The sequence below is a fragment of the Chanodichthys erythropterus genome, chromosome 10 (assembly GCF_024489055.1).
Source record: "Chanodichthys erythropterus isolate Z2021 chromosome 10, ASM2448905v1, whole genome shotgun sequence".
In the NCBI taxonomy this organism is placed as follows: Eukaryota; Metazoa; Chordata; class Actinopteri; order Cypriniformes; family Xenocyprididae; genus Chanodichthys; species Chanodichthys erythropterus.
The window spans coordinates 1,849,113-1,904,786 of NC_090230.1; the positions used below are offsets into that span (position 1 = coordinate 1,849,113).

At 37.3% G+C, this 55,674-nt stretch overlaps 2 protein-coding genes across 3 annotated transcripts; one reads left to right on the forward strand and one right to left on the reverse strand.

The window, feature by feature from the left end:
* Positions 1-16,581: 16,581 nt before the first annotated feature.
* rnf13 (ring finger protein 13) lies at positions 16,582-42,364 on the forward strand. Of its 2 annotated transcripts, XM_067395802.1 has the most exons (10): positions 16,582-16,758; positions 17,937-18,073; positions 18,171-18,251; positions 23,008-23,133; positions 26,450-26,537; positions 28,960-29,050; positions 30,100-30,205; positions 30,299-30,392; positions 38,774-38,854; positions 41,878-42,364. In XM_067395802.1, the coding sequence occupies exons 2-10, from the start codon at positions 17,960-17,962 to the stop codon at positions 42,228-42,230; spliced, it is 1,134 nt and encodes a 377-aa protein (XP_067251903.1). In that variant the 5' UTR covers positions 16,582-16,758; positions 17,937-17,959; the 3' UTR covers positions 42,231-42,364. The 2 variants fall into 2 exon arrangements, with proteins under 2 accessions (XP_067251903.1, XP_067251904.1); XM_067395803.1 differs by lacking the exons at positions 16,582-16,758; positions 17,937-18,073; positions 18,171-18,251 and adding an exon at positions 22,701-22,804.
* Positions 42,365-43,389: 1,025 nt separating this feature from the next.
* Positions 43,390-50,937, reverse strand: pfn2b (profilin 2b). Its single transcript, XM_067395804.1, has 3 exons — positions 50,639-50,937; positions 46,818-47,010; positions 43,390-44,843 (listed from the first exon to the last, which is right to left on the reverse strand). Exons 1-3 carry the CDS (start codon positions 50,771-50,773, stop codon positions 44,746-44,748), a joined length of 426 nt encoding a protein of 141 aa, XP_067251905.1. The 5' UTR covers positions 50,774-50,937; the 3' UTR covers positions 43,390-44,745.
* Positions 50,938-55,674: the final 4,737 nt, after the last annotated feature.

Sequence of the window (55,674 nt, forward strand, 5' to 3'; positions counted from 1 at the left end):
CTTGCTTGCCTATGCCTAGAAACGGCACTGTGTGACAGTATTAAGATACTATTGCATTTGAAGGCTCTTTTGTAACCTTTGAAATATCCTCAATTGCTAACCCAGAAAAGAAGTATACTATTTCCAATGCCTTTTCCGCTGCCAGATTGGGATTGGCAAAACAGACATACCCTGTCGAGATTCTGCAGAGACGTTTCAGACATCTTCGAGACCTATCACTTCCAGCATTTGTTAACATCCAACCTCTTATCCTTTTCGGTGTAGACTTCCCACACCTGATAAATCCAACTGACCAGGTGTATTTTGGACCTTCTAAATCTCCAGCCTCAATCCAGACCAGGTTGGGTTGGGTACTTCAAGGCCCAATACCGATTTCTAACACTGATGAGATGCAGTGTCTTTTTACCATCACTAACCTCCTGGAGGATCTTCACCCTGATTTGGAGAAATTATGGCAAGTAGACATCCTTTCAGAAATGAGAGAGTCTTTACTAGGTCAAAGCAAGACCAAGAAGCTATGAACTTGTTAGCCTCCGAGACCAAAAGAGTTGATGTTGATGGTGTGCAAAGATATGCCACTCCTTTATTGCATGCTGCTTCTGTCATATAGTTACGAGCCTCACAAAATGCAGTTATGTCTTTCATGTCTCAAACGATGCCGCCAAAGAAATCCTAGATCTATATATATATTGCGTTAAATTATTTGAATGACTTCTTCAACTATGTTAAAGCATTTATTTTCCTTTTCAATCACTAGAAAATAATTTTGGATATTGTCTGTAGCTCTCACTGAGAGAAAAGAACATGTTATCAGTATGTTTTGGGAAAGTTTCCTGCTCAGATCAGAGCTCAGATCAACTTCAGCCTTGAAGAAACTGTGAAACGTGTATCTGTGTATGTGTGCTAAGTGTTCTGTGCAGGTCCCTTGTAACTGGTGGACAACTGGCACTCTGCTGAAGTCCAGCAGACGCCATGTCATGACCCCAATAGGACATCCAGTACCTAAATCCAGAGTACCCTCGTCAGTATCGTGACGAAGGGAGATATGCTTCTGACTATCTGTTCATGTGTGGAAGATTACCAAATTTGTCTATTTTCCTTAGCCAATCAGAATCATTCAACCTGAAGTAATGATGTAGTTAGTTGACTCTGTTAGAGTATAATTGTTATGAAAATTTGAATGTACGCAGAGCGACCTACGAACTCCTTGTGATACTTGAAGCTGGCTTCTGCTGATGAAACTGCAAACTATTCTTCATTAAATTTTTCTTCAATTTTTTAAACTTTGACTTCAGGTCTTTATTCAACATATCTGGTCTCAAGGGTCCTAAACTGTTTATCCCCAACAGTTTATGGTGGAGGATGCGGGCAATCATTCTTCGGTGACATCCCTGGCTAAACAACAAACAAGGTAGGAAGCTGTGTTGTTATTTTGTTAGGGCTGTCTGGTTGGAAGGGTTGAGATAACAGGGAAGTGAGACGGTGAGTTTACGTACACACTCAGACGTGAGTGTGGTGCACCAGATCATTGGATACAGGCTGGTGTCACGCCATCTGAGGGAGATGGTGGGTGATAACTCCACTCCATTGAGGGGTTGGAGGACTCCACTCCATTGAGGTGGTTGGAGGAACACTGGAAGCCAGAGGCAGAAGGTGTTGAAATAACTCCTTCCTATTCAAGGGTAGGAGGTCATTAGTAAGCCGGTTTGCTACTATAGTGTCTCATGAACCAAAGTTCTCTGACTCTTCCATTCAGACAGGGGCGCCCCGAATTTAGTGATTCAGGAAGTTAGATATTAAGCTTTTAGTTAAATATGACAAAATAAAGATAGGGATAGGGTTGGTTGGTCAAGGATGCATCAGGAATGATCCCAACAAAAATAAAAATTTTGTGACCCTAACTGGCTTGGACCAGTATGTAACAGTGATTTTGGAGTATACTTTGCAGTTTTATGAAGCTGGCTTCTGCTGATGAAACTGCAAACTATTCTTCATTACATTTTTCTTCAGTTAATTAATTTTTTTAATTTTGACTTCGGGTCTTTATTCAACATATCTGGTCTCAAGGGTCCTAAACTGTTTATCCCCAACACTGGTTATATTTTCAAAGTGGACCCTCGACATGACTCATCTAATGAATCATGGTATATCCCTCATCATCTTGTGGAGCACAATGGGAAACCACAAATAGTTTTCAATTGTTCCTATCAATGTAAAGGTATGTCTCTGAACAGCCAGTTTATTCCTGGTCCATAATTGGGTCCCTCCTTACTTGGTGTTTTACTCTGGTTTCATCAATACCCAGTGACAATTAGTGGTGACATAAAATCTGTTCCACGAAGTTGGGCTCCTACCAGAAGACTGTCCTATTCTATGCTTCTTGTGGTGCAATATGCAAAGGTCAAATCCACCTAATGTCTACAAATGGCAAGTTTTTCCTTTGGCACATTATGTAGTCCATGTTGTGCAACATATGCTTTACAAAAGCATGTCCATGACCATGAAGGAAATGAAGATATGGTGAATTCTGTAATTCAGTCATTCTATAAAGACAAATGTTTACAGAGTTTCCTAAATGCGCAAGCTGCAAACCTAGACCACGTGCGTTCCTTACTGATGCGTGGGGGGTTTGAAATCAGACAGTGGGCAAGTAACTAGCCTGATGTTGCCAGACATCTTCCTCCTGAAGCCAGGTGTGATAGTGCTGAACTTTGGATCAGTCAAGACCGCTTGGATCCTAAAGAAGGAGCTTAGGATCTGAGTTGGCACTGTCCCTCTGATTCATTAGTGTATCGATCCTAAACAGTGGAGTATAAAAGAACAACTATGCATAATATCTATAAACCCCTCGCTAGTCAGTATGACTTATTAGTTTAAATTACTCCTTTCACAATGCAAGCTTTTTGTGGGTTAAAACAACTGGAAGATCTTAAACTCCCAGACCCTTCCAGTTTTCAGTCTTGGGCAGAGTTGAAGTCTGCAACAACTGAGTTATTGTGACAATATAGCCAGGAGTCCTGTGACCCTTTCTCTGTCCAAACCTATCTTTTAAGACAAGCCCAGCTACAAAGTTTTCCATCTGAATATCAGTTTTTAAAAGAGGGAAAGCCTCAAAATCGTCTCCTTACACTTTCCTCCTAAATTCAGAGAAGAAACAGGACTTACTGTAGTGGGCGGCAGGCTCAGACGAGTAGAGGATATGGAGCTTGGAATGGTTCATCCAGTTGTCTTTGACCCCAAGCAACCAGTTTAGATGTGGAAAGCTTTCTAATGGCCAGTTGTATGAGATTCTTTGTGATCAAGGAAGTAATTTCCATGGAGCTGCAAGAGAATTAAAGGAAGTTTTCCAGAGCCTTACCACTGAATTACAAGTCAAATTGGAAAATCAGCAGATAAAATTCATGTTTAATTCACCACAAGCTCCTCATTTTGGAGGGTCATGGAAAAGATTATCAGAGGAAACAGTATCAGAGGAAATCCTATGGACAGTTCTGACAGAAGTTGAAGGAGTGTTAAATTCAAAGCCGCTTGGTTATGCCTCTTCTAACATTTCAGACCTCGATCGCATCACCCCAAATCTCCTCCTCATAGGGCAGCAAGACTCTTCTCTACCCCAGGTGATTCACGCCAACACTGAGCTCCTTGGCCATAGATCTTGGTATCACAGCCAGGTCCTTGTTGACCAGTTCTGTTTTCCTTTATCCAAAAAAAAAAAAGTGCCAGGTCAGCAGCTCCATCAAAAATGGAATAGAGAAAACTCTAATCTAAATGACTCTGCTGTCATGTTAGTTATTGATTCTCAACTTTCAAGAGCATCATGGCCCATTGGGAGGGAAGTATGTCCTTTACCTAGTCAGGATAGGTGTGTCAGAGTAGCTGAAATTACTGAGTACTTTTGCTAAGTTGATTCCGTTACCTGAAATATATAAGCAATAGCAAATACATGACTGTATTTGGGGGTGGGTGTTGTGAATCTGGCCTTTTTTCCGCTATTTTCTTTAATTTTCCTCTTAGTTTTCTTTGTACTACATCTCCCACAAATCCAAGCAAACTACACTACCAAATATGGTGCACTACATTACCCATATTTACCTGGTTAAGGTCTATAAGTAGACCTCACTTCCTTCTTTTGTTTCTTTTGTGTTTGTGAGGTGTGGGAGTTTGAATGGACACATAACCATGTCCTTTGAGTCCTTTCCTTAGAATGCTGTCCATCCTGTTCAAATTGTCCTTTTCTCAATATCTATCCATTTACATCTCGTGAATCTGTAACACTAAAGTTCATGTAACACAGTAAGTGTCACATGTGTTTAGTTTAGTAGTAGACAAAACTTATGAGTGACATGGCCATATTAACAAAATTCACCCAAAAATTCCCATTCACTCGCATTATAAGACTGACAGATGGCAACGGTTGGAGTTAAAAATCATAATTTGTGTTCTACTGAAGAAACAAAGTCACCTACATCTTGGATGTGCTGGGGTAAGCAGATAAACATCAAGTTTTCATTTTTGGGTGAACTATCCCTTTAAAATCTCTGCTGTGGGTGAAACTCATGTAATAGTTTGTGACGTCAAATGTACCACCTCTTCTCCGTCCTTAGGTTGCCAGTTATTCATTACAAGGATAATACACATTAGTAAAAAGCATCCTTTTCCATTTTCTTTCTACAGATAAACATTTTGGTGGTCACAGTACATTATAAAAGTAATATGTGTCGTTCAGTCAAGAGGAGTTGATTCTGCATCATTGTGCTGGAGGCCGCTGTGTATCATTCAATCAAGAAGAGTTGATCCTGCTTCAGTGTGCTAGAGGCCGCTGTATGTCATTGAGTCAAGAGGAGTTGATTCTGCATCAGTGTGCTAGAGGCCACTGTGTGTCAAGTCAAGAGGATTTGATTCTAGATCAGTGCTCTAGAGGGCGCTGTGTGTCGTTCAGTCAAGAGGAGTTCCACCGACCCATAGATGCATCGCGATTCTCTCTCCAACGATTTTGAGCTTAGTTTTTAACCAGATGCGTGATGACGCTAAATGTGCACTCAGTGTCTGAATATGCTCACATTTTTATTCACTCCCGCATGTGAAGTATATTAGATTTAGTGGAGTAATGTAGGGAAACATGAATGAGGGTATAGGGGGCAATTTCGGTCACAGCCAATGATGTCAATGCATTGTATAGAATGGGAAAAGCCGCTTATGGCCATTTTATGCACATATTGCATAAAGTAAAATAGTGCCAATCAAATAATTCTATATCTTTCATAACATAGTTGAGAATCATCTTTAAACCATGTTTGGTTATAGAAAATCCTGGAACCTAAAAAAAAAAAAATCCATTGTTTCTGATACATTCTGATGTAAGTTCCCTTTCGATACTTCACTCGTACTGCGTATGGGGAAAGGTCTCCTTTTTCCCTGTTACTGAAGCCTTTTTCAATAACACAGTGTAACTGCATCGTCATTGGTTCACTCATAGACAAGTTGTTGAACCAATGACGGCGTGGCATAGCTGCGCGGCCTATGGCGACAAAGCCCGCGAATATTCCTGCCGAAATGGGCGGGGTAGCTATATAAGCAGGCGCTTCGCCATAGAATTTCAGTTCTCTCTCCTTCAGCGACAACTTCATATCGCTCTTCGCTGATCTCCGGCTGAAGCCTTCGCCGCCTGGAAGAAGCTCGCCTGGGAGAAGTTCTCGCCGCCGTCGAAGGGAGACTGCTGCCTCGAGCGCCGCTCTCGAGCCGCCCGCTTCCGGCCATCTCTCAGCGCGTCTCCTGCCGCCATCCGGCGCCGTTTAAAGAGCTTTTCCCACGGCTTAACGGCGCTTTCTAAAAGAGCTTTCCTAGCGGCTCTCGCCGCTCTAAAAGAGCTACAATGGCCATTTTCACGGCGACGGCGTTGCCTCAATGCCGCGCCACAGCTGTCGCACATGCATCTTCGCTCTCTAGCAGCTGTTCACCGCGCCGCCCTCGTGCCGCCTTCAGCATCTGAGAGCTTTCAGCTCATCCCCTGCCGTCTTCCGTCAGGTGAGTACAGAGCTTATTTTTCTACTTTCTCGCTGGCGTTTGCTTCAAACGCCGTCTCTCCGAACGCGTCATTTGCCGGGTCCTGCCCCGCAAACCGCGTTCGTTGGGGATGCGTGCTCTCACTCGGGAGCGCGAGAGCGAGCTCTCACTCTCAGCTGAATTTGACATGATGCTCTCCCCTGACTTAGGCGAGACTCATGATACATTTTCTATCTGGGTGAGTGTATTTCTTATCTCAATGCGCGTCGTTCGCCGGTCCCTCCCCCGCGAGCCGCCTTAGTTCAGAAATATGACATGACTTTCTTCCCTAGCTTGAGTGAGAAACATGTTTATATGCTTAATTTAATGGAGTATATTTCTGCTGTTTGCACTGAGTCTTCTCTACGCGTTGTTGGCCGGTTCTGCCTGCGAGCCGCGTTTATTGAGAAATATAACCTGTCGCTCTCCCCCCTCTTGGGTGACACCCATGTTATATACATTCAGTTTATATAGCAGATTTTTACAGAAGTTATGTCAGCTGAATTTGATATGATGCTCTCCCCTGACTTAGGCGAGACTCATGATACATTTTCTATTTGTGTGAGTGTATTTTTCCTTATCTCTATGCGCATTGCTCGCCGGTTCCGCCCCGCAAGCCGCGTCGATTGAGAAATATGACGTGACGTTTCTCCCCCGACTCGGGCGAGAAACATGTTTTCATACTCTATTAATGGAGCTGATTTTGCTGTTTGCGCTGAGTTTCTCTATGCGTTGCTTGCCGGTTCCGCCCCGCAAGCCGCATTCATTGCGAAATATAACATGTCACTCTCCCCCTGTCTCGGGCGAGACATATGTTATATATTTCAGTTGATAGTGTATTTCTGCCGAGTTTGCTGAATTTCTCAGCGCGTTGCTTGCCGGTTCTGCCCTGCAAACCGCGTTCTTTGAGAAATATAACGACACTCTCACCCATCTCAGGTGAGACCTATTTTGTTTATATATTCAGTATATCAGTCGATGTAGCATATTTATTCCAGTCTCTCTGCGTGTCGTTTGCTGGCCCTGCGCCTGCAAGCCACGTTCATGAGGATGTATGCGCTCACTGCGGCCTCTGCAATACTGGTTGAAGTTCCGGGTCCCTCCTCATGCCTGGCGACACGGCCGCCTGCGTCTCGGGGTCAATCAGGCCTGTTTGACAGCTCTGAAACCCTGGATGAACCCTGTATGGTTCAGTCAAGGTGTACCCCTACAGGCGGTGTCCAGAAGGACGGTGCTCTCATCAGATGCATCCAACACAGGTTTGGGTGCTCTTTGAAAGGGCAGACCGGCCTTCGGCTCGTGGTCTCACGAAGAACGCCATCTGCACATCAACTGCCTCGAGATGTTGGCAGTGATTTGAGCCCCTCACGCGTTTAGGCACACCTGACGAGATGCCACCTGACGAGATGCCTTAAGTCCAGTCAGACAGCATGACTGTGGTGTCATACATAAATCACCGGGGTGGTCTTTCGTCCAGTCGCTTATGCGCCCTGGCGAAGCGTCTTCTGGAACGGGCATTACCGAGGTTTCAATCACTCAGAGTGACTCGCATACCCGGGAGAACAAACTTGGGAGCAGATATGCTATCTCGGAGCAATGTCCCCTCAGACGAGTGGATGCTCCACCCCCAGATGGTTCTCACAATCTGGGAGTCCTTCGGGAAGGCAGCGGTAGACCTCTTCGCCTCAGAAGACAACTCTCACTGCCCAATTTATTTCTCAAAGGAGGACGATGCGCTGGCTCACGTCTGGCCCAGCACCCTCCTTTACGCTTTTCCCCCGATTGCTCTGATCTCGCAGATCATCAGACGAATCAGGGAAGACAAGCACAGAGTCCTCCTGGTGGTCCTGCTCTAGAGGAGCCAAGTTGGTCCTCAGAGCTGTTCAGGGTTTCCACGAAAGCTCCGTGGCCGATCCCCCTGAGACGGGACCTCCTCTCTCAGGCGAACAGGTCAATTTGACATCCCCAGCCAGAACTCTGGGCTCTGCACTTCTGGTTCCTCGATGGGAGCCTGCTAAACTCCCCGGGGACGTGCTAAATACCATCTCTCAGGCGAGAGCTCCGTCCACGAGACGCCTCTACGCCCAGAAATGGTCGGTCTTTGTTAGTTGGTGTTCTACGGCCAAAATAGACTCAGTGGAGTGTGATGTATCTCCAATACTGTCTTTCCTCCAGGAGCATCTAGAACTGGGTCACACCCCTTCAACGCTCAAAGTTTACGTAGCAGCCATCGCAGCGTTTCACGCTCCTATCGCTGGCCAGTCAGTGGGACGAAACAACCTTGTGGTGCGTTTCTTGAGAGGGTATAGGCGATTGAATCCACCTCATCCTCTCACCGTTCCCACCTGGGATCTCTCTTTGGTCCTCCGAGCTCTCAAAGGGCCTCCCTTTGAGCCACTGTGTTCAGCTGACCTCAGACCCCTCATGCTCAAAACCACTCTGCTACTTGCACTAGCATCGGTTAAGCATGTTGGTGACTTGCAGGCCCTCTCCGTGAGCCCTGCATGCCTTGAGTTCGGGCCCAACGACTCCAAGGTCGTTTTGAAACCTAGGCATGGCTACGTCCCTAAGGTGCTCTCGACTCCATTCAGAGCACAGGTCATTTCCCTCTCAGCGCTTCCTCACTCGTCAGACGAGCGAGAGCTGGAATTGCCCTGCCCCGTCAGGGCATTAAGGGCCTACGTTGAGCGATCACAGCCTTACCGGCAATCCGATCAGCTCTTTATCTGCTTTAGAGACTGCACCAAAGGGTCTTCGGTCTCAAAGCAACGTCTTGCGTGTCAGATAGTCAACGCTATTACTCTTGTTACTCCTTCGTGGGCCTAAACTGCCCCATAGGAGTTAGGTCTAGTGGAGTTTCGATTAAAGACATCTGTGAGGCGGCCGGCTGGTCCTCGCCGCCCACTTTTGTCAGATTTTATCATTTGGACATCCCGACCTTACAAGCTCGGGCCCTCTCGGTATGATCCAGCAGCCTCTATCGAGCTCCGCTTCATGCCACTCTGGGAGTTACTCCCCTTTAGGTAGTGTAACGAGGGTTCGACGGCTCCGGCCTTCTCACTTGTCCTCTGGTTCCCTCGCGGTGTCCAAGATAAGTCCAGTCGTTCCCTGCCGTGGCACGGCGCGGTTGAATTCGTTCCCCATATGCAGTACGAGTGAAGTATCGAAAGGGAACGTACTCGGTTACTAACGTACCCTCGGTTCCCTGAGATACGGAACGAGTACTGCGTTACATGCCGTGCCACGAGGCTGCGGCTTCAGTGTCGTTGCTTCAGTCGAATGACCTGAAATCCTATGGCGAAGCGCCTGCTTATATAGCTACCCCGCCCATTTCGGCGGGAATATTCGCGGGCTTTGTCGCCATAGGCCGCGCAGCTATGCCGCGCCGTCATTGGTTCAACAACTTGTCTATGAGTGAACCAATGATGATGCAGTTACACTGCGTTATTGAAAAAGGCTTCAGTAACAGGGAAAAAGGAGACCTTTCCCCATACGCAGTACTCGTTCCGTATCTCAGGGAACCGAGGTTACGTTAGTAACCGAGGTTACGTTAGTAACCGAGTACGTTCTTATCTTTCCCAGGGAGCGTGGATGCAGGCAGATGTGGAGCAGACAGGACAAGATGACACTCACTGGAGTCACGGAGAACACTGGATACAGGTAAACAGGCGTTGAAGGAGTCCTTAAGATAAGCCTAGCAGGTAGGTATGCATTAACGAGACCGGACAATGACTGAGTGATCTGGAGTGTCTTAAGTAGTGCCGCTGATGAGTGAGGTGATGAGTGTCAGGTGGAGCTAGTTAATACCAAGCGGCAACCTCCCCCTTTCTCTCGTGAAGCCAATACGGAAGTAACTTAAACTGCGATTCATCGACTGGCCGCTAGGGACAGGCTCCAAAAGAGAGCAGAATCTCATTGAGTCCCATGTTAAATTGGCCAAGTTTATAGCAGAAAAATACATGTTTACAAGTTGGTTCAAATTGTGGTTTTGGTCTATACTGCTATTTTTGATGTGCATGCATGCGGAAGAAACAGAACACACAGGCTGCGTCCGAAAACCTAGGTAGCTGTCTTGCTGCCTCGCTATCTTATAAGAGAATGACTTGTACGGCAGCATTTGTGCATGAAGGTACCTCACGAAATTGATTTCGGACAGACTTCTGAGGCAGTGTAACAGTTTAATGATCTACAGCAATATAGCGCGAGCTTTGGTGAGAACTAAACAAATATTTAATTACTACAGTAGTAATTTCTCGATAGAAATTATATCAAAATTGAAATATGTTGATCAAAATCATACATTTATACACAAACTGAGCAGCAAACGCAACCTTCGGACGCCATCTTTATTTTTCTAGCTCAACTGTCACAGAATGGAAAGCACAGGATTATGGGATATATCAAAGGCAGCTAAGGATACATCTATGCTTCCTTCAAAAATCTATCTGAGAAAGGTATCTCATGAGAGAGGAAGTGAAGCTAACATTGGATTCGGACGTGCCTTGATGCCTTACTACCTTGAAATGTGTCCTCGGAAGGCAGCATTTTTCAGTTTTCGGACGCAACCACGTTGTTGGATCGTGGTATTGGCTGAAAGTTTTGGTTGTGAGATTTACTACAGTGACAATGACGGGAGGATATCAAAATCCGACAGCACTGCTTGGATATTATAACTAAAACTGCTGCACTATTTTGAAAAAAATATACTTTGGACACAGGCTCATTTGTTTGTTAGATACAATCGTATACAGTTTTACAACATAAAGGCTGTTCAGATTGCATCCTTTCTTGAAGAACGATGACAGAGAGCAGATCATTCAGAAGAAATGTGACGTTTTTTTGTTTAGCAATGGACACTCATATTTTACCCAAGTGCCACAGATTGGATTCATCTCGCGATCTCTATTATAAAAGTATGAAGTCCCATTTTAATTTTCCATGTTGTTATTTCTGCACACCCAACACAAATTACTGGTGTTGGAGCATCTATATCTTAAAGAAACACCGTAGATTGACAGTAAACCTTTAGAACGTTCTGATGATAAAACTTATCTTCATTAATATTTTAGATTGTATCTAAGATAGATAGATAGCTCCTTTGCTTGCTAACATGGTCATGTCGAGCTAGGCGGGCGTGGTTTCAGCAACCAGTCACATCAGCTCAAACCACCTCCCTGCCTCTTTGCCCATTTTCAGTTATCCGTGAGTAAGCCATAGACTGTAAAAAAAATATGGACGTAGTGTCCGTGACGTCACCCATAGAGTTCTGAACAGCAGTTTTGATGCGTAAATGAGGCTGCGGCCATCTTAGCTGCGCTTCACCGCACGTCACTCCCGGATAACTGAAAATGGGCAAAGAGGCGGGACGAAGTTGGAGCCCATGCGACTTGTTGCTGAAACCACGCCCGCCCTAGCTATCCATCTTAGATACTATCTAAAATATTAATAAAGACAGCAATATCATTAGAAAGTAGGCTACTAAAGGATTACTGTCAATCTACAGGGATTTTTTTACGATAACGTTACAGATGCTCCAACACCAGTAGGCTAATTAATTTGTGTGGGTTGTGCAAATAACACAAATCAAATGGGATTTCATACCTTTAGAATGAAATAGAGATCGCGAGATGAATCCAATCCGTGGCACTTGGGTAAAATATATATATATGTACCAGATGTATATCTCTCAAATGTTCTCTCAAACTAATGAGCACATATCCAAAGTATAATTTTTCAAAATAGTGCAGCAGTTTCAGTTATATCCAAGCAGTCCTGTCGGAGTTGTATATCCTCCTGGTATTGTCATTGTAGTAAATCTCAGGAACAAAACTTTTAGCCAATGCCACGGCGATCCAACAACGTGTGTTCCGCATGCGAGCACATGTACACAGACTGACATCTGTCTCAAGTATGCAGCAAGCCATATATTGTATAAAATAATACAGAAAAAAGCACAAATACGACTGAGATGCCAAATTCAGCGGCTGAAATGAGCTGCTGAGGTAACATGATGACGGCTCACAGACTGCAGCGGCATACCTGTCACTCAAGTGACCACGCCCTTAATAATGCAGAACTTTAAGGCTTAATATAATTTAAACAGATGAGCTATAAAAAAAATTCACCCCCCCTCAGAGTTGTCATGAAGGGCAAAATTCGCAGTATAGACCAAAACCACAATATGAACCAGACTGTAAACATGTTTTTTTCTGCTGTAAACTTGACTAATTTAACATGATGGTCAATGAGATTCTGCTCACTTCTGCAGCCTGTCCCTAGCGGCCAGTCGATGAATTGCAGTTTAATTTACTTCCGTATTGGCTTCACGAGAAACGGGGAGGTTGCCGCTTGATTCGACCGCAAGTGGACTGCGAAGTGGACTTCACAGGGTATTTCGCCATCTTAAAGGTACAATTTGTGATATTTTTTTCCGCTAGAGGTCGCTAGAAGCCTATTCAAAACAAAGGCGTAGTTTGATGACGCCAAGTTTTAGAGCGGAAACTTGGGACATGTGGTCTCCATCTCAAAGGACGGTGCAAAAGAATAGGGATTGGAGTCTGGAAGAACTCATGTTCGTGGATGCAATTATTAACGTTACTGTAGTATGAAGCAGAGCAGGACCGAGTGTTGCGGGAGCTGAACGAGGAGCTGGAGCGATTGATCAACACACATCTCATGAGCAGCAGGACTTTTATTATGACACAGTCGCCGGCGCCGCTTCCGCTTTTCCGGTCATGAGTTTACGGGAGCTGTCCTTGTCGACAGAACCAGCGGCAGATGGTAAACAGTAATTATGTTCCATAAATAAGTAACACAATCCACCATAAAACGTGCAAGAAGTAAATAAGGAACTGCTTGAAGCAAGCTAGTGGTTTGCTGGACGCTAGACACTACTTCCGCATTTGTCCACGGCACTGTTGTCATGTGGTTTCCACGTCAGTAAAGGCGGTAACAAAGGGAACTGACGTCATTGACAGGTGACTGCACTGCCCCGTGTCACGGTTTAGAATGGGAATTTTCTCATGATTTACAAGTAGTTGAAAACATTAGAGATATTGTTTGTAATCAGCTGGACAAAATATATAACACTAGCCTAGTGGTTTTTGGATATTTTACTGCAAAAATTTTACATATTGTACCTTTAAGTGAGATTCCATTGGGAGCGAACATGTTCAGTTTGAAGGGCACTGCAACGGCATAGGGAATAAGGGAACATCGATACATCACTTCACAGGAAGTAGAGAGGTAAAATCACCCAACTGTCATCGCACCGCGTCACCATTCACAGGGTTCCTACACATTTTCCATTTCAAAATTCCATACTTTTCCATACTTAAATTTCCAGACCTCCTTCCAAACGATTTCTGCCATTGGTGAGCCTCGGTCTCCTTTTCTATGTTTTTTGGCGCACCAAAAATATTCTCGCCGCTTTATAATATTAATATTGAACCACTGCACTCACATGAACTGATTAATGGATCTTGAGAGAGGAAATGTCACTGCTTCATGTTTGTAGTCCGGGTCCTACAGTCTTTTAGTGATTTTTAAATTAGTGTCTGATTGTTGAAATAAAGTTTTGTATTTAGTATTCATGTCTAGGCCCTTCTCTTCTTAAAAACTTTTGTTGGGGATAAAATCTACAAGTACTAATATATTCCGTTTAACAAGTTGGCATGATTTAGTTTGTTTCCCTTTCCGGCCATACCACTCGCTACATAGGCGTGAATATTTCATTTGTCTATTAATTCGATACATTTCCTTTATAGAGATCCTTCTGTGATTTATCCATCTGCTCTGTTCTCGACATTATATGTATCATATATCATATATACATATAATATATGAAACATTATATGTTTCATATATTATATGTATCAAAGTATTTTTATAGAGTAGCCTACGAGTATGAGTAGCACAAGCAGTTTCCGTAATATTTTAGAAATTCGTAACTCTATAAACATATTTGCAAAGTGAAGAGAGGTGAAAAAGGTGACATGTAGAAAGTAGATAGTTGTAGGGGGTCTGTGGGCATCCTCCCCCAGGAGAAGATTTTTGTGATTTTAACATGTAAAGGAAGCATTCTGGTGCACTCTGAAAAGAACATAAATGGAAAAATTTGCTTCAAGTAAAAAATAAAAAATAAAACATTTTGGCACCGGGGCTGAGCATTGACAAATTTCACAATTGAATGCGATTTTGATTCAGAAGCTTGCGATTTGATTTTGATTTGATTACCTTTGATTCAGTATTGATTAATTTGGGCCTATCAGGTACAGTACATGGCAAATTTCCTCAAAGAAAAAAATCTCTCAACTAATGCTGTAAACAATACAGGGAACCACAGCTGGTACGTCATTATAATTTTAGGTTAAATTGATCGTAAGTTACTTACATATAGGCTAACTTACACATAAGGAAGTTTTTATAATAACGTTATAATAAAAGTGACAATTATTTTTCTACTCTTTTTATTTAGGCCTAAACATTTAAATGGTGACGGTCATAAAACAGATTTATGTATTCAATATAGAAGCACATGTTAAGTACAAATACAATGAATATGTAATAGCCTATAGAGCATATATTTAGCAAAATGCTCCTCTCAAAGTTCATTTTTGTAGCTAAATGATGAGTTATTGGACATTGTAAGGCTTTTCTGAGGTAGGCTAAATGTGACATTTTTACAAGCTGTTTTATTGACGCCTTTCTGCGGTTGAAACGCTGATTAATCGATTGCATGTGACATGACAGATTTTGGTAAGTTGTACTGTATCTTTTAACATACCTTCAGATGTTCAATCATTTTGTGTTGTAACTAGTAAAGTCAAAGAGATTGCTGGTTCACGAGCGCTACAGCGAGCTGTCACGACACAGAGCACCAAGAAAGATCGTGACTAACTCCAGTCTATGGAAAAATAGTAACCCCATTTGCAATTCTTATGAGAATCTTGTGTCACACAGTCACTAACCCCGAAAAAATAACTCTTCGGATGTAAACGATTCACATAAATGATGTATTTTGATTCAAAACTGCTAATTTCGCCACAAAGTGACTAGTTTGCAGGTATAATAAATTAGAAAACTGAATAGAGGCAATAGTCTGGAAACACAAATATTTTTCCATACTTTTCCAGACCTGGAAATAACTCAAATCAAATTCCATACTTTTCCATACTTTTCCAAACCGCGTAGGAACCCTGCATTCAGAACTACGATGGAGCAGAGCCGTTGAAAGAGTTTTTAAACGGCTCTCCGATGGAGGAATTTATATGTGTTTTGAGTATTCATACATTTTATTATTATTATACGAACGAAAGTATGAATGGTTATAGCGATGATATTGCATATTTTATTGTATGAATAGGCATGACAAAGTAAAAGTGTTGAAAAGCAGCTGGGGCTCTGTCATTTTTTATTTTACTTTATTTAACGTACCTCAAGCGTTTACTATGCGGCTGCGCGTGGAAAAGAAAGCGCCCGAGATGAGACCCAGACGGTGGATTAAGAATACACAGTTAACCAAAAATGAGAATTTATTTTCATATGGCATGAGAGGCTACAGCTTCAAATCTGTTAATAGTCCATTTTAAATTTGAAAGTAAATTATAATATCTATTTATTTGTTATCATAATCTGCGCGACACCGTCGTTGACTTTCTTTGATGACGTTTGTAGTGCGTTCCAAATGAGTGATCATTGCCAGCGAAGTCCACTTCAACGGATATACCGTGCTCAGGGAGTAGGGAGCAGTGAACACTGATAGGGACCCTGTCGAATGGAACGCAGCTTCAGACTCCGCTAAATGCACGAGCGCTCTTCTTTGTGAGCATATCAGCGTGCGGTTAAAAACTAGCCTACAGCGCCATCTGCTGTTAAAAAATAAGCTCAGAATCGATTCAAGAGAGAATCGCGATGCATTCGGAAAATCTCAGAATCGATCCACGATTTGAGATGAATCGATTTATTCTCCCAGTCCCAGTCCCAGCCTAGTATTTTTTATACATAATTAAGTTAATCACCAAATTTTGCTCCAAACTCTTATTTTTATACAACAAAATATATCTTTACCAGACAGTCGAATCTTTAATTCTGTGAATTTAAATATTAAATATTCAATGTCAATCCAAAACAATTGGGTAAATACACATTCATAGAATAATTTTTTTTTATGGATTCTTCCTCTGAATTATAAAAGACCAGTGTAGTCTCCATGTCTCTAAAAAATATTGAGACTACTTGTCTCACTGGGTAAAGCAAATGAACAACTTTATTTGTAGCCTAACTTCTTTATGCTGGACACTTTATGCGTACCCACTTTACGTAGCGGAGGGGGGAGGGCTATTAGACTTCGATGTTGAATGACAAAATAACCTTATAACATTAATACAATATATGGATGAGTACAATAGTGCATCTAGTGCATAAGTACATAGTGTATACGTCATAGACTGTAAAAAAAGATAAGATAAGTGCATTGTTTAGTCAAGTGGACGCACTTATCTCTGGTTCATCCTGCGTCAGTGCGCTAGAGGGCGCTGTGTGGCGTTCAGCAGGAAAGCGCGTGAGCGAGTGTGTTTGGATCACTGTTGATATTCTGGCCTGCCAACAACCATATGAGCGCGTAGGAAGCAGTTTGAAGCCTATAATTTCACTCAGCTGTAATGTCATTGGGGTTATATTATATACCAGGACCAAAGCACGCAATCTAATGTAATGGTAAGTCGCTGATTTATCCTGTAGTTTTTTAATCTTTCTCTTTGCTGATAGAGGCACAGTAACGTCGTTTGAATGATTGTTAACTGTCCTCTTTGATCATTTTCCCCTTTTGCGTGTCATTGTAAACATCAATATGTTTTATATTCGCATTTTGACGTGCAGCCTTTGGTAATGTAATGTAGATTCAAAGCAAATCGTTCAGCTAAAGTGTGTTAGCCAGCGTGCTAATACAATCACAAACCAATGTGATTTGCGACATTACAAGTCAGTTCGAGCCGGTTTGAGTTACAATTATGCAGATGTCAGTTAAACGGAATTGTTCTCTATGTAACGTTATATGTAATCTTTTTAAGTTTTTTTTTTTTATTATTTTTTTTTCTGCAGCCCGATGTTTGTACAATATGTTAAGGCACTAAAAAGGAAGTTATGTCACATGAGTAGATCATTTAAAACTATAACAAGGATAAACATTTCGATGGATGCTATAAAAAGGTTTAAGGTTAAATTAAGTTTTGCAAAATTGTCGTTTCTTCAAAAATATGTTTATAAACAGTAGTCAAAAAAACTGTACAATGACTTTTATTTTTGTATGCAATTAATATTAAATATTAAAGGTACTAAATAAAAAGATTACGTTTAAGCTGTTTTGCCCCGCCCCTTTGATTGCCAACAATTTTTTTTTTACCTGTAATTTTTGTATTATTTAACTGTATTAAAATTGTAGTTTTATTTTTCTTTTATCATTAGTTTTAACACAGTTCAGTACAGTTCAAATTGCTACTATTGCTATGGGTTACGAGTACGTGGGCGTGGTCTACTAAATATTGTCGTGGCTTACCTGTTTACAACAAACGGTATTGCAAAAATATATATTTATATATTTTTTTGGTAGTTCAGACTTGAATCCACACCATTGTTTAGTAAGAAACTTTCTCGATTATTTTTATTTATTTATTTTTTGCAAACAGCAAGTGAATTGCCAGTGTTTCATTTTAAGAAATAATTCACCAGTGCACAATTTTTCAGAGGGCACTTCAAAGTGTACAATATACTGGATTTGTTCCATCTGCTTCCTTTGAATAGACAAACAGGGTTGAATTGGCCCTCAGAAAAAGAGGAAATGGTTTTGAAGGGGACTTCCTGTTGATGTGTAATGTATCAGTTCTTTGTATTTGCAGGTGTAATTGAAACATATCTTAAGATGCTGCTCTCTTTGGGGATGCTGATGCTCTCTGCCACACAGATTTACACCATATTCACGGTTCAGATATTTGCCTTCCTCAATCTTCTGCCCGTGGAGGCTGATATATCAGCTGTAAGTTTCTGACACGCATACTGCAGCAGTAAATTGATATGCAACATTTAAACACATGGTTGTCAGACAATAATTTATGGTTGCGTTTGTTTTTCAGTATTCATTCGACAATAAAACAGAGAACTTTGATGACCTACCTGCTAGATTTGGCTACAGGCTGCCCAGTGAAGGACTGAAGGTGAGCTCGCTATATGATACTGATGATCACTGATTACCATAATCTTACGGTTATGATCTGCTGTCATGTTGCTGCAGCTTGATTAAATTCTGCACTGTTGAATTTTAGAATTCACAGTTAAAGTCTATGAAGTGTATGGTTTATTAAAAACCTAAGGTAAAATATGATTGTTGTGCCTGATGTAGGCATCTTTTGATTATTACATAATTACCTGCTTGTGATTATTATATCAGCTGCAGTTGAATTTGTTGTCATCCAAATAAGGAAGTTTAAATTAAAGGGTTAGTACACCCAAAATTTAAATATCTGTCATTAGTTACTCACCCTCATTAGGAAACAACCCTTTAAGACCTGCATTCATATTGAGAAAACAAATTAAGATATTTTTGATGAAATCCATGAGTTTTCTGTCCCTCCATTGACAGCAATGCAACTAACGCACTTTCAAGGTCCAGAAAGATAGTATAGACATTGTTAAAATAGTCCATGTGACTACAGTGGTTCAGTCTTATTTTATGAAGCGACGAAAATACTTTTTGTGCATAACCCCCCCCAAAAAAATAATGACTTGATTCAACAATTTCTTATTTTTTTTGACGCTGTTCAAGTAAGCACTAAGGACTATTTAAAGAAGTCTTTACCTTTCTGGGCCTTGGTGCGTTGTTGCATATGGAGGGACAGAAAGCTCTTGGATTTCTTAAAAAATATCTTAATTTGTATCCCGAAGATGAACAAAGGTCTTACGGGTTTGGAACGACATGAGGGTCGACATAAGTAATTAATGACAAAAATTTTGTTTTTGGGTGAACTAACCTTTTAAATATAGAAATGCACATGTTATGTCTCGTTTTATTTTTTCTTTATTTGCATACTATTCAATAAGTCACAGTAAGTAACAGTGACATTTATAATGCAACTTTATTCATCAAGAAACCTGAAGAAAGTGTATGCAGCACAACAGTTTTCAACATTGATAACAACAATAAATGTTTCTTGAGCAGCAAATCAGCATATTATCATGTGATACTGAAGACTGGAGTAATGAATTTTAATGAATGAAAATTCAGCATTGCATCACTGGAATAAATTACATTTTAACAATATATTCACATAGAAAACAGTTCTTTTAAATTGTAATAATATTTGACAGTATATTTGCAGTATTTTTGATCAAATAAACACAGGTGAGAAGAGACTTCTTTCAAGCACAATAAAAACTGACACCAAAATTTTAAATGTTAGTGTATGTAAAATTTATGTAAAAAGTACTGAGTGTGTTTCATCAGGTGTATGTGTATTAAGTTTACACTATAAGTGATTATGACAGCTCTAGCCAGATGTGCATGGGAGGAGAATTTATGCAAACATCAGGTGTTCCAGATTGGTTACCAGCATCCCTGACGGTGGAAAAAGGGGCTAGCGTTTAAAAATAGATTTTTTGACCTGACCCCCTAGACTTTGGAGTTGGTGATTGAGTCAAGTTTAGTGAGTCTGGTAGCGGCACTGACCCTGTTCCATGTGATGAGTGGAGATGATTGACCCAGAACTGCTGCACTCATGCTCCATGGCGCCGCTAATGTGAAACCTTACTCTCATCTGCAGAGCTGAAATATCTTTTATTAGTTACTCAAAGTGGAAAAGTCATTAGAGAAGATGTGCATACCTTCTTATTTCCAAAATTTGTTGCCAAATGACTAGTTGACTGGTCGATCTTAAGGAAATACTATAATAAGACACTAGACACAGATGAGACATATTTTAAAGTTATCCTATTATGCTTTTTTGAATATTAACTTTGATTTAGTGTGTAATATACACAACCGGTCAAAAGTTTTTGAACAGTAAGATTTTTTTTAAATGTTTTTAAAAAGAAGTCTCTTCTGCTCACCAGGGCTTCATTTATTTGATCCAAAATACAGCAAAAACAGTAATATTGTGAAATATTTTTACAATTTAAAATAACTGTTTTCTTTTTTAATATATTTTAAAATGCAATTTATTTCTGTGTTGTCAAAGCTGAATTTTCAGCATCATTACTCCAGTCTTCAGTGTCACATGATAATATGCTGATTTACTGCTCAAGAAACATTTATTATTATTATCAATGTTGAAAACTGTTGTGTACAATTTCTGCCCATGGAGATATTTTTTTTTTTGTTATACTAAATATAGAAGGAAGGAAAATGTAACTTTCATTTTTTTTTTTTAAATGTATGTTGCTTTACTTCAATAACAAAATTTTGCAGAGCATCAGTAAATGTGATTTATGCTACTGTGATATTAAGTATGACATTATAAATAATTGTTCCCAAAATTAATGAATCAGCTTTGCCATTGAACTACTTGTCTGCTCACATTTTCATTAAGGTTTCTTTTCCTGATTCACACCAAACCACATCAAAACCACACCAAACCCCATGACATGTTGGTGAAAACTGTCAAAAATCACATTACTTCACATCTGTGTCACTTCTCCATTTCAGTCAGGCTTTCAGTGTTATTTCCCTCATCTCGTCTCTGTCAACTGAAACCAACAACCAATTTTTTTTCTAAGCAACAGAGTTGACCTTTGTCCAGTTCAGCTGAACACAATGTAATATACTTATTGTCATCTATTTTTGCTAAATATTGTGTTGGGAGTTAATCCCCGCTGGAAAATCCAGCTTAATCTGGTCTCTGTTTTGGAACATGGTAGTCGATCTAATCTAGTCATGAGCTGGTAAATCATCTTGGACCAGCAACAAACCTGCGGCATTATGTCACTAAACTTAAAGGATCGCAAGTGCTGAGGGCAACGATTGGAACAGGAAGCAGTATTAGACCACTTCCTGAAACACAGGGTCTGTGGTTACATTTGCTTTCTTTTTTTGAAAACTTGATTCGCTCTGAATATTAACCCAGCCCCTTAAGATAGTGGTTCCTTGTTCGAGATCAGCAGGTTTACAGGACTGAGCCCAGTTTTCTAACCCACTTTTCTGGAGTGGTGCTTATTGCATATTATTAAATAATTTAAATGTACCTGAATTTAAATAAAATAGAAATAAAACTTAAATGAGAAATGTTCTAAAACTGAAATAAATTAAAGCTAAATAGAAATATATAAAAAGTAATCAAAATGACTATAGCATAACAAAATTAATAATTCATACCATGCTTTTTAGAAATAGCTGATAATTATTTAAAATAATTAATTGAATTATTTAATTAATATTTAATATAATTCTTAATAAAACATAATTATCTATTGGCTGAAAACAGTGAAAGGCTGATATTAAAATGATGTACTGTTTTTGTCTGAATAAAATTAAAATGTTAATTTAAAATTAAAATTGAAACTCAATCAATTATTTAAAACATTTTATTTTAATGTAATTATTTAATAATTAATTATTTGTAATTATTTAATAGAAACAATTGTTATGGCTAATTATTAATATACCATTAATATTCATCTTTTATTATTTAATATAATGTTTTAATTCATATTTTTGAAATATAATAATTTATTAATAACAATTGTTAATGGTGGCTTATTCAAACTATTTTCATACTATTTTGTCTACAAAATAAGTACTTTTTTTTAATTAGTATAATTTATTTAATTAATATTTATTCAATTATAAAAATGTCATAGCAGATTATTCAAATTCCATACAATTTTGTCTAATTAAGTTAAAAATAAAACATTGAAATCAAATATTTTAAACAAGTTTAAACATCACAAAAATATAATCATGTAATGCAATTATTTAATATAATTTATTTTATTAATACTTATTTAATATAATAATTTAATAATAACAGTTATGTTATGGCTAATTATTAAAATTAAATGCTATATTGTCTAAATAAACAAATCATTAAAAGTGATTTTAAGCATCACAAGTTACAACAATAAAAGTGGAACATGAAAAATAAGTATTCCTTTTTAATATAATAATGTAATAATAATAATGTTATGACTGAGTATTAAAATTCCATATTGTTTTGTCTAAACAAACAAACAAACAAAAATATTAAAATGAGTTGTTTTAAGTGAATTAAGGCATCACAAAATTACAATGTGCATTTATAAAAAAATGGATATTCAATTTGAGATAATTAAATTATTATTATTTGTATTTTTACACAAATAAGACATTTTTTTGGTAGATGACAAGAGAGACAGTGTACAAGTAAAAATTAAGGAAGTTACATATAAAAAAATGTAATATCAGCTGATAACTGTTATATTGTGCATTCTTAATGCTTTTGTCATTGATTTGAATGGTGTCCTTTCATGTGATTTGGACTGTCTTGTGTTTTCTTCTCATTTGGAGTGTTTTTGTGGCCTACTTTGTCTCATCCTCAGTCATGTGCTGGCCTCGTGCCTGGATGTTTTCATGGCCCAATAATCCATTCTTCAAAAACAGGAAGTGTCTCTCTTAGTGTAGGGACACTGGGCATTTCTTCATTTTCAACAGTTGCATCTTGATGATTCTGGATAATGCGGACAAGAACCTAAGTCTCGTAATGTGTCTCAAAATCAAAGTGTCTAAATTAGGTGCATAGAGGTAAAGATAAGAATTTTATTATTTGAGTTGTCCATCATTCTTTGGACTTTTCCCTCCAAACTCTTATTGATGTATCTTTCTTTCAGCAGATGGTGCTGTTGGGATTCTTTAGTGCTAGTTGACTGGAACAGCAACCGATTGAATGAAATCTTGAGCTGGTTCTTTGCTGATTGTTTGTAACGTCATTGGTTTAATGTCCGTAGGGCTTCCTGATCGGTGCCCATCCTGAGAATGCCTGTGTGCCGATCGATCCTCCACCGCTGAGGGACAACCTCACCAGCGCCTTCATCGTGCTGATCAAGCGCTTCGACTGTAACTTTGACATCAAGGTAGGTTTGACTGCAGTATCACAGACCTGAAGTCGGAAGTTGCCCCATCATTTGCCAAATTGTGCATGTTGTGGAAATGGATAATTCCACAGAATTTCCCTCATAGTTCTCACAGAAAAGTTGAGAAACGTTCACAGTTTACTTCCTTCGCAATACTTGACACTGTGCGAGAACATGAAATCATCCACTTGTTCATTTCATGGTTTTCTTTACCATGGGGAAAAAATCTTGGTTACGCTTATTTTAAGGTGTCCTTGTCACAGTGTAATTATACATTAAAGTGCTCAGTAATATTAATTAACTACATGTACTTACTATAGGATTAGGAATAGGGTTTGTATAATAAAATAAATAGGAATATTCTTAAAAACTAACTAAAATGACAAACAACATAACAAAATGACTAAAACCTAAATTAAAATAAAAAAATAAAACTAACAGCTAATTCAAAATGCTAATTAATATGGTAGCACTTTACAATAAAGTTCTATTAGTTAACATTAGCTAACAAAATGACCAATACATTTGTTAAAATATTTATCGTTTTCAGTGCTAGTTAATAAAAATACAAGTTCATTGGTAGTTCATGTCAACTCAGGACTTTTAAATAATATTAATACAACTTTTGATTCTAATAATGTTTTAATAAATAGTGAAATTAGTAAGATTAATAAATGCTTTAGAAGCGCAATGAGGGAAGCATTATAGTAGCACTCAACGTTATAGTAGCAATCAACTACTGCCATGAGGGAAGCGTTATAGAGTCCCACTATGTAAAAGCAACCATTACAAAAAATAATTTGTACCTGTATCTATTAATATTTTAAATAGTAAGATGTAGTAATGGTTATAAATTCTTTTTAATGTTGTTTTTTTTTTTTTTGTGTTTGTTTTTTTTTAATGTAGTTGTTGTGTGTTGTATGTTGTGTACTACTGCAGCTTTGAGTCCAAGACAAATTTCCTGAAAAGAACAATTAAGTATAACTCTAACTCTAAGCACTTTTCATTGTTATTTCATGTTAAGTAATGAATTAACTAATGTTAACAAATGGAACCTCATTGTAAAGTGTTAACATATTTATTAATTTCCTATTTTAATTATATTATATATATACACACAGATTTTTTTTTCGATTTTTTTTTTTTTTTTTTTTTTTTCCATGTAATATTTCCATTTTATTTTATTTCAGCTTTATACTGTGTATGTATATATATATATATATATATATATATATATATATATATATATATATATATATATATATATATATATATATAAATAGACATTATATAAATATAAATGTGTACATATATATATATATATATATATATATATATATATATATATATATATATATATATATATATATATATATATATATATATATATATATATATATATATTTATATAAATTACATATATAAATAATAAAAATTAAGTCATACAGATTAAAGGTATATTTTTATTTTATTTTATGATGACATACTCTGGGCTCTCTGTTGATGTGTCCCATCATGCTTTGCTCAGGTAGGAGAAGTGTGTATGTGAGTCACTCCACTCACATCTGATTCCCCAGAGTTTCTCCTACTCGGCACGATTACAGCAGCGTTTTCAATGGCTCGTCAAAGTGCTTGTTTGTGGTCAGTTTCTCTGTCCAGCAAGCTGAACCGTTTGTAGGACACTAAGGACTTTTGTTATCATCAGAGTTTGCCTGGAGAACTTGCAGATGCAGGTGGTGCTACCCCCCAAAAACAGAAAGATGTGTATGAATTAATAATTCATACTATTTATTATATTTGTACACTCAAATATATTTAAAATATAAGAAAACTGTATTATTGATTCGTAATGGTTACAACACATAACATTTTTCACATTAAATCTTTTTGTTGTAAATTGTAGGAAAATATTTCAAAACCATATGAAACCAACATGAATACAAATATTATATTTATATTATCAATTCTAATGTGACATTGTGATCATCATTTGACAATGTGTCAGTTATAAATGTAAACAAACCTGAATAAGATTGAGAGCTAGATTTGATCTTTTTTTTAAACTATAAATAAAAAAACAATTATTTTAATCATATATATTTTTTCATAATTCATAAATTATATTTTTGTATAAATTAAAATATTTTACGTTTTATGTTTATTTTATTTATACAGTTATACATTTATTTTTTAGTTAAATGCATATATATATTATACATTTTTAAAATATTATAAATGTTTAAAGCCTTTTATCAATAATAGATTTTTTTTATATATATAAATTATGAAATTACTTTTTTTAATTTATAATTTGTATTAAAAATGTACTCGCACTGCTACTAAAAATACAAAAAAAGGTAACAAAGAAACGCATCTGTCCAAGTACGCAAATGCGCTTCTAAATGCAAAATCAGCCCCCGCTCTATAAGACTTGCTTCAGTGCGCACATGTTTCATGCTGTTGGCAAATAATATGCAAAGACTTCAAGAGGTTTGCCTACAGTTTCTGTTCACCTGCAGGACTTTGGACGACTTCCAAGCATATTGCCTGTCGCACTTAGTTAAAAATATTTTTCCTATACCACTATAAACCATTTGGCAAAGTTAATCATCTACAGCGCTGTGGAATTTGTGAACCTTTTTTAAGGTGCATAGAGACGTATGTATGGTGGTAAAATAAAAAAGCATACACGTTTGACATGTCTTTTGCCAATTTTTCTAATTCAGTTCATTAAAATTATTTGTTCATTCGATACTCCATATATTATATCTGTGACCTTCACGTGACATGAGTGTGATAGATTTTTATTTTCATGGAATGTCTTGAATGCTCTTATCTCTGTCTGCGCAAACATGCACTAATCACTAATCCAGCACTGTGAGAATCTGAATCTGAACAGAGACTCGCTTTGCATATTTATAAATTCAATAATACTTCACTGGAATATATTTCGAAAAGATTTAGGTAATAATATTGGTTGGTTGCATTTAAAAGTGACAATCTGACCGTGTAATTCTCAGTTCTGCCATGAGTGGCCGCTGTTGCTCAGTGAACCTTGATGCATATGGAAATGCAGGCTGTTCAAATGAATCGTACCAAAATCAAGACCAGAAAACTCTCAAGCAGAGCTGAAATGAATCTGACAAATGCCCTAAGTTTGTTAATCTCTACTGCACTAATGTCTTCTCTGATCATCAAGCTTACTGAACCAAACTAAACCAAGCCATGGGCGTGTCATACAAGAGCTGTGTGTGCATATGACGCCTGGTGCTTGTCTGAACACAACGCTTCTGTCTCTATCCTCGTCCTCCTTCAGGTCCTCCATGCGCAGAAGGCAGGCTACAAGGCAGCGATTGTCCACAATGTGGACTCTGATGACTTAATCAGCATGGGATCCAATGATCGTAAGTTCCTGCACACGAATGCATAAAACATGCAGCGGAGACACCAGCTCATGTGTTCTGCCGTGGGACAATGCTGTGATTCACAAACCTCAGCCTGGGTGCTGCTAATAATCTGTATTTATGAATTCTGACCAAGTCGTGATGCCGTTCCATTAAGAATGTTTGGACGAAACCATGAAGGCCAAACTGGAGGAACCAACCCTCAGCGTTCTTAATGAATAGTTCACCTTCATCATTTACTCACCATAATGTTGTACCAATACAACTTTGGACCCCATTGACTTTCATTAAATCAACTAAAACAATTGAAACATTCTGCAAAATCTCATTTTAAATATATGTAAATTAGTGTAGTCAAAAATATAGATATTTCCATACGTATCTATACTGAAATATCTGAAACAATTCCAATACTCCTTTTCTGCTGTATCGATATGCTGGTACCAGCTGTGTGTTCTTGCTCTCTCTTCTCTTAGATGGCATATTGACACTCAACCACCTTCTCTCATTCACTTTTATGATGATAGGCAAACATTTGGGTGTTAGGTCCTGAATTTCGGCGTGGGGTTGCGGGTATTGTGCATAATTTTACTTATTCTTGCAGGTTTTGCGCTCACACCACTGATCTATATAAGTGGCACGCACATAAAGCCGCCTCTCAAACAGCTCGCAAGTACCAAATTTAGTTCTTTTTCATGGCTTATTGTGCTTAAATGGTCAAATACACACAAAATTATGTCAAAATGCCTGTCTTGGTGAATATTCAGGTAAATGCAGTCAGTTTTGTAATGTAAATAATTGAGAAACAAAAACGCATGTTGTGTTTCAGTATAGTGGATCTGTGCATAAGCTCTTAAAGTGACAGCAGCCTAATAAACCTGCTGCTGTCTGTCATGTTAATCAAAGAATAAAAGACAAAGAAAGTCACTCTTTGCTCTTGACTGATAAGTTATAACTTTAAAAAGTTTTAATCTTAATTTTTACAATGAAGACTATTATTTATATATGTATGTATGTATATATATATATATATATATATATATATATATATATATATATATAATATACATATATATATATATATATATTATATATTATATATATATATATATTATATATATATATATATATATATATATATATATATATATATATATATATTTATATATATATATATATATATATATATATATATATATATATATATATATATATATATATTAATATATATATATATATATTAATATATATATATATATATTAATATATATATATATATATTAATATATATATATATATATTAATATATATATATATATATTAATATATATATATATATATTAATATATATATATATATATATATATATATATATTAATATATATATATATATTAATATAATATAATTAGTGGTGGGCATAGATTAATTTTTTTAATCTAGATTAATCTCACCGTAATCTTGGAATTAATCTAAATTAATCTAGATTAAAATGGCTCATTTGAATTCTGCCGAAGACAATCAGAATATGCGTGCTACCCAAATAATGACTAAAAGTAATCCGCCATTTTGTCCGACAAAGCAGTAAGGAGTTAGCAGATTAACCTCGGTGTATATTGACATCTTTCCGCGTTTGAAACAACATCGATGCTCATGTTCATTCATGTTTATTTGATGCTATAAATGGACTCGTAGTAAGAGATGATCGGTTTACGAGCCTTTTGAGCTGAGGCGCTACAGCAATCTGTCACGACCATGGTCACCACACAATAAAGAGCAACAAAATGGTTTTTATTGTTTGAATTTCTTAAAAACTACACAGTTTTAAAGCTGGGACTTTGTTTAATATCATAAATAACCTGCTCTGTCTTGTCTGTCGACGTGTTGTCAGTGTCCTCTTTGCTCCGCAATGTATTTTTCATTGCGTGTTGTGTGACAGCGCCAGGGCTTGTCGGACAAAGCAACAGTAACTAAGGGGGGCGGGTCTTTACAAAGGGTCAATTCGGCTAGGTATACAGCCGCGCTAAAATATCAAGTCATCATAGTTTGCGTAGTATAGACCAAGCTCCCAACACAACTTTGAGAATAGATTAACGGCGATATTTTTTTTATCGCCCGATAAGAGTTTCACGTTAACGCAGCATGTTAATGCCGATAACGTCCCACCACTAATATATATATATATATATATATAATGGGATACACTCCAGGAGGAGGGCCAAAGAAAATGATCGTTTGTTTATTTATTTTGAGTAAAGTATCCCTTTAAAGTGGACATAAAATTAAAATCAACTTCATTTAAAATTTTAAAACACTCATAATAATAATTTCACAAGAGTTTGTTTAAAGAATCAAACTGTATCAGAATAAAATCTGGTCAAGTTTACTGTCCTAATGTACATTTGTATTTTATGTTTTTTGCAGTGGATATTCTGAAGCAGATAGACATTCCTTCAGTGTTTATTGGTGAAGAAGCGGCCAACTCTCTCAAAGAGGATTACATCTATGAGAAAGGGTGATGGCTTAGATTTCACTACTGAATACTTCACTGTTCTGATGGTTACTTAATAGAAACATATGCTGCAGTGGCATTTCATATGACATGATAAAAAGTCTGCCGCCTACACAAAGTCTGGAAATATAAAATATTCCCAAACAAAAATTGACTTGAGTGCATCCGAAAACAAAAGGTTGACATATATATAAAATTATTTATATAATTATTAGGGCTGCCCCCGACTAAAGATTTTTTTTAGTCGACTATTAGTCATTCATTTAAGCATTCATTTAAGTCAACTAATTGCACGTTTATATTAATTGAATTACTTAAATATATACTGAGGAGGCGTAATATAGCCTGTTTTGCGCTCAAGTGCACACATAAAGCTTGCCGCAAAGCTTGCCACCGGCAAAAGTAATGATTATGAATGTCGGGGAAAAAGAGGAAGAGCAAGGAGACATTTTAATTATTTATTTACAAACTAGTGTTTTCTGAATCGGTGTTGGCTGCAAAGATGAAGTTGACGGTGCTTCCTCACCATCTCCGCTGTATAGTGAACGCGCCTATAGAGAGAAATGCACCTTTCATATGGATTACATAAGTAGAGAGTATTTCTTTTCAATTTGAACTGCTTTGATTAAAAGTAGACATTTCAAGTTTTATAGCACGCATTTATCTAGGATAATGTTAGAGAGAGTGGCCAGGTAAAGTTGCTACTAACATGTTTAAAATGATGAGCCATATTTGAGGTCGATGGATGATAGGCAAACATTTGGATTTCCTGCCCGACATACTCTAATTACCACAAGGACAAAACAATCTGCCCTTCACGATCTGTCCCTCATGGACTGCGTTACTTCACAACAAGGTTTTTTTTTTCTGTGACTAACCTACTAATAAAAGTTTGGTCTCATCCTCTTCTAGTCGACTAACAATTAGTCTGCTATTAGGGGGCAGCCCTTATATATACTGTATATATATATCTCAACAGGATCAACTTCTTGTTTATATACCCTGTTGTTTAAAAGCAGTATCACACTCACAGTCTTGCTTTGTGTTTTCAGTGGTCATGTGATTCTCATGCCAGACTTCAGTTTGCCTCTGGAATATTACCTGATCCCATTCCTCATCATCGTTGGAATCTGCCTCATCCTTATTGTAGTTTTCATGGTGAGTAACGGTTGTGTGTAATAAAGAAATATAGGTGAGAAACCTGTGAATATATTAGTTTTGACTGACATATTTACATACTTTTAATCTCAGATCACAAAGTTCGTACAGGACAGACATAGAGCCAGGAGAAGTCGCTTACGCAAGGACCAGCTGAAGAAACTCCCCATTCACAAGTTTAAGAAAGGTAAGACATGTCTTAAATGGAATCAGACACTGAGAATACATTGTGGTTCAGTGTTCAGATACATAAAATGTGTCATACAAAGGTTTACTTATGTGCACCACCATCACTAAGATTTTTTTTAAAGAATTTTCTAGTTTTATTCAGCAAGAACACATTAAATTAATCAAAAGTGACAGTAAAGACATTTATGTTAGAAAAGATTTCTATTTCAAATAAAGCTGTGTTTTAGCTTTCTATTCATCAAAGGATCCTGAAAAAAATCATGGTTTCCCCAAAAATATGAAGCAGCACAACTGTTTTTAACATTCATAATAATCAGAAATATTTCATGAGCATCAAATCAGCATATTAGAATGATTTCTGAAGGATCATATGACACTGAAGACTGAGTAACGATGCTGAAAGTTCAGCTTTGATTACAGGAATAAATTACATGTTACAATGTATTCACATAGAAAACAGTTATTTTATATTGAAATAATATTTCACAGTATTACTGGAGAGGCTTTAAGCATTCTGGAATCTGATTTAAACTTAACTGAAAAGATTTAGGATGTTTGATTCATGTTGGTAAATCAGTTCTTTTAAACTATCCATTTTAAATGAATTTAGCTGCAATTAATTTATAGTTCCTCTCTGGAAATATAGAAAAATTCACTTCCAAGCCATTTCAAAGCAAATACATACATTAAAAAATAAATATTATTTTAAAACCTATTAAGATTATTTTTAAAAATCTACTTTTGTTGTAAACCATTAACATTTTCTGATCTTAAATGTCAAAAATCCCATTCATTTAAAACGGCTGTTTGGTTGATGTCTTGTTAGAAAATGCAGTGTTCTTCCACTTATTGCTTATATTAATAGTTTATACGGAAAATTGGCAACACTTCTTTTGTAAGCAGAACACTATATACTTAGGATACATACAGTATCTCACAAAAGTGAGTACACCCCTCACATTTCAGCAACCATTGTATTATATGTTCTCAAGGGACAATACAATAGAAATGAAAATTGGATATACTTTAGAGTACACAATGTGCTGCTTGTATAGCGGAACAGATGTACTGTCCTCTGAAAATAACTCAACATACAGCCATTATTGTCAAAATAACTGGCAACAAAAGGGAGTACACCCTAAGTGAACATGTCAAAACTGTGTCCAAAGTGTCAATATTTTGTGTGTGCAACATTGTTATTTAGTACTGCCTTAATCCTCCTGGACATGGAATTCACCAGAGCTGCACAGGTTGTTGCTGAGATTCTCTTCCACTTGTCGGAAGCTGCTGGATGTTAAGACACATGACGCTTCCCCACCTTCCGCTTGAGGATGCCCCACAGGTGCTCAATAGGGTTCAGGTCTGGAGACATACCTGGCCACTCCATCACCTTCACCTTCAGCTTCCTCAGCAAGGCAGTTGTCATCTTGGTGGAGTGTTTGTGGTCATTATCATGCCGTTCAGCCCAGTTTCTGAAGGGATGGCATCATGTTCTGCTTCAGAATGTCACAGTACATGTTAGAATCCATGTTTCCCTCAATGAAGTGCAGCTCCCCAGTACCAGCAGCAATCATGCAGCCCCAGACCATGATGCTACCACCACCATGCTTGACTGTAGGCAAGACACTATTTTCTTGGTACTCCTCACCAGGGCGTCGCCACACATGCTGGACACCATCTGAGCCAAACAAGTTTATCTTAGTCTCATCAGACCACAGGACATGGTTCCAGTAATTCATGCTCTTGGACAGGTTGTCTTCAACAAACTTTTTGCGGACTTTCTTGTGAGCCAGCTTAAGAAGAGGCTTCCTTCTGGGACGACTGCCATGCAGACCGACTTGTTGCAGTGTGCGGCATATGGTCTGAGCACTGACAAGCTGACCTTCTGCTTCTGCAACCTCTAAAGCAATGCTGGTAGCACTCATGCATCTGTTGTTTGAAGCCAGCTTCTGCATCTGGCGCACAGCACAAGGTTTAAACTTCTTTGATTCAGCTTCTTTGGCCTGTTCCGAGTGGAACCCGTCTTAGAAAACCTCTGACCCCGGCCACTGTGCTGTAACTCAGTTTCATGGTGTTACCGATCTTCTTATAGCCTAGGCCATCTTTGTGGAGAGCAACAATTCTAACTCTCAAATCCTCAGAGTTCTTTGCCATGAGGTGCCATGTTGAACATCCAGTGATCAGTATGAGAGAATTGTACTCAAAGCACCAAATTTTAACTGCTCTAATACAAGATCCATTCATTTGTATGGTCCTGTCAAGCAGACAAAAACATGAACATGATGAATAGGACATGTGGCTTTGCATGGTGAAACAACATACAACTGTTATCACTTAGGGTGTACTCAATTTTGTTGCCAGCTGTTTTGACAATAATGGCTGTATGTTGTTATTTTCAGAGAACAGTAAATCTATACTGCTATACAAGCAGCACATTGACTACTCTAAAATATATATTTAAGTTTCATTTATATAGTATTCTAAAATATATCCAAGTTTCATTTATATAGTATTGTCCCTTGAGAAGATATACTAAAATGGTTGCTGAAATGTGAGGGGTGTACTCACTTTTGTGAGATACTCTACTCTGTACTAAGTGAAATAGTCTAGAGTATTGCTATCAAATTTACTGTCAAAATGAAACGTGCAGCCTCTTTATTTTGATGTTGCTGGGCTGTCAACATTCTGCATTTTCCATGCGGGATGGACAGCCTGGCATTGTGGACGTGACGAATGTGGGTGAAATGTGGAATTCCCCTCCCGCGCTGGAGCTCTGTGTTTCCACCTCCTCCATAGTGAATCATTAAGCCATTTTACAACCAAATCAACACCGTGACAATTAACCATTCACTGTGTGCCTGCATGAATGAGCATCCTGTTCAGCTTGGTCATAATTGTGAGCATTACAAATATAGTCAATTGTACAAGTGAAATGTTGGCACATTCTGTAGATGTTCCTCTCGAAGCAGGTGTCAGGCGTCACTTTCACTGATTGGTGTTGAGAATAAGGAAACTGTTTGGTCAGGCTTTAAGTTACTGCCACCTGTGTTCATGTATCCTCTTTCAGATAAAAGGTGTGCGAGATTTTGTGATGCCAGTGGGCCATCGCCAGCAGAAAGTGTCCGATATGTCTTTTACGCATCAGATATTCAGAGCAAATGAGTCATCAGTGTGAAGGTCATTTGAAATTGTTTCCATCTCATCTATTTACCAGATGTCAGGTGGATAATTTATCTACCACATTATAAGTAAACAGGACGCATTCTTAAAATTTGGTTTTAAAAAAGGCTTATGCAAAATATATGGATATGAGTGAGCCAGCTTGTCTAAAACAAAGATGTTTAAACTATTCAACTTTTTTTCCCTTTTAAAAAAAAAAAAAAATCTAATTGCGAGTGTAAGGAGGATCCATTGCTGTTCAAAAGCTTCCTACAGCCTACAAATAATTATAACAATAACTATATTGGCATCCACACCAACGCTTTAAATGCTCAAGCTCTTTAAAGTCTCCTACACCGTTTACGTTGTACACACAGTGCAATGCTTCTGGGTTCTATGTCAGAACGCTGTTGGTAGACAGTATTGGTCGACGCTGTTTGCATGAGCACCGCGATGGATGCGTGTGATGCTGACGCAGGAGCTGGCCAATAATGAGCCGGCATTCTGATGTAGAACCTGGAAGCACTGCACCGTGTCTACAACAAATACAGCATAGGAGACTGACAGGGAGGAGAATAAATTGTTGGATTAAGTCGTTATTTTTGTTTTGTTTTTTGCGCACAAAAATTATTCTCGTTGCTTCATAACATTAAGGTTGAACCACTGTAGTCACGAGTCTTTACAACCTTTCTGGGCCTTGAAAGTTGCAATGATATTTGCTGGTGGTTCAGAAACCTCTCTGATTTCATCAAAAATATCTTAATTTTTATTCCGAAGATGAATGAAGGTCTTAAGGGTTTGGAATGACATGAGGGTGAGTAATTTATGACAAAAATTTCATTTTTGGGGGAACTAACCCTTTAAGTTACAATAGCGTCACCTACTATGTTGGAGTGGCAACCAGATTATTTACTATATTACTGCATTTAAAGTAGGGCTGTCAATAGATTAATTTTTTTAAATCGCGATTAATCGCACACTTATTGTGAAATTAAACACCCACCATTTAACTTGTTTAACATGTTCATTCTGTCATTATTTGCTTTATCGAGCAAAGTAAACCATCAGATTGAAGGGTGATTCTCAAAACTATTTTCTACAAGCTTTTTTCAAGATAAATTTAGATGTCTTTCCAAAAAAAGACACTTGGAGACTCCCAAAGGACACCTAATAACCAAATTATACAGAGTCCATACAATTCATAAATGTATGCACACCAAAGCACCCATGAAAAAAAAAATTACAGAACAAATCTTTTCAGAAATCACAGTGTACCGTATATGTACAGTGCAACAGAAAAGAGCTTGTTTACAGTGTAGACAAGTCAAGTTGCAATAGCGACAAGGACCACATTTGTGCATCAATATAAATGTCTCATGCGTGCTTACTGTATAACTCATGTACTTCAATGCATTCATCTTTACCTAGATTGCAGTCGTCATCAATCAAAACTTTACTAGCGAGACACTGGTTTACTTTATCCAGCTGAGAAATGCAGTTTGGGTATCATCTGGACATACAGCAGTGCGATGTTTTACCATTCCATTCAGTTTGTATTTCACACGGCGTGATGTGTGAGGGCTTGCGATCTTCAGAAACAATGAGGGAGCTTGTGTTTTAAAGGAATAGTTTTAAAATTCTTTCATTAATTAATTTAGATGAAAAGCCATTTGTTTGAATACTGGCACAAAGCATGTATATGAGTATTATTTTGTCATGGGTACATGAAGGGAAAAATCCCTTCAGTTTGCTAGATTAACCCACTGACACATCTTACCCCATATCATTCTCAACACATGCAGTTCAGTTTCAACATTACTAAGCCTTTCTAATTCCTCTCACACAGATAAAGCACAGCAAACGTGTATGTTTTACCCTCATTTCCACCTCCTCTCTTTGCCGTTCATGGCATCTCTGCTGACTCATTGGTTTTCTTCATCCGTCTGCTGTGCTGATTCATCTGTTCTGCTGCCCGCTGCAGTCTGCCTCAATGACCGAGTGAGCTGTGGGTTGGGTGGGTTTTTCCTGTCATATGACAGTGCAGCTGGACCACAGACTCAACAAACAGCTGCTGTCATGGCCGTTACTGCAGGCACCGGAAAACAACTCTCACCAGCTTTCTTCAGTGCTGCAGGCTGGTGCAGTGCATGCAGATAAAGACGGCTCAGGGATTTCAGACCTTGAGAATTAAACTGTTATCTGTAGCTATGTCTCTAACTATGTTTCTAACTATGTAACGGAGAGAGCAAGAATTTCAGTATATTGCACAAAGTTTATACAGGGTGTCTGCAGGGTTTTTAAACTCAAATTTAAGATCTGTTTTAAGACCTGCACAAATAAAATTATTGGCAGGGTAGAGCAATGTTCATGGTAACATCCTAAACCGTAAATAGGCAAATACTTCAGGGTCAATAACAGGATCATTATTGCAGTGATTATTATGTTTCTAGCATGTAATATGTTTGGCAACAGTTCTTCTAACCCTAATTGGTGGAGTGTGTAGCTTTTCATTTCTTAAACAACCATGTAGGAAGATGTATCATGGCCATATTCCAGGATGACAATGTCAAGATTCATTAGGCTCAAACTGTGAAAGAATGGTTGGGAGGGAGGGAGCATAAAGAATCATTTTCACACATGAATTGGCACCTGTAAGACCAGACCTTAAATTCATTGAAAGTTTTTGGGATGTGCTGGAGTAGACTTTACAGAGTGCTCACCTTTTGCATTGTCGATACAAGATCTTGATTCTTCCTTGATCTTGTTGCAGCTCTTGATGGAAGTAGCATCAAAACTTTTATTTACATCAAGAGGTGCATCAGTTTTTGGTTTTGGTTAATGTTCTATTGCCAGAAAATCAGTGCAAATAAACCACAGCTACTGGATACGTCAAACAAATTTGCAAATGCAAAAAATGTATGAATTCCTAGTGTACTTTATATGATCTTGAGGAAACTTAATGGTGGGAAAAAACTAATTATAGTAAAATATCTCTCTCAAAACAAATAAATAAATAAACATGATTTGCTATACTCATAATGGGCCTCATTCATGAAACTTTCATAAATATGAATACATTCAGAGTAATATGTGTGTAAAATTGACAACTCTCTGAAAACTCTCCTCCAGATTCACAAAAGCTTCGTAAACATCAGATGTGATAGTTAAACTTGTGTATGTTAATGAATTCCAGTCATTAATAAATAGGGCGCTCATGCACGCTTATTCACAATTAGCATAATCCCCCCCTATGAATTACAACTTAGCAAATTATGTGTCCAGGAACGCTGTGCAATCTTCTGGACTCCCTTCTCAATTTTGGCTTCAGAATATTGCATAAATGTACAAGAGACTATTAGGTTATATGCCTAAAAATAAATATTCAATTAACCTGTCCACCAAAGCGTTTTTAGCCAGCTGAAAAAAACAGCCAGCTGGTGGCGCTTGAGAGTGCTTTGAAGGCGTAACGTTTTTACATCTGAGACACATTGGTTTCTGTGATTTGGAATATCCATGCTCTAACGTATTACTAGTACCTTATTTTGAAGAATATTACTGAATATAAAAATACAGTACTCAATAATATTAACTTCTCCATTGTTTAGTTGTTGTACAAGTAGGATGGTTGGTTGGTGTAGTATTTGTCCCGCCCCTCCTCCACTGTAATTGGATGGATGGGTAAAAAGTGACGACCACTGCGTTTTACCTAAAGTTGAGCAGCTACCAAAAAAAAAAAAAAGAGATGACAAACGAATTCATGAAATGAGGTGTAAGTTAGGTGTAAATTTCTTTTGTACCAACTAACAATTTGAAAATACGAACATTTTCATGAATTCAAAAATTTACATCTGAACAGCTTTACAAATGATTTACACAAATCATTCTGCTTGTGTTTCATGAATGAAGCCCAATGTTGGTTCATTTTCTATTCCCAAATTCAGAGGCAGTATATCATGAATATTGGATGTTACCCAGCAGTTAGAACATGATAATGGTAAACTGTTATGAAAAGGCCTTTGAACATTGTACTGGGTAATCTAGTAGAAGGTTTCTCCTAAACCATAAACATCATCAGTTCTGAACAAATGAAGAATTTGTCCTGCAAGGTCATTCACTTCACAAAGTGTTCAGATGTTTCAGTTGTAATGGTGGATTGGTACTATCCAAACCTGTTCCTACAGACCAGCCTGCAGTCACTGTGAACTCTGTGAACAACAAAACCCCAAAGCATTGAGCACAAATAAAGTCACTGACATCCTAGTGACAAATATAAGCTTGTCCATATACGGTCACAGGCAGCCATGGTAGTTTGTGAGACGGCAAGAAAATGTGTTCGTTTACTGCTTATATAAACACCGACCATCAGCAGAGTGGCTCCTTCATTGGTGGAAAAAAATCTGAAAAAAGGCAGAGGAATTTACAGGGAGGGCAGGACAAATTCCTGGACTTATTGAGACTGGAATGTTTTCCTTGATCCAGGACACCCAGAATCTAAAAGGAAATGCTGCAATCACAAGTGTGCAGATCAGAATCCCATTTAGAGAAAATAGTGATATGAAATTATGAATAATGTTAATGTAATTAATTATATTTATTAACTACGGCTGTTAAAAATAAGCTGTTAATTTCTGTCTGTTTTTAATTTTCAGCAACTTGTTTGTCTCGCAAGCAGGTGTAAGTGCGAAAATAAGTGTAAATACTTGCGATACTGACGTATCAGGAAGATTGATCCTCAAAATATTGATCCCAAATGTTTTAACTAGTAATTCTCTTGCTTATTGTGAAAATTAATGTGCAAAATATGAACTCTCATTCAAACAGAGAGAGCTGATATTGACAGAGATAAAATATTACTATATACAACACAATATATTAAAGGTACAGCAAAATGTGACACTTGTAAGTTTGTGAAGATTGTTTCAAATTAAAAAACCTATAGAATGTTAAAATGATGGCTTTCAAATATACTGCAATGTTGAATGGCGATAATTACACATTTCATCACTGGAAATTGAGAAAAAAAAAAGATGCCATTGATCAAATATTTAAAGCATATGTCTTATGTCATATGCTGTTTCTAAATTAATTTGGAGATTCAATGTTAAAATGTATTGCAGTATAAAAATAGTACAAATGTTATGTTCTGTGCAATTGTGACTTATAGAGCAATGTGATTTATTAATTAATAGCTACAGTTAGCTATTTCTTAATGTCTCCTAGGTGATTCCTATGATGTTTGTGCCATTTGTTTGGATGAGTATGAAGAAGGAGACAAGCTTCGGGTCCTGCCCTGCTCACATGGTGAGTTTGTCTCATTCTTCTGCTTGATCAGCAAATAATACAGTTTGGTAAGGAATTTACAGCCTAATATTAAAGAAATGTTCTGGATTCAATACAAGGTCTATTAACAGTGTCTGTTGTTATCAACTAAATTATTAGTTAACTCAATTATTTATTATGGTAAAATGGATGTAGTTGTCACAGAAAATGTTGCAACCACATGACCAAAATAAAATTAAATAAGGCATTGTAAAAACAGTCAGTTTATATATATATATATATATATATATAATTACATTAAAGGGTTCAAAATTCACCCCAAAAAATGTCGTTCTATACCTGTAAGACCTTCGTTCATCTTCAACACAAATTAAGATATTTTTGATGAAATCCGATGGCTCAGTGAGGTTCTACCTTAATATTATAAAGTGCTGAATATTTTTTTGTACGCCAAAAAAATACAAAAAAATAACGACTTTCCAACAATATCTAGTGATGGGTCATTTCAAAACACTGCTTCGAATCTTTTGTTTCGAATCAGTGGTTAGGATCGTGTGTCAAACTGCTGAAATCATGAAATCACATGACTTTGGCACTCCAAACCACTGATTTGAAACAAAAGTGTAAATTAACTTAAAGTGTAATAGAGGCCTCACTGAGTCATCGGATTTGATCAAAAATATCTTAATGTGTGTTCTGAAGATGAACGAAGGTCTTACGGTTGTAGAATGACATGAGGGTGAGTAATTAATGACATTTTCATTTTTGGGTGAACTAACCCTTTAATCTATACCATATATCTATTATATTAATGTAGATATAAAATTACTTTAAAGGGATAGTTCAACCAAAAATGAAAATTTGATGTTTATCTGCTTACCCCCAGTGCATCTAAGATGTAGGTGACTTTTTTTTTCTTCAGTCGAACGCAAATTGATTAACTGCAACCGCTGCCGTCTGTCAGTCAAATAATAGCAGTAGATGGGAACTTCAACTATAACAGTAAATAAAACTTGCTTAGTCAAATCAAAATTAAAACCTGCGGCTCGTGACGACACATTAATGTCCTAAGACACGAAACGATCAGTTTGTGCGAGAAACTGAACATTATTTATATAATTTTTACCTCTAATACACCACTATGTCCAACTTCGTTCAGCTTCCTGTTAGTGAGGTCAAAAAAACGCGTTGTGATGACGGAAGTGATGTCTCGCCCATATACTTCAATGAGCGAGAGACATCACTTCCGTTGTCAGAGTGCGATCAGACCTCACTAACCGGAAGTTGAACGAAGTTGGACATAGTGGTGTATTAGAGGTAAAAAATTATATAAATACTGTTCAGTTTCTCGCACAAACCGATCGTTTCATGTCTTAGGACATCAGTGTGCCGTCACGAGCCGCAGGGTTTAATTTGGATTTGTCTATGGAAGTTTTTTCGACTCTTATTGTTCAAGTTCCCAATCACTGCTATTATTTGACTGACAGACGGCAGCGGTTGCAGTTAAAAATCTTAATTTGCGTTCGACTGGAGAAAAAAAAAGTCCTCTACGTCTTGGATGCACTGGGGGTAAGCAGATAAACATCAATTTTAATTTTTGGGTGAACTATCCCTTTAATTAAAATTAGTGCAATTTCTTTGATAGTTATTAATAAATTGAAAATAAATACATTAAATTAATTAAGGTGTGGTAAAAAGTTTCCAAGTCAGTTTTAATGTGACATTCAATAAAATGGGTCATTTACTCACCCTGGTGTTGTTCTGACGCCATATGCCCCTATTTCTTTTATGGACCACAAAAGGAGAATTGTGTTTTTTTTGTTTTTTTTTAAAGTCCCACTCACGCTCATCCATATAATAGTGAATAGCCATATAGAATAAGATGATCCCATGCGACACATGTCATATATTCCAAATGTTCTGGGGGTTTACCGAAATTGTATACATTTAATGAAATTCTTGACCTTGGCTGATGGTCTTCTGTGCTTGATTGCACATTCATGAGACTATTAGTGCCACAGTTCACTCAGTCTCGCCCAGAAAAACACAAGTTGCTAGAAATCAAGATTAACAAAAGCCTGACATGAAATACAAAACCTAGAAGTCTCCAAAAAGTATCAGTGTATTCTGATGAATCTTGACATATCTGAGCTTTATAATGGCCGGGAACAGGACCAACGAGTATGAAGCTGAAGAAAGTACATCCATCCATCATAAACGTACTCCACACGGCTCTTGGGGGTCAACTTACTATTCATCTATTCCATATACAACTTGCGCTTATGCTTTTCCCGCAAGTTGAATATGGAAGGCGGTCTGGCGGAAGCTAGATATTTTCTTCATAACTTGTTAAATATGGTTATTTTTCTTACACAAACGCATCCCTTCACTTCAGAAGGCCTTTATTATCCCCCCCGGAGCCGTGTGGAGTATGTTTGTAATGGATGGATGCACTTTCTTGAGCCTCATACCCGTTGGTCCCGTTCACTGCCATTTTAAAGCTCGGATGTGTCAGGATATTTATTAATATCTCCGATTGTGTTCATCAGAAAGAAGAAAGTCATATACACCTAGGATGGCTTGATGGTGAGTAAAGCTTGGGGTATAATTTTCATTTTAAAGTGAACTTATCCTTTTAATCTTGAAATCTCACAACACCAAAGGCCAAGGTCTGGATTTTCTATCAATAAATACATTAAATTCTGATTTGTTTTTCACTAAACCCTACCGTAAACCCTCAGAACACTTGGAATATACGAGCGTTGCATCAGACCATTTTGCATCTTTTTTTTTTTTTAAAAAAAGCTTGACGCTGGTCACTCACAATATATGGACAAGCGTGGTCCATAAAAGAAAGGACATATGGCATTAAAACACCAGGGTGAGTGAATGATAACTTTTTCATTTTAGGGTGAACTATCCCTTTATGATAGTTTTTAATGAAAATTTTCTAAATTAGTTACTAATAAATTTAAAGGATTATCATCTAATAGATCACCTTTGTCAGGATCTGTCGCACTAATTCTATCTGCACCAATTATCAGCCTATCACTGCAAGTGTGTTGACCCATGGCTGACCAAAACCAAGAAGACCTGTCCGGTGTGCAAGCAGAAAGTTGTGCCGTCCGATGGCGACTCAGATTCTGAATCTGATTCTGGTGACAGCGGCGGCGAGGAGAACGATGTTTCGGAAAACACGCCCCTGCTGCGATCTCTGGCCTCTACTAGCGCCCATTCCTTTGGCACCATGTCCGGCTCGCCGTCCCAGCATGAAGTGGAGTCATCGGACTATGACGAGCACAGTGATACTACCGATAGCGAGGAAGAGGTCACAGTGGAAACTGTTGTTGTACAGCTGCAGCAGGGGCGTCCGGACAACATTGAGGCCAACGCCTAAATGTCAGCCAACGATAACTCAGACTCTTAAGAGATTCCAATACATTTCACGATCACTTACAATTTATCTTTTGAAATCTGTTTAACATACACCAACATTTTTTATATATATATATATATAAAAAATAATGTATATCACGATTTCCCCCAAAAGATGCTGCAAAATTTATTACGCACATTTTTGCCAATCTCCACAGATGAACGTCACCTCTGGGAATGTAATTTGTGCTTGCTGACAAAATGCCAAACTCATCTCAGACGTGAATCCGATCGCAAACAACTGCATGTTTTATATGACACAATAAGACTTTATTATTGACACATCAACACAACTTGTACCAACCATCAGTTTTAGTTTGATCATTAACAGTGGAACCACTCTAAATATCAGTCACTCGGAAGTGATCTTGGAAGTGTAGTTAGGTAATAACACATCATTTATGTACTGTAAGTAAGAAATAAGTTGGGTAAGTAGGAGTTGAGTTTTGTTATTGATAACACAACGTGAACCGTTACCAATGTCTGGTTGCCTTTTAATGTTGCTGTACTGTAAATATATAAATTTCTGCTCATCCTTGTTTCTAAGTAGTCTATTCATTTCTCTTCATAAATAAAATACTACACCTTTTGTTGTTTTTGTCAATTTCTCATCCGTCATTTTGGAAAGTGGCACATGGTTTTAAGATTAAATTTAAAACAATATTGTGGAACTATAAGTGGAAAAGTTTGCATATCTACCAGATTTTGCGCAAAGCCAAACATTTTCCATTTTACATTGTGCAAAAAAAAGGTCCTCAGAAAAATGTTTTAATAAAGCTTAAAACGTTTCATGAATATTTTCCATTTGTGTGCAGTAAACCCTACCCATATTATAGTTTGACCATTTTACACTTTTTTTTTTGCATATCTTTAAATTCTTTCCATTTGTGTTGTTCATTACCAGATGAATAATGAAAAGTATGATAATATAAACAGATAAATGTATGTTTCCCATTAACATTTTTTTTTTTTTTTAATAACGGCTGAAGTTATTGTAGTTTCCAATTCTGTTTTAATGTAACATTAAAAAAAGGTTTTGGGGGGGGGGGGGGGGGAAGTAAAAAAAATCCTCAAGAAATGACCCCTTAAAAATAACATACAACAAAAACAAGTAATTTGGTTGGAATAGATTTATTTAATTTGTCTGTAAACAAGGTGGTGAAATTAATTTATGGCATTTCTTGGTTTATGCATATGAAATCAGACATATCAGACTGTATCCAAGATGTATGAAAAAGAGTACAGGGAAACAAGAAATGAACTAATCAAGAGGTTTTGAACCTGTACAAATATCCCACAAGGCCAGAACTTTTGTAGATACTAAAAACCCCTGAACAAAGAACTGATTGAATTATTTGGGAAGCTGTTTGAATCAATAGCAAAAGATTCTCACTACATTATGGCACAGAATACACATGATTATTAGAGTGACATACTTAACATATGGACTTGATAAACATTAAGTTTTGACAGACAGTTGTATCACTGATGACTCGAAGGCAATTTATCCCACAATTAAGACATAACATGGGTTAAATTCAAATCGAGTGTTGAAAGAGCTGACAAAACAAGATCCAAGTCTTATTTGCAACCAGATGCTAGTGTTTTGTTGGTCAATGTAGTGTGTAAATAACCCAAGCAATGATGAAAATTGGTCCAATTGAAAAGAACTCAAGCTGTATACTCCAAGCGCTTACACCGGGATACCCACTGTCTTGAAAATTAAAAAATTTTCCTAAGCTAGCAAAATAAGTGCAATGACAGAATGTTCATGAACATTCAATAGTGGGGTTGATGAGAGAAAATGCTACCTGCAGCCCAAAAATTACTGCACTTAACGGACCGCCATCTATTTAAGAGCTTGACCTCCCACTCCATGAATGTTAGTGCGACAAAGGGAAAGAATATGAATCCGTCATTCAGGAAGTGTCGCATCTAGTTAGAGTTGAAGCGTCAATGAAGACAAACTTTGGGTTAAAGAAAAATAAAGAAATGGACATTTTTTAGCGCAGATGGAATACTTAATTTGACGTTAATAAAAATGACGCTTTTCTTTGTCTATTAAAAATGCCACCCATCCTGACTAAGGTCCATTCGGTAGGCTCGAAGATAGGCATACAGCTGACCTTTCCCAGATTTGACCTAGGAAAGTGAATTTGAGTTTAGCTCAAGCCCTTGGTAATAAACTAAACACCCAAAATCTTTGTTTTCTTCTCATGAATAAGTAGAAATGAGACATGAAGTCTTCACACTTACATTTTGTCTTAAATGCGTCATGTTTAGTAATGGAATCGTAGTGCCAAAATGGGACTTGAACACATTAAATTGACATATGGGATGGGGTTATAAAGAAATTGGGGAAAGGATGGGTTTGGGTACAACAAAAAAGGAATTAGAGTTGAAAACAAATAGATGAAGCAAATCTCATCTAGAAAGGTTAGTGTTGGTAAGAATGAGCAGCTAGGTGGGCAGGTGTCTTAATATCCAGATTTCCTCAGGTATTCAGCCATTTGATACGCTTTCTTGTTGAGCAGCCCTCCATGGGTACCTTCCTTGCCCATGACTATAACCAATGCTGGAGTACACAAGGAAAAAAACAAGAACAAAAATCAACCAACTTGAGGGGCGGGGGAAATTAAACAACTTTCCCAACTTAAAAAGGGATGCAATTGTTGACACAAGATTCATTACCCTTCCTTGCCATTAAGATGTCCAAAAACTTTAAATGTGTTTCATGGGGGAAAAAATCTTCACAGCTTATTTTGGGAACATGGGTGACTTTTTTTCCCCTCCCTAAATTTCACTACTTGATCAAGAAAAAAAAAAAAAAGCTAAAATCCTGAATCTCTCAAATATTTTGCCATTGAATATGCCTTCTTATTCAAGCCGCCTCCGTGGACCCCTTCTTTGCCCATTACAAGAACCAAGACTGAAAGAAAAAGACAGAGAAAGGAAGTTAAGAGGACAGGGAAATCCCAGCCCTGGAAAAAAGCCAAACCAAGATCAACAAGCTGAGAAAGGACAGAATAAAATGCAGAAAGAGATCAAGATAACACGCATGCAGAGCGAAAGATTGTGGGCTAGAGGACGTACCTTTATTTAGCAACAACTGGTAACATTTTTTAATAAGCACTGATTATTTGTGGCACTGATTATTTTAAAAATAAACTTTGTAGTTTAAATTATATATAACTTAAGTAACGATCGACGATGGGATGCTAAATTATTATTAAAAATTAATGCATATCCGAGGTGGTAATTTATCATCATTATTTAATAAAACTTATAATTATTTAATCATTTATACATAATTTATTGTCATTTATAATCAATTATCCCGCTTATACTACAATTACCACATCTTAAAATGTCCATGTTTTTATCTCAGTACATGAAGTTTTTCATCCTTACAACACTTAGATGTACAACCACTTTTTTGCACATCTTGGTCCTATGGAGATACTGAAAGTAAATTGTTTGCCACTATCATTTTTCCTGGTTCATTTGCTGTTGTAGCCTGTAGGTCTGTAATAATTTGCTGTAATAAATAGCCAAAATAATTTGCTAAAGTGAAAAGACCCAGTTCGACATAATGTCTGTCGGCCAAACAGAATCAAGAATTTAACAGCACGGTGACATATTGAAAGTTATTATAGTGTTACCATTTAGATTTGTTTAGTAATGACCAAACAGTTAACTAGTTCATTTGAAAATTTAAATTCAAGCATGGGAAATCAAAATGCTTCAATCATATGCAGGTAAGCAGGTTTAGTTCCTCTCCTCAATACATGCCATGAGGTAAATGAAAGAGATTGATTCATGAAGGAATATTTTATTTTAGGAAACAGGAAATCCTCTCACATTTTAAAGAGCAACAGACCCAAGATGTGTGTGTGATAAGCAGAAACGCATGCAAATTAGAGGGAATGTACCTCAACAGGTCTCGGAGACTTGAGCTCAAGTCTTGTGATCAACAGAAACTGTGTAAAATGACTAGCTAGTTAATGAAACGTTACTTTTAGGTGACCCATATTGGTAAATGCATGATTCTCATAGAAATTCTTGGGTCATATTTCAGCAATAAAATAAAATAAAATTATGTGGACCCTTCAATTAAAATGGTTACTACAGAAATAAAACATTATTATTATTATTATAATTTCTAGATGAAATTTGACCTGAAACTTTCTTTTAAAATCCATTTTTTTTAATTCACCTTAACTGTATCCTTTACTGGTGTCACTTTGCATCCTTTAATTCTAAAGGATTTAATGGCATTTGTCTCCCATTAAGTCTTTTTTTTTTTTAGCTTTTTAAACAATTTCAAACCATGTAAAAACTTTATTTCCACTTATTAATAGTTCCCAATATGAAATATTGCATTTAAAACAGTTAGGATGCATGAACTAAATGAAAGATATATTGAGGAAAGGTTGACATCTACATCTACACCCATCTACCACTAAAAAACAAAAAACAAACAAAAACATACGTAGAGATTTTATGAATAAAAAGGTAATTGTGAAAAAATATAAGAAAGTAATACTACCTTTGGCAGCTTTACCGACAGTAATGTTGTATGTTGGCTCTCCTCCTTGACTCTTTGTCCTTATGTCCATTGTCCAATCATTGTCGACTGCAAGACTGTCTCGGATAACCGAGCACTTCTTTGAACCTAAGGTTAGGCCATTGGTGAAGAAACTTTCTCGGTCTTTCCCTACTAGGACATCGATTTCTGTTGGCTGATATTAGAAAAAAACAACAACAACAAAATTTGATATGGGACTGTATCTTCTTGTCTAGTCATTTACATTTTAATATGGATTAATGAACAGCCAGATGCAAAAGCAACAAAAGTAGGTAAGCAGGTAGACGAGTGTGATAAATTATGGAGTGATCCATGCAGATAATTTAGATAAACTAAAGATACAGAGAAAACTGTCATCACACCCTTTGCACTTGACTTCAATGAGTCATTAAGAATGTAACAAAAGTTAGATTGGTTCATTATGCAGTTGTATATGAAGGCCTTCTTACCAAGTGGTCACTGGTCAATAATGTGAGCTAGCCAGTTAATGAAACTGGCTATTATTATAGTGCAACATTTTCACTTTAAATGTAAACAGACAAACTACGGGCTGCTGGAATTTAACCTCTTTATGCGTTGACATCTGCCTGACAACTCCATTTTGATTTCATGAGGTGTCTTTAAAAGGTGTGGTCATATTAGTAAAATGCATGGAGCACAGCTCACAACAAATTCACTTTTAAACCAAGCAGTTTTCTGTTAATCAAATGTGGTGAATTTGCGTGACCAATCTGAACTAGAGAGAAAAAAATGTGAGGGGAAAATAGAAATTGCGCTGACACCTACTGAAATTACAAGATTTTGGCCACAAATTTTGCTGAGGAACGATATGTACCACACATTTAAGGTACAGTCACATTACAAAAAAATTTGCAGGCATAAAGGTCCTTTGTCAATAGCGTAGTGTGGATTCCTTTTGAAAGGACCTGATTTTGATCTTGAAAATTTGCTGAACACCAGTAAATGTGACTGCACCTTTGGTCAACTAGTCATGCAGACAAACCAACTCGTCTTGACTATTTGTTTTCCAACAATGAAAACATTGATATTCACACTGATAAACTACATCTGACTACATATGCTCTGTTTTGATCATTAAATTTGTATAGATGTGTATTTTTAGAGTACTCTAAAAAATTAAAGGGATATTTAGAGTAAAAAAATTAAAGGGATATTTCTGGAATATGATGAAAGCACAGCTGAGCTGAGGTGTTTTGTACCAGCGTCCTTAAAAGGAACTTCTACTCAACATATCTGGAAAACATTCTGCCCTACCCTCAAACCGGAATGCATTAATCACATTAAACATTGGTTTTGTGTCAAATGCTGAAAGATCAAGTCTGAACATGCAGTTTTCTTATTTGTTTCATTGTCGTTTGTTCTGCATCATAGCAGCTTTGTTCGTACTGGCTCACTATGAATCTACTGAGCCGTTTTTCCTGAGGCCAATCCACAAAGCAGCTACCCTTTGGTGAGAATCAGCAATCTGATGTTATTTTCAGTAAGGTTTGGAAGCGCTGGTACGGCAAAAGACACAGTCTGAACTAACTAACTAACTTTAACTTAAGAGGCCTTTTTAAACTCACACTTGGCTAGCAAAACAGGAAACTATTCCAAACTTGTGTAACTGACTGAGGGCGTCAAGCTTTAATGGTAGAAGTCATACAGGTTTGGAGCAACATGAGTAAGATGAGGTGACTTTCAATTTTGTGTGAACTAGACGGAGATGCCTTACAACAACAATTTAGTTCATTTGATTCTTAGAAACATTCATCTTAAAGCTGCAGTCCGCAACTTTTTTCTGTTCATTGACAGAAAATTATATAATGAGAATATACAACATGAATCCATTTTCCAAACCGTGTTTTTGTCTTATTTTGAATCATTATGGTACACTTATAATAAGGATTTATATTCAGACTATTTCAGACCAGACTGGTAGGACTCGCCGCAGAGTATCACAGTAACTGCGTGACTCGCCATAGACATACACAGAGAAAAGTAGCTCCGGCTAGAATGTTCCGCCGCAAGATGCGTGCAGTTCTGTTTATTAACCGCTAGAGGGCCAAAAATCGCGGACAGCAGCTTTAATTATTGCTAAGAAAGATAAAATGAAGTCTGAAAGCACACAACAGCTTTTCCAATCTGATTCCATATTGTAAACCCAGTTGTAATGGGTTACAACCAATAAGTCCTTAATAGACTAGTTTTCCTTCACTAGGACAAAGGATTAATTCACCTTCTAACCATTGAATTCATTACTTTTTCCAGTCTAATTGATTAAGGGATGTTTTTTTTTTGTTTTGTTTTTTTAAATCTTGTTATAGCTAGCTTGTTATAATTATTCTCACCAAGAGCAATTTCTAGCTGATTAAATGTTTTAGAACAGAGATATCAATATGCATAGTGGACATCGGTCATCCTTTGGTAACTCATTTAAAAGGCATCTTGAGTAAAACAGCTCCATATGTGAAAAAGCACATACAAAAGACCTGAATCGGAAACTATACAACCTGTTTTACAGAACACTATACATTTGTTGTTGCATAATATAGTTCACTCATAATGAAAATTCTGTCGTCATGTCATTCTAAACCTGTATGACTGACTTTCTTCTGTGGAAGATCAAAGATGATGTTTTCAGATATATCATACAATGGAAGTCAATGGCCACCAAAACTATTTGGTTAACATTCTTAAACATATCATCTTTTGTGTTGCACAGAAGAAAGAAAGTCTTACAGGTTTGGAATGGTATGAGAGTGAGAAATTAATCTGAGAATTTAAAATAATTTTAAGTTTGGGTTAACTATTCCTTAATCTGTTATCAAAAATGTAAAACTAATTTACTCCATATTTACAAAGTAACTGTATAAGCATCAATTGAATGCCGTTCATTAATTTGGGGAAAGTAAAGGACTGTGTGATAAATAAGGCTGCTCTTAGATGAATTAAACACCCATTTATTGAGCGCCATCTTGGACTGGCATGCAAGTTACTGCGAAGTTCCCGTATTCTAGAAAGACTTTACGCACATTCCGCGGCTGAATGATGCGTATATTCCCGTAAACAAGTGCATGTACGTAGTCTGGTGAATTTCGAATCTGACCGGTCGATCGGATCGGCCTGTTTGCACTAACACCGCCTCCCTCTTCATGACTGCAAACACATTTCTTTAAGTCTTTAATCCATCTCAACCCTAAAATTAACTTTTAACGCTCGACACTTGAGGTTCAACGTCACAACGCTCTGTATTGCGCGATTTTTTCGCTAAAAACATCCAGCTAACATCGATGATATATAGACAGACTTAGCCTTAAAAAAATAAATAAAACATAGTAGAAACTCTCGTACTGAACGAGGAACATCTCCAAATTAAGATCTGGTGTTCAATTTGCTTTTAGTCAGCAGTATGTGTTAGCTTTCATTCCCATTCAAGCTGATCAGGCCCTGAATTTCTAATAATATGTCTGACAGGTTGATCGAAACACTGGCTGTGTTCCCAAACCTTGAGAACTGCCTACGAAGACAGCACTTTATTTCGGCGCCTTTTTAATCACACTTCATTTCTAAGCGACAGAAAACAAGCCACATTTGATTCATATTAAATTGAGCTGCATTTCTGCGCCTTGGTTCCAACTGAACAGCAGTTTAGAGGCACATTCCGAGTCCGACCAAAATGCTGTCTTGGTAGGCAGCCTACTAGTTATCGAAACACAGCCACTGTTTTCAGTCAAAGACTACATGCAGCAGAAAGCGAAGTGTTAATAATGCTTATTTACCGTGATGTTAATGAACGTTCCCCCCTCCTGCGCTGCCCACACGTATTTAGAGTCCGGGTTGCACCCAACAATGGCGGAGTCCTGGCAGCTGCCATCCGACATTAGGTTATCCACGTAGCTCTGCCATGACGACATATTTGCCTTCTGATTTCAAACGCTTTCACGCTAGCTCTGAAAAGACGGGACTGACAGTCTTGTGCGGTCTCAGTTTGCGGTTACCGTATATTTGTAAGTCCCGCACGCCCCCTTCTCTAATGTGAGTTTGAGCAGTAAAGAGTCCCGGCTGTACGGCACTCTGGGTGTAGTCCCTCAAATATCCCTCCGCGTAGACTTGCTTAGACAGCGGTCCATTAGGACAAAGCCATATGCGCGGATTGATACACTTTCTGATTGGACGGCATTATGCACAACCGTTTAGAAAGCACGTTATGTATGGGAAAGTTAGTCAATGAGTGTAATATATTATTTAAATGCTGAAAACAGTACATTTTGTACACTTTTGTTTTCATGATGCTTACAATACTTATTCATCATGAAATCAAAATGAACAACTCTTATATTTTAAATAAGTATTGCAGTATTTATTATAAATGTTTTATCCGTGTCCTCGTAATCTTTAATCAAAATAGGCGAAATGCATCGGCGCTGCGCAGACCTCTCCAAGTATCAAAGTACCGCGAGAACGATTGGAGAGCATACGACTCCATGCTTTTGAATCGCTTTCGCGGTAGTTTGATGTCATACGCCGATCGGTCCGATGCATTTCGAACATTTCGAACAACTACTCCTCCCTCTTGCAACGTCTGGCGCGAGGGCGGGAAACCTGTCACTCACATGAGATCGACCAGTAGCAAACTACAACCATCCCATCAATTCCCCATGGCCAAAATCGGGTCCCGCCCACTGGTCTAAATGACATCATTTATGTAGACCAGTGTGTCCCGCCCTACATTTTTTCTTGTTTGAGAAGTCATTTTACACGTCACAGTAAGGAAGAAACTATAATTTCTGTTTCATGCCTAATTTAACTTTGTTACAGTGGACTCCATAATAAACACACCCAGAGCCTGCCATTTTATTACCTTTCCCCAAAACCGTTTAAGCTCCTTATAGCCAGCGCCCCCCGTCCTCGTGACAGCAGTGATTCATTTTAGCTGAAACGCCTCACAAACTTAGTGATATTTTTGGGTGAAATCAAGAAACATTTGCTCCTGTTTGAGTTGCAACACAGCCAAACACAGGTGTGTACAGTGGAAGAGATGAACAAACGGCTCTGTACAGCAATCTCATTAAGTTTAACATCGACTGGATTTGAGTCTTTGTAACATTTAACACTGATAAAGTCAGGTGACAACCACAAACCAAAGTGTTTTTGGTCACCACAAATATCACAGCCTCTTACGACGTCTTGTGGATGAATCCTGTAATCACATAGCCTAATTTGAAGCCTAATTAGAAAGTCAGAGCAAGTTTAATAATTTTATTTTCGTGTTATTTTTAGTTATAGCCTATTTTTAGTATAGCAGATGGAGCTGCTTTTTCACATTTATTAATTCAGCAGATGTTTATCAAAAGTGAATTAAATTCATATAAGCCTATTGTCTTGGAAAAAGTGTCCGTGTTCTATTTAGTGTACAGAGGGAGACAATTACAATGCAGCTATTCAAATGCTGGAATTTCCCAGAGGCTTCAACACATGCATAAGCAAATATTTACAACCTAGCTGAAATTTTTCGAATAGGCCTATAAGTTATACCTATAACTCTTAACACGGCCTCTTCTGAAGAAAGCAAAACGTTTTACTTGCACAGCGCCGATTAATAAATCAAATAAGACATTCTTAAATGATCACATAAGACAAAACATTTTATTTCTCAAGAACAAAAGTATGCTGAATTGTCTCTATATTGCGCTAGCGACCTCTTGTGGATTAAGCTTGCGTAAGTATTGACATTAAATTTGCGGACTTTGGTTAGCAACAGTAAAATCATATTTGATCTATGGTGTTGGGAGATTTCAGAGTTTTTGCCAAGATATCTAATAAGGGTGTGCTAGCTATCACAGCTAAAAGATGTTTTTTACTGTTTTACATTTTGTGTCAATAATAGAACCTGCCATTAAAGTTTATGATGATGATATTATTTGAATTTTAGTTCACAAAAACAGTTTATTTTAAAACTGCTTTGAATTAGGTGTTTTAAACTAACATGATTTTGATGTTTGACTGAATAATTGAGAGACACTCCTTTACTGAACCAGTTTTTAATAAACAAGTATTTCCTCTTATATATTACAGTTATTCTAAACAGGCCTATATAAAATATTGTGTGGTGAAAAACTATGGCTATAAATAAGTCCCCACGCCAAAAGCATTTGTCCTTGCTGGACACGCACAAGTCTCACTGCTGGATCCATTATTGGTCAGTTGTTCTGTAACGCAAAGGGGAATCAAGGAAGAAAGCAGGCAGAGATGAGGATCCATGTGCGGTGGAGTTTAATAAAACAAACAAACAAACAATAATGAACAACATAACACTGGTAAACAAGAACCACAAGGAACAGCAAAAATCTAATAACTGACAGAGAACAAGTGAAACACAGGGGCTATTACAGGGACAAACAAGATAACAAGTAACACACCTGGGGAAGACTAATCAGCAGGGAAAACATGGTCACAGGAACAGGACACAGGAATGAAGAAACAATAGGAACATAAAACCCTTCAACATAAAAGTCCATACAAAACAGGCACAACACTGGGATCATGATATAACACTCTCTTTAAAAGGAATATTACAGATAGATAGGGGATGTAGTTTTTAAATCGGGAGTAACTCACATTTATTAATATTAGGCACAAGGCCAGAAGCATTCGAAAAAGATAGAAGAAAGGTTAAAGCAATTTTAGTTAGTACTATGTCCGACAAGCCATGCCTATCTCTCGCCACACATCATGTTCTCACACAGTGAAAAACACATCACGGAGCAAAGAGGACACCTACGTTAATCTACTAACTCCCCTGACTGCTTTGTCAGTCAAAATGGCAGATTCAGCATTATGATTGGTTAGATCGCCTGTCAATCAAACTCCTGGCGAAGAGTCAGTTGGAATCTGAGAGGCATCTCAACGCTGTATTATCATCTGCCAGTTGGCAAATTAATTCTGTACTAGTTATAGAAATTCCCTTCATGGTATACTCTCTTTAACATGTACACTCTAAAAAATGCTGTGTTTTTTCAACCCAAATTTGGGTCAAATATGGACAAACTGAACCGTTGTGTAACCCAATGATTGCGGTTTGTCCATATTTTACCCAAATTTTGGTTGACGGTCGAAGAATAATGCTGAATTAATTAATTCACGCTTCTGAAGTAGTGACTAGTCACCGTATACGAGTTCATCGCATTCAAGTCAAAATGAGAGTGTGTTCATGTGCAATTTTTACCTAGGAAACTAGTATTTATAATAATTCAGAGATCACATGAAGGCAGCATTACACGGAGTATCAGGAAGCGGAGGAAGTACCTCCTCCACCAGCATAATCTCAGAGACGTCATTTTGTTTGAGATAATCGTGCAGATTATCCTTCAACACCCCGGCTGCAGAAGTATTATCTTGACATTTCGCTGCTTGTAAGCTACCATTAACTTTGCTAACAGAGTTAGCCAAAGCACCCGACACTGTTTTCCTTGACTTCTTTGCACTTTTTCTCTTTTCAAATCCTCCCATTGTTGTTGTTCACAAAATTCAGGACATCCAGACAGATAATTTCTCAATAGATCCTCTCAAGGTTTGTTATAAGTAAAACAACGTTGGGATTGCCGAGTTCACAAACACACATGTGCTCAGGGTGCCATCTTGGACCGCCTCCCTCTGCTTGGAATGCTAGCCTTCTGCAAACGCTGAATGAATCTACACTCAAAGCGAACAACCCACTGGCACCACCTTTCACCCGCCAAATGAATGATTGACCAGGGTTGAAACACAACGCAACATCGCTGTCATTTATATAAAAAATTTGCTGTGCTCTCCACTTACTCCAATATGGAGCTAATGATCTTGTGCGCTAGCAGCGCAGCTGTGGTCAGGCTATATTTTTGAGGGGTTAAAACTTAAAAGAAGGCACAATGTAAAGCTGTTTTTTTCAATAACTTTTTAAACATGAATATAAAAGATTGTCATTTAAAGGGTTAGTTCACCCAAAAATGAAAATAATGTCATGTTCTTCTACACCCGTAAGACTTTTGTTCATTTTCGGGACACAAATTAAGATATTTTGATTAAATCCGATGGCTCAGTGAGGCCTGCATTCACAGCCAGAGATGGGCACAAATACATTAAAAGGCATTTAGTTACAAATTACAAATACTTACTCATCAAATGTATTTAAATAAAATACAAAATACTGCTGTAAAAAATGTATTTCATTAAAATACAATTTGAAAATACAAACAAAATTTACATGCAAGCATTTGCTCACTGTAACAATTAAATATAGATTGATGATCGATATAAAGATACTAAAGTTATTCAGTCAGGAGCAGTGAGTGATTTTGTCTTTTTCTTTTGTTGCTTGATTAACATTCATGACAGACAGCAGCAGGTTTATTAGGCTGCTGTCACTTTAAGAATGAACGCACAGACAGAATTTACTTATGGTTACATTCATTTAAGACACGACCGACTGTATTTTCAATTAATCAGTGTTATTTTTTATTACTTGACCCACACATCCATGGATTATCTGCAGCGCCTGTGGATATAACTGCAATCTGTGCATCACTAGACAGCGCACGTCATGCTTTAGCTAGCAAATTGATTCACAAGTTCTAGCCATTTGTGTTAATCTGTCCGATAAAGACATTCAGTGAATAATATCTGATAGTATATTTTACTAGATACTAACCTTAAAGCAGTTTGACATAGCACAAAAGCAGCTTCTTTAGCTACTTCTGACCTTGCTATGCAAAGTAAGACAGACATCTGTCATGAGCTCTGCAAATGAAACAGCAGCTGCCTTTTATGGTGCATTCAC

What these genes read in the sequence shown, in the direction of transcription:
- pfn2b (XM_067395804.1), bottom strand. Translation starts at nt 50,773, where the DNA reads ATGTCGTCATGGCAGAGCTACGTGGATAACCTAATGTCGGATGGCAGC. An exon ending in GAACGTTCATTAACATCACG is followed by an intron (nt 47,011 to 50,638) that starts GTAAATAAGCAT and finishes TTCTAATATCAG; the next exon opens with CCAACAGAAATCGATGTCCT. An exon ending in TGTCGGTAAAGCTGCCAAAG is followed by an intron (nt 44,844 to 46,817) that starts GTAGTATTACTT and finishes TGTGTACTCCAG; the next exon opens with CATTGGTTATAGTCATGGGC.
- rnf13 (XM_067395802.1), top strand. Translation starts at nt 17,960, where the DNA reads ATGCTGCTCTCTTTGGGGATGCTGATGCTCTCTGCCACACAGATTTAC. An exon ending in ACTGTAACTTTGACATCAAG is followed by an intron (nt 23,134 to 26,449) that starts GTAGGTTTGACT and finishes GTCCTCCTTCAG; the next exon opens with GTCCTCCATGCGCAGAAGGC. An exon ending in GATTACATCTATGAGAAAGG is followed by an intron (nt 29,051 to 30,099) that starts GTGATGGCTTAG and finishes TTGTGTTTTCAG; the next exon opens with TGGTCATGTGATTCTCATGC.